The sequence below is a fragment of the Biomphalaria glabrata genome, chromosome 2 (genome assembly GCF_947242115.1).
Source record: "Biomphalaria glabrata chromosome 2, xgBioGlab47.1, whole genome shotgun sequence".
NCBI lineage: Eukaryota > Metazoa > Mollusca > Gastropoda > Planorbidae > Biomphalaria > Biomphalaria glabrata.
In genome coordinates, this window is record NC_074712.1 from 48,518,558 (window position 1) to 48,590,646 (window position 72,089).

The 72,089-nt window shown below is 34.9% G+C and overlaps 3 protein-coding genes and 1 long non-coding RNA gene across 8 annotated transcripts; 2 read left to right on the top strand and 2 right to left on the bottom strand.

Annotated features, from left to right (window-relative positions):
• The first annotated feature begins 2,275 nt into the window (after positions 1-2,275).
• Positions 2,276-4,141, top strand: LOC129924715 (piggyBac transposable element-derived protein 4-like). Its single transcript, XM_056021212.1, has one exon. The coding sequence runs from the start codon at positions 2,276-2,278 to the stop codon at positions 4,139-4,141; it is 1,866 nt and encodes a 621-aa protein (XP_055877187.1).
• A 4,196-nt stretch (positions 4,142-8,337) lies between these two features.
• LOC129924637 (uncharacterized) lies at positions 8,338-12,380 on the bottom strand. Its single transcript, XR_008776651.1, has 4 exons — positions 11,958-12,380; positions 10,814-10,939; positions 10,402-10,470; positions 8,338-10,040 (listed from the first exon to the last, which is right to left on the bottom strand). It is a non-coding gene; the product is annotated as an uncharacterized LOC129924637 (long non-coding RNA).
• A 1,965-nt stretch (positions 12,381-14,345) lies between these two features.
• Positions 14,346-34,436, bottom strand: LOC106078471 (chitotriosidase-1-like). 3 transcript variants are annotated; one of them, XM_056021051.1, is made up of 9 exons: positions 34,347-34,436; positions 26,690-26,741; positions 25,912-26,086; positions 24,907-25,159; positions 24,302-24,426; positions 20,492-20,615; positions 17,556-17,741; positions 16,240-16,359; positions 14,346-14,563 (listed from the first exon to the last, which is right to left on the bottom strand). In XM_056021051.1, exons 2-9 carry the CDS (start codon positions 26,733-26,735, stop codon positions 14,417-14,419), a joined length of 1,176 nt encoding a protein of 391 aa, XP_055877026.1. In that variant the 5' UTR covers positions 26,736-26,741; positions 34,347-34,436; the 3' UTR covers positions 14,346-14,416. The 3 variants fall into 3 exon arrangements, with proteins under 3 accessions (XP_055877026.1, XP_055877024.1, XP_055877023.1); XM_056021049.1 differs by lacking the exon at positions 34,347-34,436 and adding an exon at positions 29,687-29,819; XM_056021048.1 differs by lacking the exon at positions 34,347-34,436 and adding an exon at positions 28,173-28,262.
• Positions 34,437-34,600: 164 nt separating this feature from the next.
• On the top strand, positions 34,601-60,017 carry LOC106079958 (acidic mammalian chitinase-like). 3 transcript variants are annotated; one of them, XM_056021045.1, is made up of 15 exons: positions 34,601-34,758; positions 40,436-40,500; positions 40,897-41,086; positions 43,135-43,387; positions 44,798-44,922; positions 45,631-45,754; positions 46,443-46,628; positions 47,486-47,605; positions 48,229-48,383; positions 49,323-49,456; positions 49,851-49,942; positions 52,432-52,523; positions 55,214-55,266; positions 55,541-55,626; positions 59,867-60,017. In XM_056021045.1, the coding sequence occupies exons 2-15, from the start codon at positions 40,455-40,457 to the stop codon at positions 59,957-59,959; spliced, it is 1,749 nt and encodes a 582-aa protein (XP_055877020.1). In that variant the 5' UTR covers positions 34,601-34,758; positions 40,436-40,454; the 3' UTR covers positions 59,960-60,017. The 3 variants fall into 3 exon arrangements, with proteins under 3 accessions (XP_055877020.1, XP_055877021.1, XP_055877022.1); XM_056021046.1 differs by having other exon boundaries at positions 49,854-49,942; XM_056021047.1 differs by lacking the exon at positions 59,867-60,017 and adding an exon at positions 56,156-56,365.
• Positions 60,018-72,089: the final 12,072 nt, after the last annotated feature.

Sequence of the window (72,089 nt, forward strand, 5' to 3'; positions counted from 1 at the left end):
ATTATGCTTATCCCTACCCAGACTAGGCCCCGTGCGATCAGTTTCGCATTGGGCCCCGCAAATGCTAGGGCCGGCCCTGCTAGTTGATATCATTCTTAGGAACTTTAAAAGGAAGGGTGTGATAATAACTTCAAAAGGAAGGATGTGCTAATAATATATGATATTACGTCATTGTTTGTTGTTTATGTTTTGTGCGAAAGCAAAAGGATTAGATGGAAATAAAAAGAGAGTTTCCATTGGATTGAGGAAAGATGAATAGAGGGATAATAACTCGAGGGTGAAGTTTTATTCTGAAATTATAGACCCCACACCCAAATAATGGACTATTCTAGCATTATTAAGAATAACTTTTAGATCTGCTATATTAGATTCTGTAAATTTTGCTTCAAGGTTAATTAGTGTAGCCATAAAATACTCGCCATTTAGATCTATTATAGTAAAGGTAACAAGATACCTGGAATTCGCTGCATATCATGCAGTTTTATTCGTGGCAACAAAGTTTAAAATGTAAGACCAACTTTAAAAAAAAACTTTCATCTCTGTGGTAAAAAATATTTTTAAAATGTCAACAAAGTCAACGTACTGATAGACCTAGATCTAGGTTTAGTCTTTGTGATAAATTTAATCCATAAATGTTGAAAAAAAAAGACACCCGTTGACACTATTTGTCAATCAAATATATTAATTTATGTATTTACAAATAAATTTCGGACACCCATTTGGGGGCCCCCAAGGGGATTTTAAAATTCTCCCCCCCATCCCCCCCCCCTTAGTTACGCCACTGGGCTAATACTTATTATAATCTCATTTTCCCCCGATCTTTACAAAACTAATTAGATTTTTGTAACAAAACTTGGTTTCATTCATACGTTCTGGACGAATAAAATTACTTAATATGCACTTTTTAAAGCACACAACTAATGTCTTAAACTGTCTTAAAGCATTGATATTCTTCACCTGTAGAAGAAAAGATAACCCTTGATTAGTTTTTTCTTGTGCCACATTTTTTCACAACTATTTGATGGTTATCCCATTATCTGTTTCAGTGCAATTAAAAAAAAAAGGTTTGCCCTCTACCCTGTACAGTGAACTTTAAACCCCGTACCCCGTTTCCTGGCTACGCACATGAATTGGATGCCTTTCTACATATATTTTAACACATAAACTGTCATAATCCCAAAATATGGGATTGGGCACTTTAACCCGCCCATGAATGCCATCTCTCATTGAAGAAATGTCAACCTTGAATGGGAAACTCAATCTGATCACGTGCATAAATTACCTCGTTCATACGTGGTACAATTATCAAGTTTTGTCAATGAGTAAGTCACATTGATTTCGATTGCGGTAAAAACATTATCCGCGAAGGCTTTTGATCAAACATGGCGAACTATTTTTGTTGATTTATGTGTTTTTCTCACAAAACCCTCTGTGTAAAGTCACTGAAGCAGGCAATTTTTGAAATAGGGAAACCTAATCTGATTTACAAAGAGTTGTAAATATATTAAGTAGGTAGCCCTATAACGTTCTACTTTCTCATTTTATATTGGATGGTCCAGATGACTAGCACTATATCTGAGATGAACTACGCAGTGGTTTCCAGATTAATAAAATTTTTTTGTGAAAAAACATTGCCGATTTGCATGCTTTTAAAATATAAAACGCAAAAGTGTGCTATATTTGATTTAAGACTCACCTTTTTGAAATAAATTCAGTAAACAGTTTTTTAAAATGGTGTATGCATAAAACGAGTTTGTGTAGTACTTTAAATATTGTCACACTCTAGTGAGTAAACTAAGGGAGATAAATTAGGCTGGTCATGAGTGTGTATAATATCACGCTTTACAGAGCACAGTTGGCTGACCAGTGGAAGATCAAAGTTACGTAATATCAAGTTCCAAAAGCGTGGGAAAAAAGAGCGGGAAAAATTGCAGACACCTTCTTCCAGAAAAGCAGTTGTTTGCATATGCATAAAGGGATTTCAAGGTAAAGGTTGGTACAGAGTACGATTTAACTCTTTCAGCCTGTTTTGCCAGTATACTGGCAAAACAGCTATACCTCATAGCCTGGTTTGCCAGTATACTGGCTTTTGGGGGGTGGCTTCTAAAATTAGTCCGTTTCTTGTAGTTAGAGTTTTTAAAGTTATTTCTAAAAACAAAAATAGTAAAAAGAAACGAAACCTTCCTTTTTTAAGCGTCTTTATGCAATAACCTGGATTGTTTTTTTGTTTTAATATTATTTTAATTAGTGTGTTGCTTAGCAAACAAAAACAAACATGGATGCTATGCCTGGATGCAGTAGTGTTAGTGGTAGGCCTAAAAGATTGACGGTAGCACAAGCTACTCAATTGTTTTTAGCTTTAGAAAGTTCTAGTGATAGTGATAGTGAAGATGATTCCACATATTTGCCAGAAAATCATGGTGTAGATGATAACATTGTGAAGAAGAAAAGAGCTAGACATGATGATACTGTGGTTGACTCAGATTCTGACAGTGATAGTGGCAGTGAAGCTAACAATGATGGGACTGGTATTATTGCTACAATTCCAGAACCAGATGATTTTAGACCTAGAACTAGTGGTAATAATGATGGGTGGCAATGGGAGAGGGTTGCTGACAATTGTCCTGTCAGTACTGCCAATACATTTAGAATGTCCCAGCCTTCTAAAAGTGGAGTCAATTCTGAGTTAGATTTGACAAGAGATTCTACACCATTTGATGTTTTTACCAGGCTAGTAGATGGTTGTATCATGACCTTTTTAGTTGATAGCATTAATGATTATGCTAAAATTGTGATTCAAAAACACAATCCTCCTACTGTCAGGTCCACTTTTAATAATTGGACAGACACAAATGTTGCAGAAATGTACAAGTTTCTCGCAGTTTTTATTTCGATAGGTCTACAAAACAAAAAGTCTGTCAGGGACTTTTGGTCTAATAAAGACATATATTATCAGCCATGGTTTAATACCATGTTTACAAGAGCTAGATTTGAACTCTTGTTCTTTAGCATGATGCATGTAGGTGAAGCGGTCTCGGTCGGTAAGGATAAAGTTGAACCCTTCGTAAAGATGATGTGTTCAAATTTTCAAAAGGCATTTTATCCTTTTGAGGAGGTTGCTATTGATGAGATGGTGATAGGATTTAAAGGCAGGTTTGGACCATTACAGTACAACCCTAGTAAGCCTGAAAAGCACCACATAAAAAATTATGGCCTGTGTGATAGCAGTACAGGTTATGTAATAAATCTTATTACTTATTATGGAAGTGACACTACTTACTCAGACTCATCAAAGAGTATTACCAGCCATGCAGTCAAAATATTTGATACCCTTCTACAACCACTTCAAAGTGGGCATCATATTTTTGCTGATAGATATTATACATCAACAGATCTCTTGGAATATCTAACTCAGAAAAGATTTTATTATACTGGGACAGTCAACTTGGCTAGGAAAAATTTCCCTGCCGAGCTCAAGAAGCAAAAGCTGCGTCACAGAGAAACTCAATTTTACAAGTCTGTGGGCAGTATAGATGCTCTTTGTGTGGCATGGCAGGATAAGAAAGCTAAAAAGCCTTGCATTATGGTGTCCACAAAATCAACCAATCGCATCATTAATGTGCAACAGAAGCGCAGTGTTGTCGAGAAGCCAGAAATGGTTCACGACTACAATATGATGATGAATGGTTGCGACAGGGCAGACCAAATGCTCTCTTATTATTCTGTGCATTCTAGAAAAAGCATGAAATGGTGGAAGAAAGTCTTTTTCTGGATATTAGAAATTGCACAGATTAATGCCCTCATCATTTATAATGCCACACAGGTTACATGTGACCAGCCTTCAAAAAAGCTTTCTTTAAAAAAATTTAAAGAAACTTTAATTGATGGTTTAGTTGATGCTGCCACTGCACTGGGTGATGTTCCCAGACAGGTGAAAGTGAAGACTGTTAAAGCTGACAGCAAAATAGCACCTGGGCCTCATCTTGTTCATTATGAAGAGAATGATCGCCCTTGTGTCTATTGCAAGAGTCAATCACAACGGAAGCGGACTAGATTCTTTTGCTCGGGTTGCCCGTCGCAACCTCGGCTCTGTGTGAAACATTGTTTTCGTCTATACCATGAGGATCTGGCAAAAATATAGCTTTCGAGTAGTGGCAGTAGCATCTATGTAATGTAAATAAATGTATATATATGTGTGTGTGTGTGTGTAAAATGTAAATATTATTCCTATTTCACTGGATATTGTTTTTTGCCAAAAATGATTTCGAATTGGATTTACAACTCTACGCGTCTAAGGTAATATCTGTTTTATAATCTTCACTGCATGTTTAAGTGTTGTATATCAAATTATTCAGAAATGAATCCTCTTTCTAATTAATGAAAAGTATTTAGTCAAAATGGTCAATACAAAAAAAATAAAGAGTATATATTGATGTTATTGCAAAGAAAAAAAAATTGCGAAAAAAATTTGACTATGATCTAAGACATGAAATTACAAATTATTTACATTTAAAAGAATAAAGAAAGGGTAAAAAAGAATTCTTATGCATATCTATGTAGTTTAATATATAATTTATGGTGACTGTAATAATAAAGAAATTAAAAAAAATTATTTTATAATAGATATGGAAAAAAAAGTAGTTTAATTAAAATTAATGCAATTTAGAAAAAAAATTAAATTAAAATAAATAAGCAAGAAATTAGGAAAAAAAAACTTGATTTATGTTTATCAAAATGAATTTACTTTAAAATGAGTACAAAATATACTCTTTTCAAGCAATATTATACATATATTATGTATAACAAACCTAGACAAAAAAAAATTTTTTTACTCTTTTATTTTTTTCCATCCTATTCAACCTGCAAAATCATCTATACAAATTAAATAAACTACAAAAAGATTAAAAGAGTTGTGTTGGTGAAGATCTTTGCTTTAATTTGATATATAACTTTATTTATCTGTGATTTACCGTTTATGAGATAAAAAATATTTTTATAACCCTATTGTAAACAAAAACTGGTAGCCATTTTTGCCCGCATCCATTGCTATTTTAGCAACAGGCTGAAAGAGTTAAGAAGCGGAGAGTCGTTAATTGGAGAGTGAGTCTACTAGTCACCAATTAATGTACACGGTTGGTCTTTGATAATCAATATTATAGTTGCTGTATCTACACTTTATATTTGTTTCATGTTTGAGTTTGAAATTATTAACCTCAAGAAAGTTTTATTTAACACTATGCCATACCATTGTGCCTTAATAGTGATTGAACTATATTAACGGCACCTCCAAATCCACATGTAAGATGATTGTGGCGAAAAGTCAACACAGCCCTTTTCAAACACAATCGTGACAATTAACAATATAATAATAACTCAAAATTGTGACAATTAACAATACAATAATAACTCACACTCGTGACAATTAGCAATATAATAATAAGTCACACTCGTAACAATTAACAATATAATAATAACTATGATAACAAATCACACTACCACGTCGGCAACACTTTCGTCCCACAAAAACCTATTTTGAAGGGGGTGGGGGTGGGGGGGAATATTTTAGTTTTTGATAGGCTCTACTTCATAGCTTCTACTCCATAGCCTCTACTTCATAGCTTCTACTTCATAGCTTCTACTGAAACTTGCCTTTTTACCTGCATTGCTAACCAAACGGATGACCTATTGTCAATTGATGGACCATTCGAGAGTCGCCTTTCTAGTTTGAGTTTACACAAACTCTCTTTGTAATCATTATTTTTTATCGATTAAGACAGCCTTTATAATGTACTAATTAAAATTGTTGGGCAGACCATGGAACTATACTAATGGAACACCAGCTTCGAGTTTTTTACAAAGCCAAAGAGAGTCGAAGTGCCGTCGCGCATCATTTTTGCGCATGGTGCAATGTGGAGAAATCCATGATGATGCCAAAGAAGAGATTTACTCCGTCAGTCCCTTGCAATGGGTGTAAAACTTTCGTACGCTCTATTTGATTAGATGTGTAAAAACTTCATCCATTTTCTGACTATCTGATATAAAAGATACAATTTTCCCGAATAAGAGATCGTCACAAAAGTTATTTTTTTCGACCACCCTATAAAATGCCACATTTTTTCAAAAAAATAGAATCTAAATTCCGAAAATACAATCTTTCAGTGTTTCTGTGTTTGGTTTATTTACACTAAATCTGGATGAAGACCCGTCTACCGTTCCTCTAAATGCGTATTTGTTACGATATACTAAATTGCACGAAATAAAAATAAAAATAGGAGGCCTAATACAGTTTTGACACTCCAAGCTACGCATTTCTAATCGTTTTTTTTTAATTATTATTATCGAAAGGACTAGGCTATAGGCATACACGTCTCGTGGGAAACAAAGAAAAAGTTCATCTCGGTAATATTGTAGCCTAAATAAAATGACCAAAAAAAAAAACAACTATAGCCTAATCTAAAATGAAATAGATCTAGAGCTAGATTTTCTTGGACGAATGATACAAAATAAGTATAAATAATAAGAAATAAGTCATAGTCATATGAATCTGATAGATCTAAAACAAATACTGATAAGTCATTCATTAATTAATTATTAGAATTACTTGACTACCAACTGGGTATTTTTATTGCCAAAATACAATGTATTTTATGTGCATTTATTAAAAACAACAACCAAAAATTAAGCGTTCGACGCAACTAGATCTAATATTAATAATATAGATTCTGGTTCTAGATCCAGAAAGCTACTTCTCTAATTCAGTTTTCTAGTTTAATTCTAGTTAGATCTAGATGTCTAGACCAGTAGATCTAAATCTAGCCAGGGTTTTTGTCATGGAATAGATCTATAAACCTGCAGCCGCCTACTGATCACGATATGACAGATACTATTGTCAGTATTGATGAGATACTCTCTCTACTTCTATTTAATATAATATATATAGGGATAGATCTACATCTAGATCTAGTAGATCACAGTAAAACTCAATGTGTACTTCCGACTTTAGCTCAACAAGTCTACTCCAAAGTATACTAGTAAAGTCACAAAGTGTAAAGGATCATTATATATTCAAATAAAAAATTTATAGGCCTAAATGAATCGAATAATCAGTCACTAATTTGACTAATCTAAATTGTTATTTTTTAAATGGCAAGTGTTATTGATGACTTCTGACTTGTACACGAGTTGCAGAGATTCTAGCTTTTATTTTGATGACGTGTTACGATATATCAATGATATTTAGATAAACGCAAGTACCAGGTGGAACAGAGAGAAGGACCATTTAATATAAGGCAAAGAAGTAAGATGTTTATAATCCATCAAACTCACAGAGGACTTGTGTCATTTGTGACGGCATTTCATGCATTTACAGAAGCTACAAACTATGCTACAAAAATGATAGGCTTGTCTTTGATTCCTAAGACTTATGAGGAATGCTATGTTTCCAGAGGCTACTCAGCCCCAGCTGTGACCTACATATTATGCCACACTGAGCACAGGCATAACCATTGTCCACCTGTGGCAGAATCAGTTGGTTTTTTTTTGCCGTCTACCCTCTGCAATTAATGTTAATTGGTGTATACCACACCTTTGTAAGTGACCTCCAGCTGTCTCGTTCTGAAGCTGTATGCAACCAGGTGCTCTCTTATTCTATGTCAGTTAAAGTAAGTTGGCGCCTAAGCTTGTCTTTAAAGCATTTCTGTGGTACCTCTTAACGTGCATATGACATGTTAGGCAAATGGTTTTGCCTATCGGAATGCCATTTCGGAAAGTATAGGTGCTTAAAATGAAACTCCAAATATCTGGACTTACAGTTACCAAGAAAATAAGCTCAGGTTTCAAAGAGACGACACTGGCATTTCAGCTAAGACGATCAGTAAAATTAATAGCAACTTTGATTGCAGTCCACCAAACAAGATTTAAAAAAAAACAAGTGTGGCTTCAATAGCATTGATGATATTTAGTTTACTTTTATCTCATTTACTAGTATTACTATTTCATTGACTAAGGTTTTTTATTGTCAAATAGGCATAAGTACATGTACTAGTTCCTGCAATTTGATGAAAAATAATAATTAAATTGTGTATAGTCTATATACAAATGTTTATAAGAGATCACAGCTTACCTTAATTTACTTAATATTTTAAAACTATGATTTTGTGTTCTGACTCTACTCTAAATAAATTATATTTTATTTTAAGAATGCAAAGTTGGAAATTATGTTCTGATGAAAAAAATTTTATTAAACTAAAGTAGATGTTTATGGTTCTTTTGTATTTATTTTTAAATTATTTATTCATTAAAAATTAATTGCTCATTAACATTTATTTGAAGTAAAGATCAAAAACACAAATTCAATACATGATCAGCTCTCAATTCATGCAGATCACAGCCCATCACTTAAATGTATTTACTGTCAATTCTACAGACTATTCATTTCAAAATGTTGCTTTAAATTGTTATATGACACAATCAAAGTACTGGTACCTCACATTGATGTAGGCCTAAAGCAGCTGAAATAATGACAAATTTTCATTCACTAACTTGTACTGTCATTTATTATCCAACGTGTTAAAACTAATGACCTGTATATATAATTGATTAAGCAGGAGCATCAACAAATCTTGAACAATAATTGTCTACAGAAAAACTTTATTCTTATCCAAACAATATACATTTACAATGTATTTAAACAAGTTAATTTATACAAATCTGTATGGCCTAAAGATTATAGCGTATTTTGAGCATTGTGTGAATAACAAGTTACATTATTACATGAAAATAGTGTACTCATTTTTTAAATATTCTGGGTAATAAAAATTAAAAACTAATATAATACAATAAAATTGAAGCATTAGTCAAATAAAAAAAAAAATTCACTCAAGATCTATGTGAACTCTATGCTTGAAAAAAATCATTTTGAAATGAATTAAAAAAAAAAAAAATTATGGTTCTTTAGTCAATGGAATGATAGCAGCAATTATTTAATAATTTCATGATTATCCATTCATCTCAATATACTTAAAACTGAAAAATGATTCATAAGGTTTTAGATACAACCATTTGAAATAATGATTATAATTTTTTTCCTAACTTGCTTAATGCAAATCTAATATAAACAAGATTTTCTCTGTCAAGAAATGTATAAGGGAACAACATGCATGTTCTTCTCAGTAAGTTTTGCAAAGGGAATTAAGAATATATGATGTTGCTTTTTTTTTGCCAACATTTTAAACCTTCGCACCAGGTTTTAGTTTTAAGGAGAATGCACCATATTTTATATGTTTACTTTTGTTAGATTCTTATTTTAATTTTAAAAAAGTAAAATTTCCCTTACATATCTTGCAATCTATGGGGCAGATGATATAAAGTTTATCAGTTTCTGTGCCCCATGGTTAGCGAGGGTGTCATGTACCCAGCACCACAACCAACCACCTTTTGAAAAAAAATCCCATTTCAGACCTCACAATCTATAGGGCAGATGATGTTAAGGTCATTTGATTCTTTGGCCAGTGCATCATGTGGCCAGCACAACAACCAACCAAAACGAAAGTCAGCTACCCATTAGAGTTAGGTGGACTCAGGGGCACCCAAAAATCTAAAAAATTTAAATCTGAGTCTTCACAGAGATTCAAACCCATGATTTAACCATTCAGCCATTTACTTATTCCTTACTATTGCCATGTATCCCTAGCCTTTTGAATTCTGAAATTGAAAATCCCAGTCTTAATCGAACCCAGGAACCCTCAGTTCAGAAGCCAAGTGCTTTACCATTCATTCACTGCACTCCCTATTGTTTTAATGGGGCTCAGATTAATAGTTTTCAAGTACAATATTAAACAGATTTAAAGAAATACTAAATTCAAACCTGTTGGCTGAATGACAGGATATACATAAATATGTATAGAGCTTACAGTATAATATATATATCTTAAATTAAAATTGGTCCAAGACTTTTATTTTGCAACATGATGGGATTTTCCTTTCTTGTGGTGCTATGCAGGAGTCCAAGAATCTCATCTTTTCTCATAACAGAAAGTTATCTAGTTATAAAAATAAATAAAAGGATTTTAAAAAAAATAAAAATATGTGTGACATATGTGTTGACCATGCTAAACATATATATGTTATTAAGTATAATTATATAATTTTGCTATTCTAAAAATAGTTTGTACCTAAAAGGAGCTACTGTGTTAATGTGTAGACATGGCCCTGACCTTAATAGTTATGAATTATTACTAAAGGTGAAGGCAGATATTCAGTTAATTTGATGGACATTGCACTCATCTAAAAGCAACTATAACATATATTATGATTTACATTTTCATGGAAAACTAGTTTTTCAAAAATACAAGTACTTCAGCTTATGAGAAAAGTGCATAGGGAAAAATTGCAGTACCTTACCTTTAAGAGGTGCAACCAATCATTGACTTGTCAGGAATGCATGCCCTTTTCTTGCATTTCCAAACATAACTGTAATTATACAATTAGGCATAATGGCTAATTTCTTTTGAAAACATTAAAATTAAAAAATAATATTATTAAATTGAATACATTGTTGTATCAAACATACAAATTATCAGACATAATTTTGCCTAATTTCATCTAACAGTTTATTGTAAAGGAATGGCCTGCACAACAGCCAAGTATATTAGGCATTCATGAAAGATGAATTTGCTTAAGAGTGTTATAAAAAAAAACTAGAGAAAAATGTTAAATTCCATCCCCGATATTTGGATGTTGCTTAACCATGAAAATCACACTTCATAAAACATCTTTTAGATAACTAAAATAAAAAATGTATAGTAGTACTTACAATAAATATTGAATAGATGCCAATATTATTAATGTCTGCCCAGAGAGTAGAAATAGTATAAGTATGATCCTTGAGCCATTCTGGTACATCATCAGAACTGGTTGGCATGGTTCTACTTGTTAATAACTGAAACATAATTACAAACATTTTTTTAAAATTTATAATTTATCACAGACTAGAATAGAAATGTTGCCAGGAAAAATACCAATGGTTAGAATGCACCTGATGATACTTTTGTAGCCTTAAAATGCACCAAAACTTCATTAATTAAATCTGATAAGAAACATATATGTATCACACAAGTCCAAGTTGATCAGAGTGTCATAGCAAATAATTAACTAGATATGTGAGTTTTATATTAAAGTGCTGAATTTCAGGGGATAGATCCAACTTGACACCACATCATTTATTATTTCATGAACTCATGGGTCTGGGCATGGCATGGAATGGGAACTATTATTTAATGTATGGGGTGTAGGCGAGGCATGGATTATAAATTGTCTTGTATAGATTAGATTGGGTAAAACTTCCCATCGAAGGTAACTTTTACTGATAGATCTGGATCAATAATAAATTTATGGGATCTAGGCCTGCATAAATTTTATCTTTTATTTATATATTTTATGTACATAAATAACTAGTCTAGATTCTATAATTATATCTTAATAATAATTTTTGTAGATGTCATATAATATATCTAAAATATTAAGTATAGATCAGTAGATTTAGAATTCTAGCTGGTAAATATTTTTATATTCCAAATCTAAACTGGATCTATATATTGTATATCTATCTAGAATTTAGATCAGTAGATTTAGTATTTTAGCTAGTAAAATACTTTTATATTCTAAATCTAAACTGGATCTAGATCTAATTATTCTAGAAGCTTAGATCTAGAAGACTAGTTGTCAAGATTTGACTACACTATGGCTAAGGCTAATGCACTAGCTAAGTAGGCCTACTTGATAGATCAAGAGACAGAGTACTAATAGTAATAGACTCTTGCCTCGTTGGGCCTCTCAAATCAGCTACAGAAATCTATGTCTACTATTTTAATATTTAAAATGATATGGCTGATGATATTAATTATTTTAATAGAGACATTGACATACAAAGAAACAAAATAATTAGATCTTATACTAACTCATAGACTCTACTTATACTGTATTGTATTAAACCTTCGAGTTTACGTTCCACTATCTTGACTTGACTACATTGACTAAAAAGGGCACTATCACGGTGACTATAATTATTTATAGATCTAGAATACTAGTCTAGATTATTATCTATGATGATGATGATAATCAACTGGTAGAGCTATAAGTATAATCAGTATAAACTATAATATAATCACTGCATTCGTTTCATTCAGTGTCTGTATCAATAATCATGTGATGTGAAAGTGAAGTCTAGATTTAGATCTACATCTAGTCTAGATTAGATAGAATTGATAGATTATAAATCTACTTTCTACTATTAAAAAGTATTATTATTATAGATCTACATCTACTAATATTAGTACAGGTACTAGATCTACAGGCAATACACTATTGATTATAGTGACTATAATTACCGTCACTATACACTAATACAGTTACAGTATTATAAGTATAATTATAATACAGTCTATAGACACTATGTGACTATAGTCTAAGTATAGACATAGATGATCGATAGATCTACTATCTAGAGTTCTAGACGTAGACTAGATCTATCTATAAACATTCATATTGATCTCATGTATGGTCTAGATCTAGAGAAAATAGAGTGGAAATCATGACTTTATTAGATCTATTGAGTTATTTTAAAAAAAATATCTTTAAATAGATCTAGAACCATAGTCTATGGTCTGGGTGTTGTAGATCTAGATTATTCTAGATATAAGAGATCTATAGATAAGTTCGGTTTTTTAAAAATGCGCATTCGAAATTAAAATACCCAGATTTAAGTATTAATATACCCATATTGGTAGGGCCGCGTTAATCATTTATTAGATCTATTAAAGCATGTCTATATAAAAGATATTATTATTAAAAAAATATATTATTATATAAAAGATATAGTTGTTAATATTTACTAAAAAAATTAAAATAATGAATTTTTTACTTTTGCCAATTAACACTCTGGCTGGCAAAAAGGATGACTCCTCAATACTGTGAAAAGACGATAACTGCATGAGTTGGTTTGGAATTGTATTTTGTAAGACTAACTTTAAAAAAAATATCCATTAAGAGAATAAACGAAAAAAGGTTTGTCAGAAGAAAAGCTGGCTGGACTACGCAAATAATGGAACAGCCTCTCTCTCTTCTTAAGAACATTGGTGACCGGGAAAAGTGGAGGATTTAGTTACGCGGGACAGAGGATAATGATTTCATGTACATAAAAAAAAATCCAGATTTTGTGTAAAATACCCAAATGTGAAAGTACTGAAAACAGCTATTTTAATGGGGTGGCCTTAAAAAAATTACTTTTGTGACGATCCCTTATTCAGGAAAATTTTATAAATCACAAAACATTGTGAGAAAATGGATGAAGTTTTTAGAGATCTAATAAAATAAAGCGTAGGAAAGTTTTACTCTCATTGAAGGTCAGTCCAAGTGACTGGAGGAGTAAATTTCTTCTTTTGCATCCTCCTGAATTTCTCCATATTGCACCATGCGTGAAAATGATGCGCGACGGCACTCCCCTAGTAAAAACTAGGAGCTGTTGTTCCATTAGTATAGTTCCATGGGCAGACTATATATTCCTCCGTCTATAATTGATGTCGTCTTGTAAATCTTTCTACAATATATAGATATATATATAATGGCTTTAGAAAGAAGTAATCGATGCGCTATCAACTCTGAACGAGTAGTACAAGTAATGGACTGCACCATTTGGGCTCTTCTATTTTATTGCATTTTGTCAAAGTTAATTATCCAATTTTTTTTTTTATTTCAGCCACAATAGATTTGGTTTAGATTCGGGTGGGTGCTGTTTTCCATCGATTTTAGTATTTTTGTCTAAAAACGTTTCACTTCCAAGTATTAATAGCTTTTTATTTTGTGTGTGTAAGTGTCCATCATAGTCCATGTCTCACACTCACAGATGACAACTGATCTAATGATCGTTTTGTGTATAGTCTTCTTATACATTTGAGACATCATAACAGTGTACGAGGTTAATATTAACGCTTGAAATTTTCACAAAGCTGCAATGTTGAGCTCAATCCAATGTAGTCGACGTCATTAAACATTGTTTGTAATGAATTGTAAATAGTTTCCTTACACATACACGTGATATTTCACTAAACAGCTTGGTCTCCAACATTTACACAGTTTAATAACATGTATTCATTTAGTATTGTTTTCCCAAGTATCATTTCCCAAGCCCATGACACTATTGGACGACTTCTTCGACAAATGTGATAGTAAAACACATCGCAACTCGGAACTTCAGGAATGTAAATCCTCTTTCATTTTTAACCATTTATTCGCCTCGTTAAACTAGTTATGTCTAATATATTTATACAGAACTTAAGTAATTCACTCAATGTTTATCTACAATTTTATTGATGTTATTTATCTATGCAATAAGTTCAATATGCTTCATTAACAAGCATTTTCAACAGCTTCCTGGATTGGAGAAGACATTGGTGGCAGCGTGGATCAATGGATACTGTCCTTGACCGCAGCTTTGCCCATGGAAGTCATCCATGCTTAGCTCCCAGAACATGACACCACCATAGCCGTTATGTAAAGCATAGCAAGCCTGCAGAAAGTACAGATTTGATTAAGACACTCAATAAACAACAGAGTCCCAGCGCGTCACTTCTCCTTTGCTTCATCTTTTTAATTATCTTTCTTTTGTTCAATTTGTTTTCTTACAATTGTTTAGAGCTAGAATGGAAAACAAATTAAACGGCTTTCGGGACTGGGCAATATTTGAAAACGTCTTTACAGACTACAGGCAGTACATTCACAGGTGGTCTTAGCAGTACTCAGAGCCTTGGGCAGTCTCCACTTATACTCTGGTGCCTCTAGCTGCCTAGCAGATAATCGGGAGTAGCTCTTTTCTACATTTTGTTAAGACTTACAACATTATGTTTCTTGCAAGTCTGCTGTTATTGGTTTCAAAATAGGCTTTATTATTCTCTCACTTAGGATTCTAAGAAAATCTCATGTCCTTAAGTTTTGGCGTCACTAGGGTCGGTGTCACCCCGTGCGGTAAGCTCGGGGTGTCAACCCCTCCACAAGAAAAAAAATCTTCCCCTTTAAAAAATAAACAACTTTATTACAACGTCATTATTTTGTTTCTATATGTTGAACGATAAAACTGCCAGCTAATTACTAAATTGGTGACACCTGAAAATGGTTTTCAATTCTATTTTAAAATGTCGTTGTTTTTTTTACATCCTGCGAAACGTCGTCGCCAAGCCTAGAATACCAACAAAGGACAAAAATTCAGTTTCTAGTTAAAAAAAAAGTTTGATAGCGTCTATCGGAATCAACATAAATATGGCATTTTTCAACTATTTTCTCAGATTCTGCGACATGTCTCAAGCAAATCAAGCTGTTATGTCTCAACAGACGGTGGAATTCTTCAGAATCGAGACAAATACGAGATTAGGGTGCATGTTATCCCCATTTCTCTTTTTTGTTTGGTAGTCATTGACGATGTCATAAAATACATTAAACAGGCGAAACCAAACCGAGTTAGATTTCGCAGAGGACATAGCATTACTTTGAAATACAATTAAATGTAAAGGCCTACCCTTCGAGACGTGGAAGTTTGAAAAAAGGCTGAGAAGTGATGGCTGAGAAGTGATGGTTGAGAAGTGATGGCTGAGAAGTGATGGCTGAGAAGTGATGGCTGAGAAGTCATGGCTGAGAAGTCATGGCTGAGAAGTGATGGCTGAGAAGTGATGGCTGAGAAGTCATGGCTGAGAAGTGATGGCTGAGAAGTGATGGCTGAGAAGTCATGGCTGAGAAGTCATGGCTGAGAAGTCATGGCTGAGAAGGATCATGCAAATCCTACCGAGATAATTTTACCAATAGAGAAATCTTTTCGCGCACAGGTCTAACAAAGTCTAACATTGCGTTACACAGTTGTAGAAGTTCTGAATTTCGTGGACACCAGCTGAGAAATGGCTGTGAAGGTCGCCTTAGACTGATGTCTGTGGAGAGAGCTTGTATCCCTATGCGTAGAATGGCGCGCGAGGGGCTTAAGTCTGTTTGTGTTTCTCAACATATGACAATAAATTGTGAGAGACAATCGAGGCAGTTATTTTTATTTTTAAAAGTTGCATTTTGGAAAAGTGCCTTTTTCTTACTTAGGTGTCACCCCCTGGTGGGTGTCATCCGGTGCGGCCCGCACCCCCCGCACCCCCTAAGGACGCCACTGTTCTTAAAGTACTATGTTAAGCAAGAAAACCAAAGTGTGTATACTTTTTCCTTGATGCTCTGAACGTTGTCATAGCCGACCCAGTTATTTCCTTGCACAAAGTAAGGGTTCCTCTGTGACTGTTCGAAGATGGGTTGGGCTCCGGCCTTAATCAAGTCACACACCTGACAAAGTAAACAGAATTCATTGGTTAATCTCAGCTCAACTCTGGAAACTCGCCTAGTTCACACTAACAACACTCACACACTTATCGAACAACACACCAGCACACTTTTTACACAGGTGAGATATTGTCCTCATCGTCAATACATTGAACTCAAATAAAAAGACAGAAAACAAAAGAACACATTACTAATACCAGCCTAGCCTGTGTCCCATTTGATTTTTCTTGCAGGGAAAGGACAGGGCCATATTAAAAAAAAATACATATATATATCACGTGTTTTTTTTGTGACGGTACGCACCGGTATGTGGCGAGAAATCATTATTTTTACTTTTCTTGTATTTTAACGTTTATTATTAATTTATTAGTAGTTAAGAATTAGGCAATCCATCTATTTTTTGTTTACAAAAAAGCACTATATATATAAAGCGTATCTAAAGGGAATAACTCCGCACTCACAACTGTATATTTCGATAATGTAGAAGTTATTTCCCTTATTCGATATCCAACAAAAAAAAAATAATTACCCATAAGTAGCCTAATTGACTAATTGGTAAATTTTAAAATGGATTCGTGGCTTTTTTTTTTGGTACAATAAATAATTGTTTAAAGTTTTCACTTGATCCGAGAATAGATGTGGTAGAAATAAAGTGTACAACTATATAAGGGGCCCAAACCCAACACATTTAGCCATATTTGCGCATACTGAAGGATCTATTTCCCATGTTGGTATCAAACCAAACAATTAGTTACCAGTAATTAATAGAATAATTTTTATTTTTTTGTGTAATTAATTGATGTTCTGTCCATGCCAATGAATTATTGTACAAAGTATTTAATTGATCCGAGAATGGGGCTGTACAAAATTAACGAATACAAAGTTTGTTACCAGACGGAGTGAGTTGATATAAGCTTTGTAAAGACATGTCTCTTTTGTTGTAAATCAAATTATTTCATAACTACTCTCCTAGACATTTACTTTATGTACACAAGTATCCTATGACAACTTTTCATTCAGGTCCAATTGTTTTTTTTCTAGTGCTGTGAGTTTTTAGTCTTAGTCTTGTTACATGCATGAGTTATCTCTCTATTTCTCATTATATAAAAATTTGTGGAGGCTTGCATTTGGTCATACTGATTTCGACTCTTCATTTTAAAAAGTTAAATACATTAAAAAAGAGATAAGATTCTGTTTACCTCGAAGTACGCAAGAGTTCCAGCGTCCTTGGTGATTGGCCCAGCACTTCCAGTGCCACTGCTGGGAGCTCCGATGTAGCTCTGACTTGCACTGCTGATATGAAATGTCCTGGCATACGTTCCAAGGCCTAAATTCAGCTTATTTTTGGGGGCGCCCAGAGATACATAGTATTTAGCTGTCCAGTCCTGGAATAAAGAGTTATCTCTCTTCAAATTTAGTCACAACGTTTAAGCTTTCTCCGGATTTTTGCGTACTAAAAGCGCATTGAACCATGTCATTAATATTTATAGATGGGGGCTTTGTGGGAGAAGGCTGATAATACAATTCAGTTAAATCTCAAAATAAACTTTACTTCAAAACTTAAAGAAGAGTAGTTCTAAATAAGAAAATACATTAGAAAAATATATAAAAAAAAACAACAACAAAGCTTATACGAAGTGAAATTGTATCAATTAGTTTGGATGAGTCATGTAATTAAATTTGTAATAGATCTAGACCAACAACAATAAATCTGTGTGATTAGAAAGATTTTTTAGCGGCCCCCGAAAGGGGAAAAGATGCTATTAGTTTTGTGTGGATTGTCTGTCCGTCTGTCCGTTCGTCTGTCCTTCCGTCCGTCCGTCCCGTTTAGATCTCGTAAACTAGAAAAGATAGTGAAAATCCGACATCACAATATTTTAGATCACTCAAAGCTCTGATGCAAAGTTATGTAATTTCTGTTAAACTTAGTACTATATTTACACACAAAAAATGTTTATTATTCTTTGAAATAGAAAAAATATATTTAGTATGCAAATAAGTCAAACATAATTGAAAACAAAAATTAATAAGTAGTTTTTCATATTATCGCGTGAAGTGCATTGCAAAGATAATTTTGTTTGGGATTTTTTACGGAAATGTTTTATTCTTGAGGAATAAAAGATTGGCCCTTTACAAAACAATTATATCAGTCTAACTTAACATTCACTTTCACCTATCATTTGGTCTGCTGGACCGCTGGGGCACCACACGAGATCTGTTAACCTTTTTTTTTCTCCATTATTTTCTGTCATTTGTCTTTGATAGAATTTCATTCTGATAATATTGAAACCTGCCTTTTTCTGCCTGGGTGGACCACTTCGGGGGCCGATTTTCAGTTTGTGTTTCCACACAAACTGTCTTTGTAACCTTGTTAACAATTGTTTTTGTTTTTGTGCTATTTCATACTTTTAGCTTTCTCAATACGCTATGATCCTATTACCTGTCTGAACCAGGTGGGGAAATTGTGTGTGTGTGTGGGGGGGGGGGGTTAAGGAAAAAAAAAAGATATCTGAGTGGATTTTACCGTAATTGTTTTTAAAAGCAATTAAAGAACAACAAAAAAAAAAAAAAAAGAAAAAAAAAAGTGGACCGATTTGTATTCGCACTGATGGCTCACACCTCCTCGGGCCGACATGCTAACCACTCTGCTAGTAAGGTGCTTGTGACGTGAGAAAGTTGTATAAGTATATATTGTTTGATTTAATTTAGAGCGGCGACCTATTAAGGGACTAATTCAGCTTATACCACCACTTCAGTCCAGTACAAATTCTTTCCCTTGTTCAAGATACAAAACATAATAATTTATTACCAATAATTAATCAACTAAATGGATATTTTTTTAAAAAATGATTCTTGTGTTGTTATCTAAAAGAAATAATGGTACAAAATGTCAGCTTGATCCGAGATTTGGTGTCGAAGAAATAACATGAACAAACTTTTTACCACATAGACAGGCAGAGTGAGTTGATAGAAGCTTTGTAAAAACAGCCGGGAAAATGGTAGGGCACGATTAGTTTCATCAAAAGGGTTTTAGCTTGGTGACAATGACGATTGGAAAAAATGACAAGACTTGGGTGTGTAATGAATGTAAACACAAAATACTTTAGGCGGCTTTAGTGAGAGGCGGCTTTAGTGAGAGGCGGCTTTAGTGAGAGGCGGGTTTTAGTTCTTTGAAGGTTTACGGACGTAGATATTTAGCTTCACGATATACGACGGACATTTTTCATCAGCGTCAGGAACCGTCGGCTACCTATATAGTGTTAACATTTCGTTATTTGTTTTTTGATTGCTACCCCCGTTTGGACTTATCTACTCAAAACACAGCAGCGGAGGCGCCTAACAACAAAGATAATTTCTCCCATTGGGACTTATTCCTAGAATTCATGCCATTTATTGTTGTAAACATCTAAGAAAAGGAATTTATCAAATAAGCAAATCAAATCAGACCAATAAATAATTAACCAATTTATTTTAATTGTTGATAAAGCATCTTGCAAAGCTAAAGAAGTTAAACGTATTCTGTTTTTTTAATACAGAAAGATGGAGAATGACTGAAGTGATTAAATTATGTCGATTGGAAGTAATTACAAATATTTACAACGATCAAGTCAAAGACATACAAACAAAAGCAATTTAGTGTAAGACATAATAGTATGATTTGTATTAAGCACTATTATATATTTGTTGGTTTTTCTAAATGCTTCTTTTAAAAACGTATATAAACTTCAGATGAAAGCTTACTTTACTTTGCAATCAATAAATATACAAGCAAGCTCCTTCATACTTTCGCCTTGTCCCAGTAAGGATCTTCTTAGCAAGCAATTTTTATGTGGGTCATGTTGACATTTTAAAAAACCCAAACAAATAAGCTAGCTATGGAGAATTACTGTAGGCCATTTCAACCAACAAAGATGCTTTATAGTTACATTTGAATTGTATATATTAATTAATTAAAACAGTCATTTTTATGATGACATCAAATAAATTGTTTCGTTTCTAGTCGATACGGGCCTAAAAGTAACTAGCGTAATTTTTTTTTAATTTAAAGAGTTGACATTTAACATTAGTCAATGATATGGAAGTCTATGATCACATTTGACTGCCGGCGTGTTAGAAACGAAATGTCCGTACTTACCAAATTGAGCTGTGCACTCCATCCTGTTTCACTAGGGTGAGCATAGAGCGGGCTGTTGAATCCTACTGTGTTTCCCCAAGGTCCGTGATAATCGTAGGTCATAATGTTGATAAAATCCATGACTCTGAAGATCAATTAGTTAATTCATTAACAATAATTAATTGACTGAATGGGTATTTTTTTGTGTTTATTGATTCATGTTTTGTTAGTTACAATAAGTAATTGTTTAAAGTATCGACTTGAGTGCTAAATAGCGTTAACAACTAACAACTCACTAAACCCAACTAATTTAACAATATCTTTGAATACTGAAGTATTAGTTTCCCTTGTTGGGATCAAACAAAATAATAATTGTCTAATTGGTTACTTAAAAAAAAAGATTCATGTCTTGTCTATGCCAATGAACAATTATGCGAAGTTTCAATTTGATTCGAGAATGGGTGTGGGAGAAATAACGTTTACAGACGGTGTACACACGTTTTTGCCAAACAGACATACAGACAGAGTGATTTGATATAAACTTTGTAAAAAGACAGAGAGGGAGACAATGTAAACGATGGAAGACAACTAAGAATGTTCTGGCCTGTTATTGAAAGCGACTCTAATCCTAGCAAAAGACAGAGAGGAAAGGAGGGTAGTTAATGGAGTATCATATGTAGTGCCCCCAACGGCCCAAAAGACTTATAGACTGGCGAAGTAAAAAATGTGGTTGATAACTTTGTAACTAATATGCACTATTCATTATATAAGCCTTCTTTTCAATCTTAAATATTCTATTTTCCCCAATACAATATGAACGAGTTAGGAACTCGCAGTTTACATTGAACATTCAGTATCTTATCTTATCTTATATAATACAGACGTTACGTTACAAAGTTATAGCTTTGTTAAATGACTGGGATTATAAAGTGAACAATTAAACGAAATAATTTTTAGTACGCGATTCATGAATAAATATAGATCTAGGCCTATCTCAACTCGGCTTCGCAGCTTTCGTAAACGAATGTAGCTTTAGAAAACCAAATTTGAATGTTTATTTGATCAAAATATGAAATGAATGGACTATAATTATCTTCTTATCTTATCTTATATAATACAGACGTTACTTCAAAAAAGAAGATGATTACGTCCTACGCGTCATGCATTTAGTCATGCATATTAACCAATGACTTAAATTCTGCCAAGTCACCGGTTTTCCTGGCTAGCTCAGGCAACCCATTCCATGCTCTAATAGCACTAGGGAAGAAGGAGTATTTGTACAAATTTGTCCTAGCATATGGGACGAGGAATGTGCCTTTATCTTTGTGTCTTTCAGAGTATTTTATTAAATTTTGGTTTTTGTATTTGAAGATTATGGTTCAGTGTTTTATGTATGATTGCTACTTTACTTTTGAGCCTTCTGTCCTGAAGGCTTTCTAAATTTAGTGATTTTACTAAAGGTGTTACTCTAGTCAAATGTGAATATTCGTTTGTTATGAATCTCACTGCTCTATTTTGTGTCTGTTCCAGTTTTTTAATGTTTTCTTGAGTTGAGGGGTCCCAAACGGAGGATGCATATTCTATTATTGGCCTAACCAAGGTTAAATAACATTTTAGTTTTATGTTCTTATTTGATTTATAGAAATTTCTTTTAATAAATCCTAATGCTTTGTTTGATTTTTTTGTAGTTTCATCAATGTGTGGATTCCATGATAGTTTTTCATTTATTATAACACCTAGGTATTTTGCGTTTTTAGTCTGTGTTACTGGTTTGCCATGAATAAGATAAGTGGAATTAATTTGTTTTAGTTTTTTTGTTACTCTTAAAAAATTAAAATTTATCTGGGTGGAAAGACATGCTCCAATTTGATTCCCATTTCTGTAATTCATCTAATTCTCTTTGTAAAATATCTGTGTCTTGTGTTGTTTTTATTGTTCTATATATTATACAATCGTCTGCAAATAATCTGACTTTTGTTCCTGAAGTAATGCAATTTGGTAAATCATTTATGTAAATTAAAAATAGTAGTGGACCCAAGACTGTTCCTTGAGGTACACCTGAGTTTACTGTTATCGGTGTTGATTTAGAGCCATTTATTATTACAGTTTGTTCTCTCCCTATCAGAAAATCTTTAATCCACTGATGCAGTGAACCATTAATGCCGAAATATTTTAATTTTTTAAGCAAACTATGGTGGTGAACTTTGTCAAAAGCCTTAGAAAAATCTAGTAAGATAGCATCTATTTGTTCACTATTATCTAAACCTTTTGAAAAATCATCAATTAGTCCTATTAGTTGTGTTTCACATGATCTATATTCCCTAAAGCCATGTTGGTATGGTGTGAGGACATTATGTTTGTCTAAGTGGTTTATGATGTTGCTACATATTATGTGTTCTAGGATTTTACATGTGATGCTGGTAAGTGATACTGGTCTGTAGTTTCCTGGGTCAGATTTTTCTCCTTTTTTAAATAGGGGGGTGACATTAGCTTCTTTCCAGTCCTTTGGTACTCTGCCCTGGTTAAGTGAAGCCTGAAAGAGTATTTTGAACATTGGGGCTAGCTCATTGCTTAGTTCTTTGAGTAATCTAGATGGAATACCATCAGGTCCAGAAGCTTTATTTGGTTCATTATCATTATGTATTATGTTATGTTCATCTTTTAATGGCGCTATGCCTTTTGTTTCCATTTTCTTAGACTTAATGTATGACCATAGGTTTTTGTTGTTATCTTTAGATATTACATTGTTTATGTATTCACTCTGCAGCTGTCTGCTTACTTTTTGGGTTAAGTGTTTAATTTTTATATACTTTTTGTAAACCCTTTCTGCATTAGTTTCTTTAAATTTTCTATATAGGTTTTCCTTCTGTTTACAAAGATTCTTTAGTCTATTATTAAACCAGCATTTATTTATTTTGTCTGATATGCATTTAGTTGGTATATGATTTTCTATAATGCTTTTAAGATGGTTTTTAATGAAATTCCAGAGGTCATCGACTGGTTGATTAATGTCTTTTTCTAATAAGAATGTTTGTTGAAAGTTTAATGCAGCTTGGTGTAGTTGTGTTAGGTTACATTTATTCCAGAGTAAGATTTTTCTTTTGGGTTTTGTATTGGCTACTGCTTTTATCTGACTGTGTATTTTTATGATCTCATGGTCTGATAGACCAGGGATAATTTCATAATCAACTACTAATCCAGGTCTGTTGGTTAAGAAGAGATCTAATGTGTTGTTTAATCTAGTTGGCTTTTTAATGATTTGATCTAAACTTAGGTTGTGTAAAGTTTCTATGAAAAGCTCATTTATGTCCTTAAGGTTTTGGTGTTTATCTATGGTTAGTGTTTTTCAATTTATATCAGGTAGGTTGAAATCACCCATAATCCAAAAAAACTGGATTTTTATTTGTCTCTTTAAGTGTAGTAATCTGATTACATAGTTCCTGCATGTATTCTAAACTAGAATTTGGTGGTCTGTAAATGCTGCCTATTATTAGGAATGTTGAGGTGGTATTAATTTTACAAAATGTTGATTCTACATTTTTTGAGTTAGGTAAGGTAATTTCTTCTGCTATAAGAGTGTTTTTAATTGCTAAAAGAACTCCTCCATGATTATCAGCCCTATCTTTTCTAAAAATTTCATAATTACTATTGAAAATTTCCGCATTATAAATTTCAGGATGTAGCCAAGTTTCTGTTCCTGCAATTAAGTCTGGTTTCTCACATTCTAATAAAATTTCTAAGTCTGCTGTTTTGTTCCTAATGCTTTGAAAATTTATTACTAAGGTTTAAAAAGATAATCCTGTATTTTATATATTTTATTCTCTAACTTACGCTGCTAGACCCGCAACATCAAATCCGGTATCAATATAATCTTTGCCTGCTGGAAAAGCTCCGGTCAGAAGCAGACGTGGTTGACCAGAAGACGAGGCCTCACTATCAAAACGACTTCTTAGTTCCTGGATAACAGACAATGATAGATTTAAGTTCAGTTTATACAATTTAGTTTATAGTAAATAATACACTGAAATCATTTATACAGCGAGAAAAACATTGACTAAACTTTAAAACTATTGCTTAGACAAAATAAGTAGATTAATTAATTAATTAATTCATTCTTCCATCAAAAGTTACTTCTTACATTTAACCAACAGCTCGCTTTGTTATGTTTGCATTAGCATTCAATCCGTCAGTCTATCCAACAATCTATCCATCAATCTGTTGATTGCTTTAACTATTAATCATTTCATCAGTCTATCCACCGTCATCCCTTCATCCCATACAACAAGCGATAAGTCTAACCATCAATCAATCCGTTTATCCATAAAACGATCACTTTAACCCTCAATCGATTTGTTTATTTCCAGTCAAAGCTCATCTATAGCCTAATTAACAATTCATTATTTCATGAATTTAGCTTGATTATTGGTTTTACCTACCTGCATCAAATGTAAAAACTTTTGTTTATCTGAAGCTGGACTCCCATTTTGACCAGGAAATTCCCAATCAATGTCCAGTCCGTCAAAATGCTTTTGTCTCAAGTAAGTGATTGCATGCGTGATAAAAGCGCTTCTGGTTGTAGCATCTCTCACGATGTTTGTGAAGGGGCCAGAACTGACAGTGGCTCCGCCCAAGGACAGCAAGACCTTTAGATTAGGGTTACTCCGCTTGAGTGCCATAACACGGGCATACCTGACCAGTAACAAAACATTGTTTGTTAGCTTAAAACAAGAGAGAATTGTTAGAAATGTTTGAAAGTAAGATTTAAAAAAAAAACGGGCTTCTTTTTCAATCTTTTTTTTAAAATTCAAATTAGGATGGCTGTGTGGTATACAATGCAGTCTGTCGTCTCCAATGTCTCAAGTTCGAGCCCTTAGGGCTTCCATCCACTACAATCCACTGCCATCCACTTCCCTTCACTGCCATCCACTCCATCCACTGCCATCCACTTCCGTTCACTGCCATCCACTGCCGTTCACTGCCATCCACTGCTATCCACTGCCATCCACTGCCGTTCACTGCCATCCACTGCCATCTACTTCAGTTCACTCCCATCCACTGCCACCCACGTTATTGTCTTTATTTTATCTATCAGTGCAATTCAATCAGACATAACTGCACATGTGCAACAACTGTATAATATACTACATTCAACTGCAAGTATTTTGAAAGAAGTTTAATAAGATTATTTACTTGTTTATTGTGTTTTTGTTTTTTTAAGTTTCAAATCTACCTTCAGAAAATAAGATTTGTAGGTCATACTTCCAATCTCCTGCAGGACAGACTCGGCACCATCGTGTCCACAGCCCTAAGCGCATACAAGGCAGCCCCCCCCCTGCTCTTATAAAGTTCCAAATACTCTCCTGATACAAATACTGCACCACATCGTGTTAAAAAATCTCTCAAGGTTGTCAAGTGCCAGTCGTTTCGAAAAAAATACTTACATATCATCGTCATTCCATTCAAAAGGTTTGATCTCCGTTCCCTCTGGCTTAGCGAAGGCGTACAAGATGTGAGTACACAGGTGAGCATCTATGTTCTCAGGAACGAATTTTCCGGAACCACTTCTGTATTGGGCCCAGTTGGTGTAGTAGCATACCGTTCGTAGAGCGGGTGTAGCTAAAGTGAGTTAAAGTAATAATAATAGTTAATAATAAATAGTAACTTGTATTAACAGTGTTCTGTGGGAATATTTGTTTTTACCAGGCAAATAGACACACATTCATCTCCTAAACCAATTGCCTAGAAACACTACACATTTAGTTCCTAAACCAATTGCCTAGAAACACTACACATTTATGTCCTAAACCAATTGCCTAGAAACACTACACATTTATCTCCTAAACAAGATAAGGTTTAGATAATATGTTAACACTATTAAAATTCAATTTCATATTTTATCTCTCTCTCTCTCTCTCTCTCTCTCTCTCTCTCACTCTCTCTCTCTCTCTCTCTCTCGGTGCTTCTGATGTGCATCTCTTTTTCCACCTGGATCTTATTAGATTTATGTTTTCTCTTTCTCTCATCTGACTTTTATTCACTAACAGGGAACTAATAGAAAATGAAAACTAACAGACAACCCCAAAAAGACGACTCCTAACATGTGACAACGAACAGATGACAATTACCAGATGACAATATGACAACTAACAGATGACAACTAATAACACAAAGAGCAAAATATGTTCTCTTGTTCAGCAGCAAACAATAAAACATTTCTACCTGCGTGTAGAGCTAGCACCACAAGAAACGTCGTAATCAAGATCATTTTGATCTGCAGGAAAGAAATAAGACGTTATTACAAGTGTCTACCTATCAGACAGTTAATATTGGAGATTTATATATACACACGAGTTGACAGTTTAATTATGGTGGATCTAATGGAAGGGATGATAACCCCTACCGTCTTTTGACCGACCCACCCTCCTTCAATATTGCAGAGATTATATAGGGTTACTAGACCCCAATGTCCTCCTTTTTGAGGTTGTGTCCTCCGTCCGGCAGGCATTGGCCTAAAATGTAAAAATGTCCGGCTTTTTCACAACAATTGGATATCAATACATCAATCGGTTTTATTCCTTCATATCTTCTGTATTAATTGCACAAACTATAGACAGCACTGTTACAGCAAGTAATCAGACAATTTACTTTGACAGCCTCCATCTTAAGGAAATTTTTTTTTTTTTTTTCAAAGATGTTTAAAAGAGACCAGTAACTCAAAATACATCAAGATCTTCTGGTGTTTTTTTTTTGTTTGCAGTCCAAAGCATAACATTAAAGTGTAAAAGGCGTTTTTGCTAATCCCGATGCAGTGGGCCAGAGATGCCTTGCCTGGAGTTTCCCAAGTACGCCTGTGCTAATGATGTACTATTGGGAAAAGTTGTGTATGATAAAATCGATACTGACTAGAGCCAAGTCCTACAACTTGTGATTGGCTGAAATGTTTCACCAAATATAGTGTCATCCTAGCTCTAGTTTTTAAACTTTACTTTGTCTTTTTTTTGTGTGTCCTCTTTTGTAAGGCTTTGTCCTCCTTTTTCTGGTTGTGCTTGAGTAACCCTAAGCTTATATTAGAGCGTTATGTAGGCATTGTCAAGAAGACACAGATTCGACATGCGTATTTAACTACCTGCATTTCTACACATTTACCTGTCTGTCAGTCAGTCAGTCGGTCAGTCTGTTTCTCTCTGTCTCTGTCTCTGTCTCTCTCTCTCTCTCTCTCTCTCTCTCTCTCTCTCTCTCTCTCTCTATATATATATATATATATATATATATTTTCAGGCAACCCATTCCATTCTTTAATGGCAATAGAGAAGATTTAAAAAAAAATGATGCCACAGTCTGCATTATCTTTTCTGGGAGAAGATCGACTGGCTTAAGATGCTGGTAGAAGTTCTGGAGCCAATAGCTGCACTTGAACGTAGCGGCATTAGAAAGTTAAATTTTGCTCAACTTTTTTGTCAAGTCATAGAAACCACAAGAGCATGAATTCTATACTGAAGAAAAAAAACAACAAAGTAATAGCATTGATTGTAGCAGTCTGGCTACTATATGTGTGATTGTAGCAGTCTGGCTACTAAATGTGTGATTGTAGCAGTCTGGCTACTAAATGTGTGATTGTAGCAGTCTGGCTACTATATGTGTGATTGTAGCAGTCTGGCTACTATATGTGTGATTGTAGCAGTCTGGCTACTAAATGTGTTACCCAACACTTTACTGATCCAGTCTGTTTCAAGATGGTGTCTTTATATCTGGCATGCAGAATATTTGACAGCAACATGCCGGAATAAAGTTGACAGAAAAACCTTTATTTTTAGAAATAATGTAAAATCTACAGTCATATATAATCTAGACCGGAAAACGGAAACAAATTCTTCTCCGCGATTGATCAGCTCACAGACCTCTATATATATAAAGAGATTGTTATGTATTAATCACAGAACTATATATTCACACAAATTCATGAAATAAAGCCATTTCCTGTTAGTTTCCATTAAGTTAATATCATAGACATATATATATATATAGACTGGACGATAAAGAACAAATTATTATCGGAAATATTTGGGAAAAGATAAGTTTGTAGATCCACATCACAAACCTATATACATTTGCCTATGTTTATGATTATAAAACAAAGACAAAATATTGGGAATATGGCAGTTTTGCACTTTTCAAAACTAAAGATCAAAGGTATATATTGGCTGCAATGTTAGTCCTAGAATTTATAGCTCAATCGCCGCCATTTTTTTTTTCACATAGATATAGTACATAAAACATATTGAGTCCCCCCAAATAAAAATAACTTCCTACTTCCAGTCTATATTTATTTATGTCTATGGTTAATATCTTGAAATCCTAGATCGAAATAATTCACGCCTATTGATTTTAGTTATCTTATGTACATTTCAATAGATTTTGTTTTTATCTATCTGAAATTTGCAAAATAATAATTATGAAACGAGAGTGCTCTTATTTTCGATGTTTAATTACTAATCTTAATCTAAACATAGGTTAGAGTTGAAAAAAAAACTTTACTTCTTATAACTACTTAACAAAGTAACGCCTTGTTTCATCTTTTTAAAACGTTTTTCACACCTTTCTAAGGTGCAGGTTGTAGGTACACACACGTTGAACAGATGACCTCTTCGGGTATTTCCGCAGGTAGTTGACTAAAATAATAGTTCAGGAAAATATCTCCTCAGTCTAGAGCTAAAAGCTTATCATTGGCATATTAGAAAGTTTGGGGATGTAGAGGGGATTGGGGGTTGAAAGGGATAACATTCATTAGTTATTCAGAACAAAATAATCGCTCTTTAAGATAAATAAAGAAGAAACTGTCTTTCAAAAAAGCATCATATCTTCATTGAGGACCTCAAAACAGTGGACACCAGATGGGAAGAGGCTTCAGACATTGCCAATGACAGATCTTTGTGGAGACAGCTTGCCGCCCAATGCGCAGAACGGCGCGTGAGGACCTAAGTTTAAGTAAGTCTTTTAGTTTTCTGCAAACAGTAATTGGTTATGGCAAATATTTTGCAAATGTTTTGCCAAAAAAAAAAAAAAATCTGAAAAGTTGTCAAATTTTAATTAATAATTTTTCGATTAGTCCAACTTAAAAAAATAGTTATAAACTTTTTGTTAGAACTACTTTATTTTAGTTTAAAGTTAGTTTTATTTTAATTTCCAAAATGTAATTCAGTTCTCATTACTACTTACTAAATACTTTGTGTTCCCGTGTGATGATTGTTCAATGACAAATTTGTTTTATATAAACCACTCCTTTAATAATGTACCAAAGTTTTTTACAATCTGTAGGTTGAAGAAAAGAAATATCTTGCATGATAAGCGTTTGTTGAAGATTGATTTTAAGACTTGCATTCATTGACACATACGTTTTAAATGCTCTGAAGTCTGGATCAAATGCTTCCCCTGTCTCTCTTTGATGATCTTTTCTTTGCTCTTTTACTTTATCTTATCTTATATAATACAGACGTTACTTTAAAAAAGAAGATGATTACGACCTACGCGTCATGCATTTTGTCATGCATATTAACCAATGACTTAAAATCTGCCAAGTCACTGGTTTTCCTGGCTAGCTCAGGCAACCCGTTCCATGCTCTAATAGCACTAGGGAAGAAGGAGTATTTGTACAAATTTGTCCTAGCATATGGGACGAGGAATGTGCCTTTATCTTTGTGTCTTTCAGAGTATTTTATTAAATTTTGTTTTTGTATTTGAAGATTATGGTTCAGTGTTTTATGTATGATTGCTACTTTACTTTTGAGTCTTCTGTCCTGAAGGCTTTCTAAATTTAGTGATTTTACTAAAGGTGTTACTCTAGTCAAATGTGAATATTCGTTTGTTATGAATCTCACTGCTCTATTTTGTGTCTGTTCCAGTTTCTTAATGTTTTCTTGAGTTGAGGTGTAAGAAGTGTTGTTCATTCTGACAGTTGTGTGACTTTATTTTGTTTATTCCCCAGGTTTCCATAATTATTTGATGAACCATCTACCCGGAAAAGATTAGGGCTGGCCGGTTAGGAGGAAGTCATGTCATAACAATAAGTTGCCTTGTAGTCGCCAATAGTTTTAAGCGTCATGTGTGATAGGCCTTGCCCATGTAGTTGTTGATGGCAGTCTGACTTGGACAGATTACTTTGAAGGTGCCTGGCTTTCTTGTACTGGTGTATTAGATGCACTTAACTAACAAGTAACAAGACCAACACATGTAACAAGTAAAAAAATCTAAGTCTAAACCGTTCCACAGGCTTAACTGAAGTTTAATACTGAAAAGGCCACAGTCGAGTCTCTGTCCGTAATATGAAGTTCTCCCATTGACGTCCAAACGGCATCTGACAATCATAACATAAATAATCCAGAACCCAATAAAGCCGTGACATCACTAAATGTCGCGTTCAAAGTCCGTCAACTATAGTGCGTCTCTATACTAAATGTCATACAATATTAAAAGTCTCATACTTGTTTTAATATGTTTTGTTTTACATGTTTTCGGATGTTCCTACAAAGTTGAAGATAGTTTACTTCTTAGTCCAAACCTACCGCAGGACGACGGGGGATGGGAGCTGGCAGGTTTTGAACCCGGGACTATCGATAAGTCCGAACGACAGTCCAGCGCGCAAACCGCAAGACCAGGTAGCCATCCATGTCTTAACAATAAGTTGCCTTTTACTTCCACCAATTGTTCTATGTGTTCAATCTAAAACATAACCGAAAAAAGAACTTCCCCGATAAATATTACACAAGTACGAGAGAAGGCAAACCATCATCAGAAAAAAACAATCATTACTCCCCAAAGTCTCGAGCTTTGATCAGTCTGCCATTGGTTGGTTTTTACAAAGCTTATACCAGCTCAGACGGCGCGCTGGCTTAGCGGCATAGCGCTAGGCTTCCGAACAGAGACGCCTCTGAGTCAACCCAGATCTAATGGGTGCGTAACATTAGTTGGGGAAAAGTAAAGGCGGTTGGTCGTTGCGCTGGCTACATGGCACCCTCGTTAACCGTGGGCCACAGAAACATGACCGTTACATTCTCTGCCCTATAGATCGCAATGTCTGAAAACATAACTCTATCAACTCCCTCTGTCGAATCAAGTTGAAATTTTGCAATATTATTTCTATTAACTGCCAACACAAGAATCAATAAAAATTAATCAATTTGTTAATTAACTATTGGTAATTAATTATTTTTTTTTGGTATATCGAACAAAGGAAAGAAATTTTACTTGATTCATAAGGTGATATAAGTTGAATTAGTCCCCTTTATTGTTTGTAGAAAGAAAAGTTTATAAATAACTATAAAATCTATTTTCATAAATAGCTCTCTGACACAGTGGTTACCGTATTGACTTGAAGAGGTCTTAGCTCTAGAGTTCGAATTCAGGTGGCTCACTTTTATTTTATGAACAACCCTTTCTTTCAGCCCTTTTCCAACTATCGTGTGTCCGGGATAGGTTCATATCCTATTGAGAAAGCTAAATGAATGAAATTGCGCTAAACAAAAACAGTTGTTAAAATATTTATATAATAATAATAATAATAATAAGGGACTACGATGAATTTTGTTTCTCTTTAGCGAAACTCGACCCTGGCAGCGCCAGAGAATGACTATTCGTTCATTTCTAACATAATAATAATAATAATAATCTTTATTATCCGTAAGGAAATTTGTCTTACAATTTGTGCATTACACCAAACAAAAAACATTATAACTATAAGAAACCAAAGTGTACATTCACACCAGACTCACTCATAATTTACATGTGACAAAGTTTATACCAGATTGTTCTTATTTAATGATTTGATTGCCAGGGGAACAAAAGAGTGTTTATTTCTGTCTTTGCTATCGGTGTCTTGTATCTCTTTTGTGATGGTAAAATCACAAAATCCTGACACAAAGGGTGACTCTTTATTTCGAGGATCTTGTTAGCTTTTTTATAGATGTTTGTCTCAAACAACTGCCCAAATGGGGTTTGTTTTTTGCCAATGATTTTGCCAGCAGCATTGAGGATTCTATTAAGTTTATTCCTATTTTTAATGCTCAGATTGCCATACCAGGCAGTGATATTGAAACTGAAAATATTGCAGATGTGAGCGTGATAAAACATAGCCAAGGCCTTTTCGCTAACATTAAACGAGGACAGTTTTCTTAGTAGTCGTAATCTTTGCTGCCCTTTTTTGCTGATATAATCAGTATTTGTAGTAAAATTTACGCACGCATTTATTATTGTTAGTCTGGTTTTATTACAAATTTAATTACCTGACTGATACAAACAAATTAATAAAACTACACTTCTGTTTTTAAAAGTATGTTTTTTTTTAATCTTTTGCGTGTCTACCTTCTGAATTTAAAAAACTTAGTCAGGAAAATACGGGGGAGTAATCTCCCCTTCTTGAGGCCCACCTACTTTGCCTTGTTGAACTGAATGTGTGTTTACTTATAGGTCATATTTAGAACCACTTTCTCTTAAAATTACCAATAACTTGCTCCGTCCTCAACTGTGGTAAAAAAAAAAAAATAAGATATACGCATTGTAATTATGCGATTTGATTGTTTCTAAACTTATATTTATTTTTGTGGCCTTTAGCGACGAGGCTGATGATTACTCTATTAGCTAAACAAGCCAAAGCCGTATGTTCACAGCCTTAATGTTCTCAGGGCAAATGTCCCTGTTACTTTTAGTTAACAATAACTAATATAATAGGCCAGTAATAGCAAAAAGGACGATTACAATATTAATGTAGTATATTTTCCTTATATTTGTTTGTACTGATAAATATAAAATGTAATAATGCCACCCCCGAGTTTATGCGAAATGCAAATTTCTTTCTTTATCCTAATGAAACTAGAGTTTCAATGAGTAGAGAATGAAAGTGAATAAGGTCAGATTGATCTAGCAGAAGATAAGCTGAGAAATAAACATCTGGTCGTTGTCTGTTATACTAGATCTTTTTTGTTATCTAGGTATTGCAAGGTTTTAAAAGAGATGACTTTAGTTGTGTTCATTTTAAAATCTTACAAACGATAGAATGTGTACACTGAACAATACATCATCTAATCTCAAAACATCATCTGATCTCAAAACATCATCTAATCTCACCACATCATCTAATCTCAAAACATCATCTAATCTCAAAACATCATCTAATCTCAAAACATCATCTAAACTCAAAACATCATCTAATCTCAAAATATCATCTAATCTCACCACATCATCTAATCTCAAAACATCATCTAATCTCAAAACATCATCTGATCTCAAAACATCATCTAATCTCACCACATCTTCTAATCTCACCACATCATCTAATCTCACCACATCATCTAATCTCACCACATCATCTAATTTAAGCACATCGGCTAATTTTAACACATCATCTAATCTAAACACTTCTAATCCAACAACATCTAAAATCTCAACGAATCTTCTAATCTCACAACATCTTCTAATCTCAAAACATCATCAAATCACACCACATCTTCTAATCTCACAATATCTTCTAATCTTACAACATCTTCTAATCTCACAATATCTTCTAATCTCACAACATCTTCTAATCTCACAACATCTTCTAATCTCACAACATCTTCTAATCTCACAATATCTTCTAATCTCACAACATCTTCTAATCTCACAATATCTTCTAATCTCACAACATCTTCTAATCTCACAACATCTTCTAATCTCAACACTACGATGCATGTCATAAGACTATGTTCTTGAACGAATGTGTTGGTATTCGGGTAATGAATGTAACTTATTTCAAAAGATGGATATGCACACATTTCGTGAAAGATTTAATAAATAGAAGAACTTCTGTTATGTAATTGTAAAACAAATTGGTTTAGATCTTGCTTACGCTTTTCTGCTCAATTATTTTAATAGAACCAGTCCAACAATGCCAGTGAAGTTGTGTTCTACATACTAGCTCTAGATGACATGAACAAGAAAGTCAACACATACACATCTCTATCATGTTTAGACCAACGCGGAAGACGACAGACAACTCTATTATCTGGACATCTAGACAGAATTATCTTTGCGTGCTTTTTTTTTTAATAATTAATTCGCGTGACCACGTTCAAGGTCAACTGCTTAATAACTAAAAAAATTATTTGTATTGTATATTAAAAGGAAGTAGTCAACAGTAAATAAAGCAACTCGGTTTCCTAATTGTGCCACAGTTTCCTAGTAGATTTTGGCTATTGTTTTTGTTATAAATCAAATAAGTTTCCACAGTTTCTATTCAAAGGTTCAAAACAAAGACTACAGTAAGTCAATTATTTTATTTTCACTTCCTCATTATTGAATCTTGTAATACACCAAAACATAAAATGGTTATGTTTATAATTTCGTAACTTTTATTTAGTTTCAATACTATGAATAATAGCTTCAGATCTTTAGCTACCAAACACTGAGCTAATTATTTTTTATATAGACTCGGAACTGGACATTTGACTTTTCTTTGAGTTACAAGGGATTTATTGGATACATGGGCTACTTCAGTCAGCTAGAGAAATACATGGGCTACTTCAGTCAGCTAGAGAAATACATGGGCTACTTCAGTCAGCTAGAGAAATACATGGGCTACTTCAGTCAGCTAGAGAAATACATGGGCTACTTCAGTCAGCTAGAGAAATACATGGGCTACTTCAGTCAGCTAGAGAAATACATGGGCTACTTCAGTCAGCTAGAGAAATACATGGGCTACTTCAGTCAGCTAGAGAAATACATGGGCTACTTCAGTCAGCTAGAGAAATACATGGGCTACTTCAGTCAGCTAGAGAAATACATGGGCTACTTCAGTCAGCTAGAGAAATACATGGGCTACTTCAGTCAGCTAGAGAAATACATGGGCTACTTCAGTCAGCTAGAGAAATACATGGGCTACTTCAGTCAGCTAGAGAAATACATGGGCTACTTCAGTCAGCTAGAGAAATACATGGGCTACTTCAGTCAGCTAGAGAAATACATGGGCTACTTCAGTCAGCTAGAGAAATACATGGGCTACTTCAGTCAGCTAGAGAAATACATGGGCTAGTTCAGTCAGCTAGAGAAATACATGGGCTACTTCAGTCAGCTAGAGAAATACATGGGCTACTTCAGTCAGCTAGAGAAATACATGGGCTACTTCAGTCAGCTAGAGAAATACATGGGCTACTTCAGTCAGCTAGAGAAATACATGGGCTACTTCAGTCAGCTAGAGAAATACATGGGCTAGTTCAGTCAGCTAGAGAAATACATGGGCTACTTCAGTCAGCTAGAGAAATACATGGGCTACTTCAGTCAGCTAGAGAAATACATGGGCTACTTCAGTCAGCTATTGAAATACATGGGCTACTTCAGTCAGCTAGAGAAATACATGGGCTACTTCAGTCAGCTAGAGAAATACATGGGCTACTTCAGTCAGCTAGAGAAATACATGGGCTACTTCAGTCAGCTAGAGAAATACATGGGCTACTTCAGTCAGCTAGAGAAATACATGGGCTACTTCAGTCAGCTAGAGAAATACATGGGCTACTTCAGTCAGCTAGAGAAATACATGGACTACTTCAGTCAGCTAGAGAAATACATGGGCTACTTCAGTCAGCTATAGAAATACATGGGCTACTTCAGTTAGCTAGAGATTCTTTTTTCTTAAATAATTACATTGATGGACTTTTAAAAAAATCCACCTAAAGTTGATACAGAACATTTTAACAGAAATGTCGAAAATATTAACATTAACATCTATATTATAAAGTAGAATGTGAGATGTATGTATGTATGTTACTTAAAGACATCAAAACCGCTTGACCAATCTTGATAAAACTGGGCAGGAATGTTTCTTGGGTACCAACTTAGACCTTAGTGTATGTATTGTAGCCCTAAAACAAACGTAAGACCCTAAAAAAAAATAATGTTGTCCGACTCTATTACAGATATAGTATTTTATGGATCTAGGCCATGTCTACAGTGTTGACGTGAGAAAAGATCGAAAGGATTTAGACCTAGATCTAATTTTAAGAAATACGCTTTGCTCAGATAGTTTTTTACTTTGACACATGAAAATACAAAAGAAGATCCATTGATTTCATTATATAATAAAATTAACCTTCAATTTTGTGTTTCAAAAGCATTTTTTAAATAAATTAGTTCCTGATATCTGTGACTACAGATTTCCTGGCGAACATTTTTTCATTAGACAATACCGTAATGAATCGCGAACTAAAAATTAATTCGTTTAATTGTTTACTTTATAATCCCATCCCTAGATCTAAAACTCTAATTCAACTCTAAGATGATAAAAATTCTCTTTGCACAGATAGTTTTATACTTTAAATCATAAACATACTAATTATAGTCCATTCATTTCATATTTTGATCAAATAAACATTCAAATTTGGTTTTCTAAAGCTACATTCGTTTACGAAAGCTGCGAAGCCGAGTTGAGATAGGCCTAGATCTATATTCATTCATGAATCGCGTACTAAAAATTATTTCGTTTAATTGTTCACTTTATAATCCCATTCATTTAAAAAAGCTATCGCTTTTTTCGTTTTAATCAAATATATGTAGGCCTACAAGCATATGTTTTAATTTGAAAAAATGGATTTAAGCCTATTAGCTATTTTGATTTGATAGCTTCATTCACACTATTTTTACATTGACACATTCGCTTTACTTATTACATTATTATTTCGTTTAATTGATTACAAAACACTCTCAGTGACTATATCGAAAGTAATGCGCAAATAAAGACCCGCGGGTCGCGGGTAACATATGTCTAGTCTATATTATAAAGTAGAATGTGAGGTGTATGTATGTATGTTACTTATAGACATCAAAACCGCTTGACCAATCTTGATAAAACTAGGCAGGAATGTTCCTTGGGTACTAACTTAGATCGTAGTGTATGTATTGTAGCCCTAAAAAAACTTAAGACCCTCAAAAAAAAAAAAAGTCCGACTCTATTAAAGCTATAGTATTTATGGATCTAGGCCATGGTTAACAATGTTGACATGAGAAAAGATCGAAAGGATTTAGATCTAGATCTAATTTTAAGAAATACACTTTGCGCAGATAGTTTTTTACTTTGACACATGAAAATACAAAAAAAGATCTATTGATTTCATTATATAATAAAATTAACCTTCAATTTTGTGTTTCAAAAGCATTTTTTACATAAATTAGTTCCTGATATCTGTGACTACAGATTTCCTGGCGAACCTTCTTTCATTAGACAATACCGTAATGAATCGCGTACTAAATATTAATTCGTTTAATTGTTTACTTTATAATCCAATCCCTAGATCTAAAACTCTAATTCAACTCTAAGATGATAAAGCTTCTCTTCGCACAGATAGTTTTATACTTTAACACATGAATATACTAATTATAGTCCATTCATTTCATATTTTGGTCAAATAAACATTCCAATTTGGTTTTCTAAAGCATTTTAAGAGACTACATTCGTTTACGAAAGCTGCGAAGCCGAGTTGAGATAGGCCTAGATCTATATTTCTTCATGAATCGCGTACTAAAAATTATTTCGTTTAATTGTTCACTTTATAATCCCATTCATTTAACAAAGCTATCGCTCTTTTCGTTTTTAATAGATATCGGCTTCGGGTAAACCCATTTTCGCAAAACTAATTTTATTTTCGTAGCGAAAGAGAAAAAACTTGAAAGGATCATTAGCTAAGTTTAACATACATCTAAATTCAATCCACTAGATTAGTAAACGTAAACTTAGACCCGCAGGCCGCGGGTAATGTCAGGCTAGTATTATAATAAAACTCAGAAAGACACAAAGATAAAAAGTAAACTTAAAGTAAAAATTTCTATAGATAACAATACATTTCATAGTCCATTTGTTATGAGACCTCCCTCCCGACCTGCAAGGTTTGTCAGGGACAGAGAACTCCATATACAAACATTCAATGACAGTGTCTGATGGGAAAAACAAAAACCTGGCCAATGCTGTTACTTTAAATGTTTTTTTTTATAACCAAGTGAAGATTTAGACTTTTGAGAGGGACAAGTGCCGATTTAGACTTTTGAGAGGGACAAGTGCCGATTTAGACTTTTGAGAGGGACAAGTGCCGATTTAGACTTTTGAGAGGGACAAGTGCCGATTTAGACTTTTGAGAGGGACAAGTGCCGATTTAGACTTTTTTTTAGAGAGACAAGTGACTATTTTGACTTTTTTGAAAGGAGCTAATGCAGATTTATAAATTATGAGAGGAGCTATATTTGTTTGCTTGATATCTTTTACCCTCCCCCCCCCCCCCGCCCATTTTGTATGCAGGGAAAGGCAGCAGTAAAACATATACATTGATATGATCTCATACAGATACAACAGAAAGATACACTCACATACACATATGTACTTTGTACACACATCTATAGAAGCATGCACACATATCACAAAGGCACACATGCATACAAAAGCCCATTAGATTGCCCCCCCCCCCCAAGAGCCTTCCTCTGGTCACACTCACGTGCCAGGTAAACAATAACACAAATTTTGTATTCAAATTTCAGACGACTGGCAAAAATGAAACGGAGAGAAGAATGTTTTTCACAAAGAGATGTGACCTATTTGGTCAATGAAATAAACATTGTTGACAAATGTGAATTCTTGGCTAGGAACACGATACCTATTGTTAATTTAGTTTTAAAGTAGATACTTGGAAAAAAACAACATTTAAAGTAACAACATTGGCCAGTTTCCCCCCCATCTGACAGTTTCATTGAATGTTTGTATGTTACGTTCTCTGTCTATGACATCACATTTTGTCTATTCTTACCTTTTGTATACACTCAACTAAACTAAAGTTAGTAAAGCCAAACATTTCTACAAACGGACTCTTGTAAACGACTGCGTGTAACTGAGGACTACAAACCTAAGGTAGAATTTATCGGTAGAGCTAGAGGTAGAGCTAGTATTTGTATTTTAGAATTTTAAAAAAGTAGAATATATTTATAAAGGATTAAAAAATAACTTAAAAAAAAAATTATTAAACTATATGCAAAGAGCATTTCCTATCACTTGACTGTATGCAGTTGTTACTAGCATGTTTAGGGAAGATATGTGTATCTTTTCAAAGTATTTTCAATTCTCATTATAAGCTTTGAATCAATGGCCTCCTTCAATTGCGAAGCGACTATGGATCATCTCATGTAAATGAGATGAACGCCTGGGCTTTAGCTGTGGTCGGAACGATGTCACCCACACATCAGTTCCCCCCTCTCCACGCAGCTGATGTATCCAAAGGAACGGCAGTGCCGATACAGTTCTGCTAGGGTGTAGCACACTGCCTTAGGGTCGCTAGCTCCTGATTTTTCCTCAGGGTTGACTCCCGAAGCCTTTCCCATGATTGGGAATAGCTGCAGAGGTTTGAATTCACAGTTTTGCTTCTCCAAGAGGTGGGTAGACAGCCATGACTAATGAGCCTCTCCTGCCCGAAATTTACTGTTTCAGGCGCCAGCTAATCGCCTTTACCCCTTCTATTAATGAGAACAGTTCCGCCGGACTCAATATCTGTGCTACACGTGAAGGCCAGGAGTTGGGCTGGTTGTCAGAGGATATTTGAGATGCATGCCATTAGGAAGCATTTTATAGGTAGTGGAGTGCTTACATCCATTACCACTTCCGGCAATGACAACCTTGCGGAACCAAGCTTTGAATAGCGGACTAAATATGAGTGAACTGTTAAATCTGAACTGATAATTATCGGAAAATTACCACTAACAATAAAATGACTTTTGCAACACTTAATGAAATTGTATGTGACATATTTATGGGTTCTAGATTAGCACTTTTATTAGTAGACATTTTAAACTAAATGGTTCCTATGTGAATGTTCATTTGAAAGTGAGTTGCCGCGCTTCGTATTTCATGTCTCTTACTTTGCCTGCACAATTGTAGAACTTCTTTTTTCTTTGACTTGATTTCTTTTTCAGCTTTGGTGTCTGAAGTACAATGTTGGTTAGCCTTCTGATCTTCAGTGTTTTAACTTCCAGCACATGTAAGTTTCTCTTCCATTTTGGCACTATATATATATATATACACAGTGCTTTTTTTGTGACGTACGCACTGGTAGGGCGTACACCACCTTTTGAATGTGGGGAAAAATTATGACTTTTCTTGTATTTTAACGTTTATTATTAATGTAATAGTAGTTAAGCGTTAGGCAATCTGCACTGAGCACCGGCACCTATATATATATTACATTGAATGAGACAATATGTTATTTATTATGTAACTCAGTAACAATACATTACAGTTAGTGTTTGGGTATTATTTGGAGTACCTATGTACGTAGTTCAGTGTGTGGGTTTATCTGCTAGTTGATGTCATTTAGAGTTACTAAATAAAAAGTCTTAATTAAACACATTGCTCATGACTGTCTCAACCTCTACAGTGGCAGCTTTCAGGAGTGTCTGCTATTATACCAACTGGTCCCAGTATCGCAACGGGAGAGGAAAATTCGTACCAGAGAATGTAGATCCCAACTTGTGCACCCACCTTATTTACGCCTTCGGAAAGCCAGAGGGAACAACCATAGTTCCTTTTGAGTGGAACGATGATTCCACAGACTGGAGCCAAGGCATGTGAGTTGGTTCATCATAGGAGTGACTTGGTCAGTATGTTAATCATGCAAGTCAGTATGTGAAACACGCGAGTCAGTATTATGTGAGTCAGTTGGTTTATCACGTGAGTCAGTATTAATGTGAGTCTTTTGGTTTATCATGTGAGTCAGTATTATGTGAGTCAGTTTGTTTATCATGTGAATCAGTATTATGTGAGTCAGTTGGTTTATTAACTTGAGCCATTATTAAAGTAAGTCAAACAGCTATCCAGTATTCTATTAGTCTCTGATTTTATTTTATTTAAGCCAAATCATTTAATATAGTCGTTAAACACTTGTTATTTTATACTTTAACAATTACCTAAAAAAAAACCTTAAAAATACAAATCACTAAAGTAATGGTTTGATTTTAAACAGATTCTTCTTCAATATCAAATAATCATAAAACTACAATAATTTACATATTGAGTTCTAAAATAAACATTATATGTAACATCCGGACATAAATAAATGATGCTTAGTAAATAAAGTTATTATAATACATGTAACCACATACATACACAGTGACAACCGATGGCTTATATTGACTTTCTATGAGAATATGCCTATGAAAAAAGTGAACCCAAACTGTGTTCTGACCTGCTTCAATCACAGAGCATTATTTTTTGTTAAAGCTAGCTATAATACCCGGCTTTGCTCGAGTTCATTTTAAGATGCAAACACCATAGATAAAGATTATATATTGATCTATTGTTAAACCAAAACAAAACGCATTAGAACTCTCCTATCGTTACTAATAATACCAACTGAAGGTGATAGTGGGGTTCCCGACATTTCCTCTGAACGATCTAAAGAATACTCCGCATGGCCATGTTTCATTAAGAATGGTCAATTTTAAAATAACATGCACACACAAAGTTCATGATCGTTAAAAAAAAGTTCATAAATAATGAAATTAGGATGAAGAAAAAAAAGCAAATGACGCTGGTACACTAAAAGACTTCAAATGTTTCACAGCCCGACACAAATCTTAGATCTAAAACTCTGTAGTCTGTAGATTCTCTCAGGATTGAAACCTTTTTTTCTACTCAGTTATTACATTTTCGACAACCTTCTTTTTTTTTGTACGTTAGAATTAATGTACGAAAAATTATTGATGCATTTAAAACCAGTTTTATATCATTATCTTGAAAGCATTAATAATGAGCCACTTTCTCAGTTTTCTTATGCGTGAACGTAAGAAAACTAGGCTAGATAAATAAAGTACGCTATCAGATAGTATAAAAATGTGTCGTCTGGATCAGGTTAACAAAACATTTTAACATTTTATGAAAAAAAAAATTCCTTCTATTAAATTGCATCATCTTCTTTGTGTGATAAAGAAACTATTGCATCAGAATAAAACTGCTTTATAGTCCTTATGTGAAACCGATAGTTCCTTCTGTTAGTACGACATCTCTGTCAGAGAATTGTAAGTCCTGCCTACAAAATCACTTTCAGAGCCATGTCCTCATCAAACACTGCTCTCAATTCTCTGACACTTGGTTGTTTTTGTTTTTACAAAGCTTATATCAACTCACTCTTTCGTCTGTCTAAAGCCCATTTTGTACACGTTATTTCTCCCATATCTATTCTCAGATAAAGTTGAAACTTAAAACAATTATTTATTGTACCTACAAAACATGAATCAATAAAAAGAATTAACCAATTAGTTAATTATTTTGTTTAAAACCAGAAAGGGAAATTAACCCCTCAGTATTCACAGACTAATTATGTGGAGTTTTGTCCCTTAGATAAATGTACACGTTATTTCTCCTACTACACCCATTCTCGGATCAAGTTGAAACTTTACACAAATGTTTATCGTACCTAACAAAACATAAATCAATTAAAACATTAACAAATTTACCAATTAATTAATTAATTATTTATTAATTATTGCAAATTATTTTTTTGTTTGATATAAAAAGGGGAAATAAATTCGACATTATTGAGATAGATAGTTATAAATATTGGCTTCTTCTACTTAGACAAAATTGGCTTGTTTATGTCACCAATTTTTGTTCACAGGTACGAGAGAGCCATAAATCTAAAACAAAGGAATCCCAATTTAAAAGTCCTGCTGGCTATCGGAGGATACAACATGGCATCCGACCCGTTTACGTCATTCGTGTCTGACAGTGGCAAGCGAGCAGAGTTTGTGAAAAATGCAATCGAGTTTCTGCGGAAACGGAACTTTGATGGGCTTGACATGGACTGGGAATATCCAGGTCAGAGAGGTAGCCCACCTGAAGACAGGGAACACCTGGTCTTGCTTATGCAGGTAATACACATAATAATGATAATAATTGCCTCTAAAGAGAAATGACACCATATCATTTTTAAATTCATCGTAAATGACCAATTCAATATACAACACACAGACCTACTGCTCGCACATCTAGCGTTCTCATTGGCCGCCTTCAGTTACAAATCGACTATTTCTTATATTATATCTATTATATCTATTATATCATGTTTCTGTGGTAATAGAACCCTATTTCGGACAGGCATTCTCGTCCAAGTACAGTACTCGTCAAACCTGTTTGTTGGAAGAGACATCCTTTTTACAAAAACTTATTTTAACTCACTCCGTCTGCCTGGGAGAATTCGTTGACAAGTTTTTCTCTCTCCCACTTCCCAGTCTCGGATCAAGTTGAAACTTAACACAATTATTTATAGTCAATGACAGTACATGAATCAATCAAAACATTCACCAAATAGTTAATCAATAAGTGGTACCAAATTAATTTTGTTTCACTTAGAGCAAGGGAAGTTAAATCTTACAGTACTTAGAGATGTGGCAGCTATTATTATGAGGTTCTTCCCTTTATATAAGCTTTGCTTCAAAAAAGTATTTTTTAAAATTATTTTGTTGCTTTCCGTGTGACTAGTTTAGTTTATCCAGTGAGATCGTTGCTGTTTCGCTGCCCATTGTTTGTGTTGCTAATACTCCACTACACAAAGTGGCTCTGCTGTGTGTTCCCAAGATTTTGAATGGCAATGTCTTCCATGCCAAAGGTTAAGGATGAGCGCAGTGTTGTTGTTTTTTTAGTTACGCAAACCCACTGGCGACTATAGATCTATGTCAACCCAAAGATTTACATATAAATCTATGTAGATCTGTCAACCCAAAGATTTACATATAGATCCAGGTAGATCTGTCAACCCAAAGATTTACATATAGATCCAGGTAGATCTGTCAACCCAAAGATTTACATATAGATCCAGGTAGATCTGTCAACCCAAAGATTTACATATAGATCCAGGTAGATCTGTCAACCCAAAGATTTACATATAGATCCAGGTAGATCTGTCAACCCAAAGATTTACATATAGATCCAGGTAGATCTGTCAACCCAAAGATTTACATATAGATCCAGGTAGATCTATGTCAACCCAAAGATTTACGTATACATCTATGTCAACCCAAAGATTTACATATAAATCTATGTAGATCTGTCAACCCAAAGATTTACATATAAATCTATGTAGATCTGTCAACCCAAAGATTTACATATAAATCTATGTAGATCTATGTCAACTGCTTTGATTTTATGCACACATCGGTGTGACCAATTTAAAAAATTTGGAGATACTTATCTCAAAATGTGATAAGTAATATTTTATGATTACATATGATAAAACGGATTATCTTGTGATAGTGTGAAAGAGATTATCTGACGACTTTCAGGAACTCTGGAACGGTTTTCACCACGAAGCTTACGTCTCTAACAAACCACGTCTGCTGCTGACTGCTGCATTTCCTGCGGGGAAAGAGAGCATTGATATTGGCTATGACATTCAAGGAGTGATCAAGTAGGTCATGTTTCTATTCTAGACCCATCAGACATGTGGTGTTTAGTTTAGTTTAAAGAAACACCAAAATAACCAATCTAATTCTTCATGCTTAGCAAAATATTGTATCACAATGCTAAATCTTTCTAATCAACAATAAGAACATCCAAAAGTAAATGGTCTACACCAGTGTTTCCCAAACTTTTGACTTATGTGTACCCCTTTTATAAGTTTTGTAATGCTGAGTAGCCCTCACCCCCTCTCCCACCACAATGGGTATGTAGGGTATTGAAAGAAAATCCGCATAGTTAATGAGGTACAATGCGTACCCCTTCAACGTCTTCCGGTACCCCTCGGGGTACGCGTACCCCCACTTTGAGAAACACTGTTCTACACTTATGGTGTATCTAATATTAAGCTATTTTGTTTGCTTTATTTTCTATTCGATTTTACTTGCAGTCATTTAAATAAATAACAAAATTAATTCAGTCAGAGTTTTGAAAAACAAGAAATATACAGAATTTCCAACTCTATTAAAGAAGAGCATATCGTATTGAAAATAAAAACCCAGGACACCATTCGTTTATTTAAAATGAAATCATCGAACTCAATTTTTAAAGTCCAAGAATGATCTTGTAATTTGTCTTGTAGTGTGATAAAGGATACTACTAAGAGTTGCTTATTTTTTGGTCACATGATTTTCTTTCAACAACTCTCATCACTGGACAGTTTTATCGACTTCATCAACATTATGACCTACGACTTCCACGGGAGCTGGGAATCTTACACTGGACTTAACGGACCTTTGTTCGCCCACCCCAGTGACCACGGCAACGACAGCTACTTAAACTTGGTAAGGTAGTGTTTGTACTTTGTTGGCCCGAGCTCAAACCTTCATGTTACTGTCACAATAATGTCATTCACAAAATAATGTCCATTGAACTTTATCATGCTATAACTTATTTGTATATTTTAAATCGAGATAACTCTCGGGACATTAATAAGCGAATAACACGATAGGCTGTTTCACTACTGTAACCATAGCTTGTCGGAACATTAGGTCTCATTTAGTTTAAATACGTTCAAATTAAATTAAGTTTGGTCACTTTAAGTCATGTTAGGCCACTTTAGGTCATATTTAGTCAAGCTAGGTGATTTAAGGTCCCTTTAAGTCAAATTTTTAATTACGTTCTCATTAAGTCAAATTATTTCACATAAGGTCAGGTAGGATCACATTATGATACCTTAGATTACTTGCAATTAGATAAAGTTACGCTAGGTCACTTTAAGTCAAATTAATTCATTTTAGGTTACATTATGTCAAAGTAAGTCACACTAATTCATATTTAGTCATGATAGGTCAATTAAGCATTAGGTCACATTAAGTCACAGTACATCGTAAATGTTTATAATAATTAACACTAGGTCAAAATACGTCACATCAGTGAAAAGAGAAATAGTAATATTTGTAATTTTTTTGTACTAGTAAATTTACTACTTACTTGGTAATAGTATCTTAGTTCATTGAAATTGTATTCCAGGACTGGGCTGTCCAGTACTACCTTCAACTAAATGCGCCTAAAGATAAACTCAACGTTGGCATATCTACGTATGGACGCTCTTTCCTGCTGGACAGTGCTTCAAACAATGGCATCAGGGCTCCAGCGGCACAGCCAGGCGATGCTGGGAAATACACAGCAGAAAAAGGTTTTGTCTCTTATTATGAAGTGAGTTACTTGAACTGTAGGCGTTTGAATGTTGAGTTGAGTGAGTGTGTTTTAGGAGTCGAATAGAACAAATGATGAAGTACTAGGCTCTATCTATCTATCTATCTATCTATCTATCTATCTATCTATCTATCTATCTATCTATCTATCTATCTATCTATCTATCTATCTATCTATCTACCTACCTATCTATCTATCTATCTATCTATCTATCTATCTATCTATCTATCTATCTATCTATCTATCTATCTATCTATCTATCTATCTATCTATCTATCTATCTATCTATCTATCTCTCTATCTATCTATCTATCTATCTATCTATCTATCTATCTACCTATCTATCTATCTATCTATCTATCTATCTATCTATCTATCTATCTATCTATCTATCTATCTATCTATCTATCTGATGTTTTGTTGACAAATTTTATTACAAATGTACTCTAATACTTCTAAGAGTTTAGACAACTATTTTTAAGGTTTATAGGTTTCTAGGCTGTAGTCGAGAGATATATTTCAAAGGTTGGAAAGTTACTTTTGTTAAAATGTTGAAAATGAATGTTTGAAAATAATTTGGTTTAAAGATGCGTATTTGTGACAGTCATGAGTGAAGTGTATTATGTTTGATATGGTTGAGTAAAGTCTGGGTTTATACAAGTTTCGTCATTATTTTTGTCCTTTGAAACTAGCAGAGTGATTGCTTGGTATCTTTTGTCTTTCCGAGCTCTTGTATAAGGGAGAGAGCTGATGTTGATAGATCAAATGTATGTGCAGGATGTGACGTTGTCAGTCTAAGATGAAAGTATCTCAAAGTTTGTATCTGGCTTTAATTTAATGGTCCATTCATGTACCAGGTGTGTGAGCTGATCAAAGCAGGGGCTCAGGTCGTCGACGTGCCTACACAACGTGGACGTTACCTGGTCAAGGACAGACAATGGATAGGTTACGATGACATACAGACAGTCACGGAGAAGGTAAGAACAATGCAAGGTTGAGATGTTGTGTATGTGCTGAATGTATTGTTTGTGCTACTGTTGTTGGAATGTTAACACCATGGTGATGGCGACGCTACAGTGGTGATGGTAAAAAAAAAGGATATAGATTAGAAAAAAAATTAACAAGTAGATTTAATTTGTTCATTTTATGATTGAACCAACGTAGTATAATAACTAAACAATTCTTTGTATTTTATAATAAAAGTAGTCAACAGTAAATAAAGCAACTTATATTTACAACATTCTCAGCATGGCATGTTGGGTTTAATGCTGATGCTCTATCTTCCCTAATGCCGTTTGATTAGTAAATGGATTAGAAGATTAATAATAATATGCACAATTAGAACGTAAATTATTTTATTCTTTGAAGGATCTTGAGAAATTTATAAGATAAGTTAATTGTTTCTTTGATTTTTCTGAAAGAAACATATTTATGATCTTTTAGAGGATGTTTTTTTTCGAGCTAATAAGCTGATTTTCGAGCTAGCCAATGTGTTCAAGACGCTTCGTTATAGCAGAGCTAGACTACAAAAAAAAAAGTGAACTGGACTGAGAAATAAAAAAATTGTATGTTGATCGTTGAATATTTTTTTTCTCTGAAGGCTTGCTATACCAGACAGCATGGGTTTGGGGGAGTAATGTTTTGGGCGGTGGACCTTGATGACTTCTTGGGACAGACATGTGGACAAGGGAAGTATCCACTGATGACCGCTGTCCTGAGAGAGATGACTAGTACCTCATTCGCCAACTGTCCTGTGTGAGTAGTCTCTTTTAAGGAGTGACTCATTCCAAACAGAATCAATGTATTTTAAATATCTCTAAGTCTCTCAACGAGTGATTCATTCCAAAGTGATTCAATGCATTTTAATCTCCCCCAGTTTCTTTGTCAATTTCTCAGTCACTTGGTTTCTCTGTATTCATCTAGTTTATTATTGCAACTACCCCCCCCCTTTCTCTCTATCACTCTCACTTTTAGTCCTTATGCCTTTAGGCTCCAGCGTTTTTTTTTCTCTCTCTCTCTCTCTCTCTTATGGTCTCCTTTTGTTTTCTTTAGTTTTGTTTATCTTTCTCTCTCTCTTTCTTTCTTTTCTTTTTTTATTTCTCTCTCTCTCTCTCTCTTATGGTCTCCTTTTGTTTTCTTTATCTTTCTCTCTCTCTTTCTTTCTTTTCTTTTTTTATTTCTCTCTCTCTCTCTCTCTCTCTCTCTCTCTTATGGTCTCCTTTTGTTTTCTTTAGTTTTGTTTATCTTTCTCTCTCTCTTTCTTTCTTTTCTTTTTTTATTTCTCTCTCTCTCTCTCTCTCTTATGGTCTCCCTTTGTTTTCTTTAGTTTTGTTTATCTTTCTCTCTCTCTTTCTTTCTTTTCTTTTTTTATTTCTCTCTCTCTCTCTCTCTTATGGTCTCCCTTTGTTTTCTTTAGTTTTGTTTATCTTTCTCTCTCTTTCTTTCTTTTCTTTTTTTATTTCTCTCTCTCTCTCTCTCTCTCTCTTATGAATTCCTTTTGTTTTGTTTAATTTTGTTTTTCTTTCTCTGTTCTCTCTCTCTTTCTTTCCTTTCTTTTCATTTCTCTCTCTCTCTCTCTCTTTCTATTTCATTTCTTTCTCTGATTCCTGTTCATTCCTGTTCTCAATGCACATGATTTTCAGTTTTTTAAAGTTATGTTGTCTTGTATTCTTCTTCGTGATTTGTCGAGAACAGGAAATGGTCTGATCAGACCACTTTGACCACAAGACAATCCACAGCGTCCACAACGCAGAGAACGTCGTCGCCCACCACTCAGAGCACAACTGTCAGCACACAAAGAACCACAACAACAGAAATGACCACAAATGGTTAGTAGAAAGTTAGGAACAGAAGTATTTGGACTTAAACTAGATTACACATTTGCTTTATCGTCTTACTTACAATGTTAACAATTGGATTTGATCGCTCCAAGAATAGCAGCCAGGACTATTTATAGTTGTTCCAAAAACGTGCAGTATTTTGTAAAATTAAGTCTTCACAAATAGGCCTAGCCTTACTTAAGACCTGCTAAGTAACAGCTAGGTAACAGTGTATATTGTATTGTGTGAAGCGACTGGTCCGCAACGATGAGTTGCGAGTATATTCCGAATGGTTTAAATATTGACTGTGTGCTAGTTACAGACATTGAAGTAAATTGAAATTTTTTTATACTTAGGCAAAAGTTGTCTCTGCTATTTCACTGTTTTTATGTTTTTATCCAAGAAGCAGTCCAGTTCGATTGCAGTGACAAACCAAATGGTGTGATGTACCCTAACCCAGACTCTCCCTCCACATTTTATGAGTGTTATAACCAGGTCAGTCTAGAGAACATTTTATGAGTGTTATAACCAGGTCAGTCAGGAGAACATTTTATGAGTGTTATAACCAGGTCAGTCTAGAGAACATTTTATGAGTGTTATAACCAGGTCAGTCTAGAAAACATTTTATGAGTGTTATAACCAGGTCAGTCTAGAAAACATTTTATGAGTGTTATAACCAGGTCAGTCTAGAGAACATTTTATGAGTGTTATAACCAGGTCAGTCTAGAAAACATTTTCTGAATGTTATAACCAGGTCAGTCTAGAAAACATTTTATGAGTGTTATGACCAGGTCAGTCTAGCGAACATTTTATGAGTGTTATAACCAGGTCAGTCTAGAAAACATTTTATGAGTGTTATAACCAGGTCAGTCTAGAAAACATTTTATGAGTGTTATAACCAGGTCAGTCTAGAGAACATTTTCTGAATGTTATAACCAGGTCAGTCTAGAAAACATTTTATGAATGTTATAACCAGGTCAGTCTAGAAAACATTTTATGAGTGTTATAACCAGGTCAGTCTAGAAAACATTTTATGAGTGTTATAACCAGGTCAGTCTAGAAAACATTTTATGAGTGTTATAACCAGGTCAGTCTAGAGAACATTTTATGAGTGTTATAACCAGGTCAGTCTAGAGAACATTTTATGAGTGTTATAACCAGGTCAGTCTAGAAAACATTTTATGAATGTTATAACCAGGTCAGTCTAGAAAACATTTTATGAGTGTTATAACCAGGTCAGTCTAGAAAACATTTTATGAGTGTTATAACCAGGTCAGTCTAGAGAACATTTTATGAGTGTTATAACCAGGTCAGTCTAGAAAACATTTTATGAGTGTTATAACCAGGTCAGTCTAGAGAACTTTACAAATGATTCTTTCTTGCCCACTCTTCTTCATTACGTCTGTCACTCAAAATCTTTATAGATGTGTAGATATATACTTCGTGGTTCGATGATGACCACTTTTGTCATCCATATGTATATACTGAAAGGGAGGTATGTGTGAGTTTAATGTATTTTCTATAATACCTGATAACAATCCTAGATGGTTGGTGTATCCTGTATGGTGTATTACAGATGCGAATTCTATTACTAAAACATACACCGTCACAAACAAAGAAGAACAGGGTCGATGCCCAGTAACTAAGTCCACTCGTGATGCAATAGAATAACGAACTTTAAAACAGAATGGGCCACAGTCGAGTCAGTCACTAAATATGATGTTTTCCTTTCAAGAGCCTAGCAATAAATGTCTTATAAAGTCTACATCCATAATCTCTAACCCAATGCCCATATCGTCACTAAAAATGTCGCGTTCAAAACCTGTCTACTACAGTGCGTTTCTAAACTCAACTGTTAAACAATATATTCCTATCTGTATATGATTCATTCTTTCTCTATATCTTTAAATTACTTTCTAAATGTTGATCTCTTTTCTCCTTTAATCTATTTCACGCTGTCACTTTAGAACTAATTCTCAAACAAAGATCACTATAAAACTTATTTAAATATCATAGACGAAACAAAAGACAAGACACAAATTTAAGTAGATTTCGTTGGAAACTAACACCAATATATGCTGACAAAGTCCATATGAATCGAAATAGTGAACCATTTACAGCACTCCTCTTTATAGCCATTATTATGACGTACTTGTTTCTTTCAAGGGACGTATGTATGTGTTTCAATGTACACGTTTTGGGTCTAGAAATATTTGTATCTGTGTTGATGTATTCACGAGAAGGCTAACCCTTCCTCTTCATTATAAATTGGAAGGAATGCTCCAAGGCCAACTTGTTAATGATAATAGTAATAAACAAATAATCGAAAACAATCGTAAAACTACATAATATTTATGGAATAACTAATAGCTCAAAGATTTATGAAATAAAGGAAATTTACAAAATGTATTAAAAATTGAAAACTGATAGTTAGAATCAGGACATTAAATAAATATGTATCTTCCGTAAAAAATATTTTTGTGTCTTATATAAAGCATTTAAAATATCATCGAGTCTTTGATCCAAAATTGCAATGTTATGTTTGTGTCTTCAATCAAAAATTGAAATGTTATGTTTGTGTCTTCAATCAAAAATTGCAATGTTATGTTTGTGTCTTAAATCAAAAATTGCAATGTTATGTTTGTGTCTTCAATCAAAAATTGCAATGTTATGTTTGTGTCTTCAATCAAAAATTGCAATGTTATGTTTGTGTCTTCAATCAAAAATTGCAATGTTATGTTTGTGTCTTCAATCAAAAATTGAAATGTTATGTTTGTGTCTTCAATCAAAAACTGAAATGTTATGTTTGTGTCTTCAATCAAAAATTGAAATGTTATGTTTGTGTCTTCAATCAAAAAATTGAAATGTTATGTTTGTGTCTTCAATCAAAAATTGAAATGTTATGTTTGTGTCTTCAATCAAAAATTGAAATGTTATGTTTGTGTTTTCAATCGAAAATTGAAATGTTATGTTTGTGTCTTCAGGTTGCTCATTTAGCCTACTGTGTTGTAGGTCTCCAGTTTGATCCAGCTCTAAATAGATGTGATTTCCCACCGACCACGACAGTTCAACCTAAGTGAGTAGCTTGTTTACCAAGTAAGCCATTAGGTCAGTTCTATGGTAGCAGTACATTCATGAAATCTTTGCAGTTTTGTATTTGTTGTTCCTTTGTTCTTTGGTGTCTTAGAATATTTGGTCTTTGTACATTCAGAAGTAGTTTCACAGGTATTTATAATAAATGAATTAAAATAATGAATTTTTATTGCTGAATCTGGCAACCCTTTCAATGTTGTGATGGCACTTTCAGACTAAGGAATGAGTCTTTTTTTTATATCATCTAATGCAGGGGTTCTCAACCTGTGGGTCGCGACCCTCTTAGGGATCGATTGACGATTAGCCAGGGGTCGCCTAAGACCATCGAAAATATGAATTGTTATTGTCTACTCCTCTATTGCTGTATGTGTGTGTGTGGGGGGGGGGGGTCGCGGCATGTGTGGGATTGTAAAAAGGGGTCGCATAGCATAAAAGGTTGAGAACCGCTGATCTAATAGGTATTTCATAACATTAAGCTATGTTTTTTTTGTATTTTAATTTAGTGTTACTGTTACTTAAGACTCCTGTCCTCTAGTCTCCAAGTTTGAAGAGCTTGTCTAGATCAGTTTTTTTCAAACCTTGGAATTGTTCACTAGAACCTGGAGTTTCGTGCCTCACTATTGAATTTAACTTTGTGAGGTAGTACTTCTTGGCAACAAACTCATTGGTTTGAACAGGTGCAAGTTCAAGTTGTGATTATATGATAAGACAAGCCAAGTACTTTCATTGAATCTATGCTTGAAAGACAAGCCAAGTACTTTCATTGAATCTATGCTTGAAAGATAAGCTAAGTACTTTCATTGAATCTATGCTTGAAAGACAAGCCAAGTACTTTCATTGAATCTATGCTTGAAAGATAAGCCAAGTACTTTCATTGAATCTATGCTTGAAAGATAAGCCAAGTACTTTCATTGAATTTATGCTTGAAAGATAAGCTAAGTACTTTCATTGAATCTATGCTTGAAAGATAAGCTAAGTACTTTCATTGAATCTATGCTTGAAAGATAAGCTAAGTACTTTCATTGAATCTATGCTTGAAAGATAAGCTAAGTACTTTCATTGAATCTATGCTTGAAAGATAAGCTAAGTACTTTCATTGAATCTATGCTTGAAAGATAAGCTAAGTACTTTCATTGAATCTATGCTTGAAAGATAAGCTAAGTACTTTCATTGAATCTATGCTTGAAAGATAAGCTAAGTACTTTCATTGAATCTATGCTTGAAAGATAAGCTAAGTACTTTCATTGAATCTATGCTTGAAAGATAAGCTAAGTACTTTCATTGAATCTATGCTTGAAAGATAAGCTAAGTACTTTCATTGAATCTATGCTTGAAAGATAAGCTAAGTACTTTCATTGAATCTATGCTTGAAAGATAAGCTAAGTACTTTCATTGAATCTATGCTTGAAAGATAAGCTAAGTACTTTCATTGAATCTATGTTTGAGATACAAGCTAAGTACTTTCATTGAATCTATGTTTGAGAGACAAGCTAAGTACTTTCATTGAATCTATGTTTGAAAGATAAGCTAAGTACTTTCATTGAATCTATGTTTGAAAGATAAGCTAAGTACTTTCATTGAATCTATGTTTGAGATACAAGCTAAGTACTTTCATTGAATCTATGTTTGAGAGACAAGCTAAGTACTTTCATTGAATCTATGTTTGAAAGATAAGCTAAGTACTTTCATTGAATCTATGTTTGAAAGATAAGCTAAGTACTTTCATTGAATCTATGTTTGAGATACAAGCTAAGTACTTTCATTGAATCTATGTTTGAGAGACAAGCTAAGTACTTTCATTGAATCTATGTTTGAAAGATAAGCTAAGTACTTTCATTGAATCTATGTTTGAAAGATAAGCTAAGTACTTTCATTGAATCTATGTTTGAGATACAAGCTAAGTACTTTCATTGAATCTATGTTTGAGAGACAAGCTAAGTACTTTCATTGAATCTATGTTTGAAAGATAAGCTAAGTACTTTCATTGAATCTATGTTTGAAAGATAAGCTAAGTACTTTCATTGAATCTATGTTAGAGATACATGACAATTGTGACAGTATTGAAATGTCGAGCATGTACTAAAACATTAAAAATACTTCAAGAAAATTAGGATGGACTATCTAACTGTCATTTTACAATACCTCTATTCTACTCATAACTTCATGGGACTAGGAACCTTTGAAAAACTATCTTCACGGATTTTGAAAACGGCTCTTATAATTTCCTAGAAATTTGACAGTTGCTATATGTTCTTTGGAAAAAAAAATGACTAGTTCATTGGCCCAACAGCCACCTTTAGTTTGATCGTTATTAGTTTTCAAAGTAAAAATGTTCCATTTAAAAAAAAGTAACATTCATTAGTTTTTAAGAGAAAAATAATTGCTCTATAAGTTTTATAAATGAGGTATTGCCTTTTGAAAAAAAAATTTTTTATTAAAATCCCTAAATGTTCAATCTTATGAGTTCTTTACAAACTGTATTCATTCTTTAATTATTTATAAAAAATAAATTTCCATGTAATTTTCTACTATGTGATGAAATATGTACAAAAGAGTCGTCACAAAGCAAAAAACAGTTTCGTTTTGTTCCTGGACGCGTGTTAGTGTTTAGTTGTAGCATTCAACTGGAAGTGTAAAGATCTATATTCATAGAGCATCTTTTTTTTTCATCAGTGAAAAACCAGATTCCACTGAGCAGCCAATTACAACTGAACCAGTACCAACAAGTAAGTTATTGTTGGTACCAACGGCTATTTATTGAAGGAAACATAGTACCTTCAAAGATAGAGTACAGTCAATAGTCTTTGATTATTCTCAATACAATTCTGCATAGTGGATAGTTTAAATATTCTTCTTAAGTTTGGGTTTTTATCAAAACTTGGTCGTCATGTTCTAGCATATATATTGTGAAATCTCCAACTTTTTATAATTTTATTTGGTAATTTTAATGCCGTTTATGTAAATACAAGTTAGAAGTTTCTCTTTCTTTACTTTTGTAAGGTGCTGTGTTTGACTGCACAAATAAACAGAACGACTTCTACCCGGATCCTACATCGTGCAATAGTTTCTACGTTTGTCTAAATCAGGTATTGATTGATTGATCACACTGAATTATTGTCTGTAAACATTAGGATATACATAAGATCTATTCTTTGGTATATATGTTGTATTGCGCTTTTACAAAGCTTCTATCAACTCATTCCGTCCGTCTGCCAAAAAGTTTGTATAAGTCATTTCTCCCACACCTAATCTTGGATCAAGCTAAAATTTTTCATTTATTTTTTTTATATGACAACACAAGAATCAATAAAAAAAAACATAACAATTAGTTAATTAACTATAGATAAATTAATTATTTTGTCTGGTATCTCAAACAAGGGAAAGAAATAAGTTGGTTTAAGTTAAATTAGCCCCCTTTATATTTTGTAGGTCGCCTCTTTGAAGTTTAAATCTAACAATAGACAACTATAAAACCTTCTATTTCCTTAAGCGATTCGCTGGCAGAGTGGTTAGTGTATTGTCTTGAGGAGGCTTTAGCCCTCCTGTTCCAATTCTGGTCGTTCACCTTTTTTTTTTTCAATAAATGCAATTGTATTCTTATCTTATATAATACAGACGTTACTTCAAGAAAGAAAATGATTACGTGCTACGCATCATGCCGATTCACTGGTTTTCCTGGCTAGCTCAGGCGATCCATTCCATGCTCCAATAGCACTAGGGAAGAAGGAGTATTTGTACAAATTTTTCCTAGCGTATGGAACGGAAATGTGCCTTTATCTTTGTGTCTTTCTGAGTATTTTATTAAATTTTGTTTTTGTATTTCAAGATTATGGTTCAGTGTTTTATGTATAATTGCTACTTTACTTTAAAAAAAAGCGATCACCAAGATACCCCATGCTCTCTCCCACCTTCCTCTTTTCAACTGGTCCAGACACGTGATGGGATCATAGTGTAGTGAGACAAGTGATGGGATCATAGTGTAATGAGACAAGTGATGGGATCATAGTGTAGTGAGACAAGTGATGGGATCATAGTGTAATGAGACAAGTGATGGGATCATAGTGTAGTGAGACAAGTGATGGGATCATAGTGTAATGAGACAAGTGATGGGATCATAGTGTAGTGAGACACGTGATGGGATCATAGTGTAGTGAGACACGTGATGGGATCATAGTGTAATGAGACAAGTGATGGGATCATAGTGTAGTGAGACACGTGATGGGATCATAGTGTAGTGAGACACGTGATGGGATCATAGTGTAGTGAGACACGTGATGGGATCATAGTGTAGTGAGACACGTGATGGAATCATAGTGTAGTGAGACACGTGATGGGATCATAGTGTAGTGAGACACGTGATGGGATCATAGTGTAGTGAGACACGTGATGGAATCATAGTGTAGTGAGACACGTGATGGGATCATAGTGTAGTGAGACAAGTGATGGGATCATAGTGTAGTGAGACACGTGATGGGATCATAGTGTAGTGAGACAAGTGATGGGATCATAGTGTAATGAGACAAGTGATGGGATCATAGTGTAGTGAGACACGTGATGGAAATCATAGTGTAGTGAGACAAGTGATGGGATCATAGTGTAGTGAGACACGTGATGGAATCATAGTGTAGTGAGACAAGTGATGGGATCATAGTGTAGTGAGACAAGTGATGGGATCATAGTGTAGTGAGACACGTGATGGGATCATAGTGTAGTGAGACAAGTGATGGGATCATAGCGTACTGAGACACGTGATGGGATCATAGTGTAGTGAGACACGTGATGGTATCATAGCGTAGTGAGACAAGTGATGAGATCATAGTGTAATGAGACAAGTGATGGGATCATAGTGTAATGAGACAAGTGATGGGATCATAGTGTAATGAGACAAGTGATGGGATCATAGTGTAGTGAGACAAGTGATGAGATCATAGTGTAATGAGACAAGTGATGGGATCATAGTGTAGTGAGACAAGTGATGGGATCATAGTGTAGTGAGACACGTGATGGTATCATAGCCTAGTGAGACAAGTGATGAGATCATAGTGTAATGAGACACGTGATGGTATCATAGCGTAGTGAGACAAGTGATGAGATCATAGTGTAATGAGACACGTGATGGTATCATAGCGTAGTGAGACAAGTGATGGGATCATAGTGTAATGAGACAAGTGATGGGATCATAGTGTAATGAGACAAGTGATGAGATCATAGTGTAATGAGACAAGTGATGGGATCATAGTGTAGTGAGACAAGTGATGGGATCATAGTGTAATGAGACAAGTGATAAGATCATAGTGTAGTGAGACAAGTGATGGGATCATAGTGTAGTGAGACAAGTGATGAGATCATAGCGTAGTGAGACAAGTGATGAGATCATAGTGTAATGAGACAAGTGATGAGATCATAGTGTAGTGAGACAAGTGATGAGATCATAGTGTAATGAGACAAGTGATGAGATCATAGTGTACTGAGACACGTGATGGGATCATAGTGTAGTGAAACAAGTGATGGGATCATAGTGTAGTGAAACAAGTGATGGGATCATAGTGTACTGAGACAAGTGATGGGATCATAGTGTAGTGAGACAAGTGATGAGATCATAGCGTAGTGAGACAAGTGATGAGATCATAGTGTAATGAGACAAGTGATGAGATCATAGTGTAGTGAGACAAGTGATGAGATCATAGTGTAATGAGACAAGTGATGAGATCATAGTGTAATGAGACAAGTGATGGGATCATAGTGTAATGAGACAAGTGATGGGATCATAGTGTAATGAAACAAGTGATGAGATCATAGTGTAGTGAGACAAGTGATGGGATCATAGTGTAATGAGACAAGTGATGAGATCATAGTGTAGTGAAACAAGTGATGGGATCATAGTGTAGTGAAACAAGTGATGGGATCATAGTGTAGTGAGACAAGTGATGGGATCATAGTGTAGTGAGACAAGTGATGGGATCATAGTGTAGTGAAACAAGTGATGGGATCATAGTGTAGTGAAACAAGTGATGGGATCATAGTGTAGTGAAACAAGTGATGGGATCATAGTGTAGTGAAACAAGTGATGGGATCATAGTGTAGTGAAACAAGTGATGGGATCATAGTGTAGTGAAACAAGTGATGGGATCATAGTGTAATGAGACAAGTGATGAGATCATAGTGTAGTGAGACAAGTGATGGGATCATAGTGTAGTGAAACAAGTGATGGGATCATAGTGTAATGAGACAAGTGATGAGATCATAGTGTAGTGAAACAAGTGATGGGATCATAGTGTAATGAGACAAGTGATGAGATCATAGTGTAGTGAGACACGTGATGGGATCATAGTGTAGTGAAACAAGTGATGAGATCATAGTGTAGTGAAACAAGTGATGAGATCATAGTGTAGTGAAACAAGTGATGGGATCATAGTGTAGTGAAACAAGTGATGGGATCATAGCGTAGTGAAACTAGTGATGAGATCATAGTGTAGTGAAACAAGTGATGAGATCATAGTGTAGTGGGACAAGTGATGGTATCATAGCGTAGTGAGACAAGTGATGAGATCATAGTGTAGTGGGACAAGTGATGGGATCATAGTGTAATGAAACAAGTGATGAGATCATAGCGTAGTGAAACAAGTGATGAGATCATAGTGTAGTGAAACAAGTGATGGGATCATAGTGTAGTGAAACAAGTGATGAGATCATAGCGTAGTGAAACAAGTGATGAGATCATAGTGTAGTGAAACAAGTGATGAGATCATAGTGTAGTGGGACATGTGATGGTATCATAGCGTAGTGAGACAAGTGATGAGATCATAGTGTAGTGGGACAAGTGATGGTATCATAGCGTAGTGGGACAAGTGATGAGATCATAGTGTAATGAGATAAGTGATGGTATCATAGCGTAGTGAGACAAGTGATGAGATCATAGTGTAATGAGACAAGTGATGGTATCATAGCGTAGTGAGACAAGTGATGAGATCATAGTGTAATGAGACAAGTGATGGTATCATAGCGTAGTGAGACAAGTGATGAGATCATAGTGTAATGAGACAAGTGATGGTATCATAGCGTAGTGAGACAAGTGATGTGATCATTGTGTAATGAGACAAGTGATGAGATCATAGCGTAGTGAGACAAGTGATGAGATCATAGTTTATTGTGAAAGCTAAACACTTTAAATAGCGCTAAACGAAAACAATAAAGGTAAAGAGAGTTCTAATCGCTAGTTAGTCTAGATCCATAATTAATGAAATACACGTCTGATCCAAACTATTGTTGTTTTTTAAAGTATTTATTCTGTTTATCTTGTTTTATAATTCAATCTCTGCTCTGCAGGCTGGCATGAAAGTTGATTGTAGTTTTGGAATGAATTACAACCCTCAGATAAAGACTTGTGATTACACCAGTGATTGCCATCACGTAGTTTAGGTGTTCTTACAGTTTTCTTAATATTATATTTATGTAATAAACTGTCTTATTATTTAAAGTGTGAGTTGTTGTTTTTTTTAGTTACATTTCAATCACAATTGAGTGTCTAAAATTTGTTAGAGGTAATATATAATAGAAGAATAAGAGCAGACCCTTTCATCGTCGAGATGTCCAAAAAGGTTTGAGAGATATGCCTTTATGAACCTTGGACCCTGGAAAGGCTTTTATCCGGTGACCAGGACTTAAGGTTTGGCTCTTCACCGAGAGATCTGTTGTTGTTTTTTTCCAGTACGGTGAATAAGATGCTTCGTATCCTGGAAATCATTGTAATTATTTAAACCTACCATGGGATAGGTCAACATTGAGGGCAAGGGTACTGGATTGAACTCACATGGAAAGCAAGCATAAAACAAGGGTACTGGATTGAACTCACATGGAAAGCAAGCATAGAACAAGGGTACTGGATTGAACTCACATGGAAAGTAAGCATAGAACAAGGGTACTGGATTGCACTCACATGGAAAGCAAGCATAGAACAAGGGTACTGGATTGAACTCACATGGAAAGCAAGCATAGAACAAGGGTGCTGGATTGAACTAACATGGAAAGTAAGCATAAAACAAGGGTACTGGATTGAACTCCTCACATGGAAAGCAAGCATAAAACAAGGGTACTGGATTGCACTCACATGGAAAGCAAGCATAGAACAAGGGTACTGGATTGAACTCACATGGAAAGCAAGCATAAAACAAGGGTACTGGATTGCACTCACATGGAAAGCAAGCATAAAACAAGGGTACTGGATTGAACTCACATGGAAAGCAAGCATAAAACAAGGGTACTGGATTGAACTCACATGGAAAGCAAGCATAAAACAAGGGTACTGGATTGAACTCACATGGAAAGCAAGCATAAAACAAGGGTACTGGATTGAACTCACATGGAAAGCAAGCATAAAACAAGGGTACTGGATTGCACTCACATGGAAAGCAAGCATAGAACAAGGGTGCTGGATTGAACTCACATGGAAAGCAAGCATAAAACAAGGGTACTGGATTGAACTCACATGGAAAGCAAGCATAAAACAAGGGTACTGGATTGCACTCACATGGAAAGCAAGCATAAAACAAGGGTACTGGATTGAACTCACATGGAAAGCAAGCATAAAACAAGGGTACTGGATTGAACTCCTCACATGGAAAGCAAGCATAAAACAAGGGTACTGGATTGAACTCCTCACATGGAAAGCAAGCATAAAACAAGGGTACTGGATTGAACTCACATGGAAAGCAAGCATAGAACAAGGGTACTGGATTGAACTCACATGGAAAGCAAGCATAAAACAAGGGTACTGGATTGAACTCACATGGAAAGCAAGCATAGAACAAGGGTACTGGATTGAACTCACATGGAAAGCAAGCATAAAACAAGGGTGCTGGATTGAACTCACATGGAAAGCAAGCATAAAACAAGGGTACTGGATTGAACTCCTCACATGGAAAGCAAGCATAAAACAAGGGTACTGGATTGCACTCACATGGAAAGCAAGCATAGAACAAGGGTGCTGGATTGAACTCACATGGAAAGCAAGCATAAAACAAGGGTACTGGATTGAACTCACATGGAAAGCAAGCATAAAACAAGGGTACTGGATTGCACTCACATGGAAAGCAAGTTAAAAACAAGGGTACTGGATTGAACTCTCATAGAAGGCAAGCATAAAACAAGGGTACTGGATTGCACTCTCATAGAAGGCAAGCATAAAACAAGGGTACTGGATTGAACTCACATGGAAAGCAAGTATAAAACAAGGGTACTGGATTGAATTCACATGGAAAGCAAGCATAAAACAAGGGTACTGGATTGAACTCTCATAGAAGGCAAGCATAAAACAAGGGTACTGGATTGCACTCTCATAGAAGGCAAGCATAAAACAAGGGTACTGGATTGCACTCACATGGAAAGCAAGCATAAAACAAGGGTACTGGATTGAACTCACATGGAAAGCAAGCATAAAACAAGGGTACTGGATTGAACTCACATGGAAAGCAAGCATAAAACAAGGGTACTGGATTGAACTCCTCACATGGAAAGCAAGCATAAAACAAGGGTACTGGTTTGAACTCACATTGAAAGCAAGCATAAAACAAGGGTACTGGATTGAACTCACATGGAAAGCAAGCATAAAACAAGGGTACTGGATTGAACTCACATGGAAAGCAAGCATAAAACAAGGGTACTGGATTGAACTCACATGGAAAGCAAGCATAAAACAAGGGTACTGGATTGAACTCACATGGAAAGCAAGCATAAAACAAGGGTACTGGATTGAACTCACATGGAAAGCAAGCATAAAACAAGGGTACTGGATTGAACTCACATGGAAAGCAAGCATAGAACAAGGGTACTGGATTGAACTCACATGGAAAGCTAGCATAAAACAAGGGTACTGGATTGCACTCACATGGAAAGCAAGCATAAAACAAGGTTGCTGGATTGCACTCACATGGAAAGCAAGCATAAAACAAGGGTACTGCATTGAACTCCTCACATGGAAAGCAAGCATAAAACAAGGGTACTGGATTGAACTCACATGGAAAGCAAGCATAAAACAAGGGTACTGGATTGCACTCACATGGAAAGCAAGCATAAAACAAGGGTACTGGATTGAACTCACATGGAAAGCAAGCATAAAACAAGGGTGCTGGATTGCACTCACATGGAAAGCAAGCATAAAACAAGGGTACTGGATTGCACTCACATGGAAAGCAAGTATAAAACAAGGGTACTGGATTGAACTCACATGGAAAGCAAGCATAAAACAAGGGTACTGGATTGAACTCCTCACATGGAAAGCAAGCATAAAACAAGGGTACTGGATTGAACTCCTCACATGGAAAGCAAGCATAAAACAAGGGTGCTGGATTGCACTCACATGGAAAGCAAGCATAGAACAAGGGTGCTGGATTGAACTCACATGGAAAGCAAGCATAAAACAAGGGTACTGGATTGAACTCACGTGGAAAGCAAGCATAGAACAAGGGTACTGGATTGAACTCACATGGAAAGCAAGCATAAAACAAGGGTACTGGATTGAACTCACATGGAAAGCAAGCATAAAACAAGGGTGCTGGATTGCACTCACATGGAAAGCAAGCATAAAACAAGGGTACTGGATTGAACTCACATGGAAAGCAAGCATAAAACAAGGGTACTGGATTGAACTCACATGGAAAGCAAGCATAAAACAAGGTTACTGGATTGAACTCCTCACATGGAAAGCAAGCATAAAACAAGGGTACTGGTTTGAACTCACATGGAAAGCAAGCATAAAACAAGGGTACTGGATTGAACTCACATGGAAAGCAAGCATAAAACAAGGGTACTGGATTGCACTCACATGGAAAGCAAGTATAAAACAAGGGTACTGGATTGAACTCTCATAGAAGGCAAGCATAAAACAAGGGTACTGGATTGCACTCTCATAGAAGGCAAGCATAAAACAAGGGTACTGGATTGAACTCACATGGAAAGCAAGTATAAAACAAGGGTACTGGATTGAACTCACATGGAAAGCAAGCATAAAACAAGGGTACTGGATTGAACTCTCATAGAAGGCAAGCATAAAACAAGGGTACTGGATTGCACTCTCATAGAAGGCAAGCATAAAACAAGGGTACTGGATTGCACTCACATGGAAAGCAAGCATAAAACAAGGGTACTGGATTGAACTCACATGGAAAGCAAGCATAAAACAAGGGTACTGGATTGAACTCACATGGAAAGCAAGCATAAAACAAGGGTACTGGATTGAACTCCTCACATGGAAAGCAAGCATAAAACAAGGGTACTGGTTTGAACTCACATTGAAAGCAAGCATAAAACAAGGGTACTGGATTGAACTCACATGGAAAGCAAGCATAAGACAAGGGTACTGGATTGCACTCACATGGAAAGCAAGCATAAAACAAGGGTACTGGATTGAACTCACATGGAAAGCAAGCATAAAACAAGGGTGCTGGATTGCACTCACATGGAAAGCAAGCATAAAACAAGGGTACTGGATTGCACTCACATGGAAAGCAAGTATAAAACAAGGGTACTGGATTGAACTCACATGGAAAGCAAGCATAAAACAAGGGTACTGGATTGAACTCCTCACATGGAAAGCAAGCATAAAACAAGGGTACTGGATTGAACTCCTCACATGGAAAGCAAGCATAAAACAAGGGTGCTGGATTGCACTCACATGGAAAGCAAGCATAGAACAAGGGTGCTGGATTGAACTCACATGGAAAGCAAGCATAAAACAAGGGTACTGGATTGAACTCACGTGGAAAGCAAGCATAGAACAAGGGTACTGGATTGAACTCACATGGAAAGCAAGCATAAAACAAGGGTACTGGATTGAACTCACATGGAAAGCAAGCATAAAACAAGGGTGCTGGATTGAACTCACATGGAAAGCAAGCATAAAACAAGGTTACTGGATTGAACTCCTCACATGGAAAGCAAGCATAAAACAAGGGTACTGGATTGCACTCACATGGAAAGCAAGCATAAAACAAGGGTACTGGATTGAACTCACATGGAAAGCAAGCATAAAACAAGGGTACTGGATTGAACTCACATGGAAAGCAAGCATAGAACAAGGGTACTGGATTGAACTCACATGGAAAGCAAGCATAAAACAAGGGTACTGGATTGAACTCACATGGAAAGCAAGCATAAAACAAGGGTACTGGATTGAACTCACATGGAAAGCAAGCATAGAACAAGGGTACTGGATTGAACTCACATGGAAAGCAAGCATAAAACAAGGGTACTGGATTGCACTCACATGGAAAGCAAGCATAAAACAAGGGTACTGGATTGAACTCACATGGAAAGCAAGCATAAAACAAGGGTACTGGATTGAACTCACATGGAAAGCAAGCATAGAACAAGGGTACTGGATTGAACTCACATGGAAAGCAAGCATAAAACAAGGGTACTGGATTGAACTCACATGGAAAGCAAGCATAAAACAAGGGTACTGGATTGAACTCACATGGAAAGCAAGCATAGAAGAAGGGTACTGGATTGAACTCACATGGAAAGCAAGCATAAAACAAGGGTGCTGGATTGAACTCACATGGAAAGCAAGCATAAAACAAGGGTACTGGATTGAACTCCTCACATGGAAAGCAAGCATAAAACAAGGGTACTGGATTGCACTCACATGGAAAGCAAGCATAGAACAAGGGTGCTGGATTGAACTCACATGGAAAGCAAGCATAAAACAAGGGTACTGGATTGCACTCACATGGAAAGCAAGTATAAAACAAGGGTACTGGATTGAACTCTCATAGAAGGCAAGCATAAAACAAGGGTACTGGATTGCACTCTTATAGAAGGCAAGCATAAAACAAGGGTACTGGATTGAACTCACATGGAAAGCAAGTATAAAACAAGGGTACTGGATTGAACTCACATGGAAAGCAAGCATAAAACAAGGGTACTGGATTGAACTCTCATAGAAGGCAAGCATAAAACAAGGGTACTGGATTGCACTCTCATAGAAGGCAAGCATAAAACAAGGGTACTGGATTGCACTCACATGGAAAGCAAGCATAAAACAAGGGTACTGGATTGAACTCACATGGAAAGCAAGCATAAAACAAGGGTACTGGATTGAACTCCTCACATGGAAAGCAAGCATAAAACAAGGGTACTGGATTGAACTCACATGGAAAGCAAGCATAAAACAAGGGTACTGGATTGAACTCACATGGAAAGCAAGCATAAAACAAGGGTACTGGATTGAACTCACATGGAAAGCAAGCATAAAACAAGGGTACTGGATTGAACTCACATGGAAAGCAAGCATAAAACAAGGGTACTGGATTGAACTCACATGGAAAGCAAGCATAAAACAAGGGTACTGGATTGAACTCACATGGAAAGCAAGCATAAAACAAGGGTACTGGATTGAACTCCTCACATGGAAAGCAAGCATAAAACAAGGGTACTGGATTGAACTCACATGGAAAGCAAGCATAAAACAAGGGTACTGGATTGCACTCACATGGAAAGCAAGCATAAAAAAGGGTACTGGATTGAACTCACATGGAAAGCAAGCATAAAACAAGGGTGCTGGATTGCACTCACATGGAAAGCAAGCATAAAACAAGGGTACTGGATTGCACTCACATGGAAAGCAAGTATAAAACAAGGGTACTGGATTGAACTCACATGGAAAGCAAGCATAAAACAAGGGTACTGGATTGAACTCCTCACATGGAAAGCAAGCATAAAACAAGGGTACTGGATTGAACTCCTCACATGGAAAGCAAGCATAAAACAAGGGTGCTGGATTGCACTCACATGGAAAGCAAGCATAGAACAAGGGTGCTGGATTGAACTCACATGGAAAGCAAGCATAAAACAAGGGTACTGGATTGAACTCATATGGAAAGCAAGCATAGAACAAGGGTACTGGATTGAACTCACATGGAAAGCAAGCATAAAACAAGGGTACTGGATTGAACTCACATGGAAAGCAAGCATAAAACAAGGGTGCTGGATTGAACTCACATGGAAAGCAAGCATAAAACAAGGGTACTGGATTGAACTCCTCACATGGAAAGCAAGCATAAAACAAGGGTACTGGATTGCACTCACATGGAAAGCAAGCATAAAACAAGGGTACTGGATTGAACTCACATGGAAAGCAAGCATAAAACAAGGGTACTGGATTGCACTCACACGGAAAGCAAGCATAGAACAAGGGTACTGGATTGCACTCACATGGAAAGCAAGCATAAAACAAGGGTACTGGATTGCACTCACATGGAAAGCAAGTATAAAACAAGGGTACTGGATTGCACTCACATGGAAAGCAAGCATAAAACAAGGGTACTGGATTGCACTCACATGGAAAGCAAGTATAAAACAAGGGTACTGGATTGAACTCACATGGAAAGCAAGCATAGAACAAGGGTACTGGATTGCACTCTCATAGAAGGCAAGCATAAAAAAGGGTGCTGGATTGCACTCTCATAGAAGGCAAGCATAAAACAAGGGTACTGGATTGCACTCACATGGAAAGCACTAATTCAGCTAATACTTCCACTTAAGTCAAGTACTTTTTCATTTCCTTGTTTGAGATACCAAACAAAGTATTTTATTACCAATAGTTAACTAACTGGTTAGTTTCTTTTAAAATTTATTCTTGTGATGTCAGGTAAAAGAAATAAAGGTGCGAAATTTCAACTTGATCGGAGATTGGAGTCGGAAAAATAACGAGTACAAACTTTTGGCCAGATTGACAGACAGACAGACAGACGACAGAGTGGGTTGATATAAGCTTTGTAAAAAGAGAAACTGAAAATATTGCAGCGCCTGATGATTAAAAGGGAAACAATTCATTGCAGTACCATTTAAGGTTTTATTATATTCATCAACTAATTGTTCCCCTTTCAGAACTTACGATCTTTAGCAGTGGTCTTCAACCTCTTTTGGTCTACCGCTCCTTTTTCGTATTTAAAAAAATAATCCGCAAGTGCCCCCCTCTGAGAAAACTACTAATGAAGAAGCGTGAGGAGACAAATCTGAATAAAATTTCATTTATTTATTTATTTTCAATCTGTCAATAATAGATCGTTAATTTCCGAACTATTCTACAAAAATAATGTCAATAACTTGTGGTGAACTGTATAGCCACTACACCATGACTTTCTTTCAATGCCTTTGAAAAGTACCTATTTAAATTATTGAAAATTAGGACCTACTATTTTTAGCTTTAATTGTGAATTTGGTTATATTTTTTATATAAATATTATTATAGCTAAATTCACTAAAAAATTAAATCAAGCTAATGAGAACCTTGTGCCTCCTGCAGTCTGACAATATTACAAATGTCAAGGTTTTAAATTAAAGCAAGACTTAGATCTTTAGTAGCTACATTTAGTCTAACCCTAACCCAAAGAAATAGACTAAATGTAGCTACTAAAGATCTAAGTCTTGCTTTGACTAATTTAAAAGCTCATTACGTTTGTTACGCATTAAATCTAGTTGAACCATGTATGTGGATGGAAGAGTTAAAAATAATTCCATCTTCGATCACAGTTTTGAAATTTCACACGAAGATTTAAATGTAGCCATATCTCTGTTGTGCCTCCAATGTTAGCTTCCTTTTCGCTGAAGACATAATTTTGTAAATCTTTCTTTTTCCTGCTACTCAATTTGTACATCAGTAACAGATGTTTAAAAATTTAAAATCCAGTGCAATCCAGTACCCTTGTTTTAAAAAATTCACATTTATATGTACACTTTTTAATTTATTACATTCAAGAAGCGAATCGTCATTTCTTCATAGAGCATTGCTATATGAATTGCAAAGATGTCCATGAGTAGTAATTCATTTGTCAGCAAACAAGTTATGTGAGATTGTAAAACCCATTAAAATAGATTAAAATAGATTTAATATCTCAATAGAAGAGAAAATGATTAAATCACTGAATTAATTTCTTTCATTGCAGTCGGAGGTTGGTTTCATTCATTTGCGTTAGTTGCCAACCATGTAATATTTTTTTAAGCCTTTGTTAAGTAATCCCCAACAGATAAATTCTGACATTGTATTAAAGAGCTTAAGAAAACAAGCAATGCAACTCCCTTTCGAAATCCAGCAAACCTCAGCTCACAATAAGAGTTTAACAAGTTGCTCCTCATTTGTTTCACAAAACTGTTGAAAGATGAGCTTACTTTCGGCAATGGTTTGCCTTTGTATTTACAGTTTGTAGGAATGAGATGGTGGGCTACACTTTGACCAAATTGTTGCCTGTGTATCACAACTCACAAGGTGAATAATGGATAGAGCTGGATCATCTTTATCTATATTACTCATGAAGCCTTTGTAGCGTTCAACTACTAATGGTGCCCCATATGTCACAATAAGCTTTATAAAATATTATACTCTTGAAATAATATTTCACGGCTAACCATAAAAAAAGTCGTTTTGTGTCTCAGAAAAGTTTTTAACTATTTGAACAATTAGTTTAAATTTTCTAACAACATCATAAGACTTAATTTTATTTTTGGCAGGAAAAACTCTGCAATTTGCTACTAAAACATATTCTGCTTTGCCGTTTTGTTTGTTTGTTTTTAACATTGTTACAACAATAGAAAGTTTTTTAATCTTCATAAATATTCTTAAATTACTTGGTTTCATAACCTCATGTGTAAATATCATTCAAAGTAGAACATTGGAATATTTTTTATCTGGTGGTAATTCATTAACACTTTTAAAAGGGGGAGGGCAGAGGGAGATTGAGTGCCATTTGCTAGCTAGTTTTCCTCACGACCGACTTTGTCAATTTTTTTATTGTTAAAAAAAAGTTTAATCTTCCTATTTTAATGTTAGCTTTAGCGTTTTTTTAAATTAACATTTGCATATTAATATATTAACATAAGTAGATAAAATAATCTATAACCTAAAAATGTGTATTACCTAGTTTGTTTATCAAATCACGAAAGTTTACGCGCGCAAGACGATAGATACCTTCCTTTGGCAGCAACAGCGTAAGAATTTAAACATAGAAAATGGGGATTCCCGAAGTCAATTTCTAACGTTATTTCTGTTCTTAAAATGAGAAGCCAGCTCAGTGTAATGTGTCTATATTCGCTAGCCAGCCTTTATGTTGAAGACATTTGGCATTTGTTTTGTTTCAATGTACCTCTACTTTCTTTCATCTCGACGTTTACTCTTTATGCCCAGCGCCCCCTACCGCCTCGTATTGTGTCCAGCGCACCCTACCGCCACTTTTCTCCCAGCCCCCCCCCCCCACTTTTCACGAAATCGCCCCCTTTCCGGTCTATAGAGTAGATGATGTTAAGATCATCTGTTTCTGGCCAACGGTTAACGAGCAGGGTGTCATGTGGCCAGCACAACGACCAACCGCCTTTACTTTTCCCTCCTAAAACCAAGTTCCCATTAGAGTTGGGAGGACTCAGGGGCTCCCTAAAAATCCGGGAATTCAAATTTCCAGTCTTCAACGAGATTCGAACCCAAGATATCAGGTTTGGAAGCCAAGCCTCCCCCCACTAACAAATGGGCATCAATATTATTATTTGCATTCTACTATTTAAATAAAGCCTTACGTTTAAGGTAAACTTAAATACACAGTTCTCTCCAGTATAATAGGAATGCACACACACACACGGTCTCAGATGACGCAGCTCGGAAAGTTGATTTTGTCCCATGGACTGACTACTGGGTCTAGTTTAGTTTTCCCTGCGACATGCATGCACCTTGCTGTGCAGCCTTCTGGAACGAGGAAGTCATTCTTTTAGTTAAGTAACCAACAGGTCGTTTCCAGGTCATCCACCTACACGAAATAATCTACTTCGCTTGCATAAGATCCGAATGTTAGAGTTATATAACACCTTAATGAGAACTTGTGGAGCTCAGTAGATTTATTTACTGAACTATTTTGACAAGCTTTATTTAAATGCTTAACCCCTTGTATCTAAGTCTATTAATCAAACAGAAGCAACAACAAAACTTACAAAACAAAGAAATGTGCATGCTATCACATTTCTTTGCCCTATTTATATATAAACCTTGTTCATTAAAGCAGCGGTTCTCAACCTTTTTTTTTAAATTAGCGACCCCCTTTTTACAGTCCCTCCCTATGCGGCGAAACCCAACTGTAAAATTATTTTCAATCATAAGCTTAAGTATTTGTGGTTTTGATAATGTTATTAAATTGTACTTGCAATGATAACATCTGATATGCATTGTTAAAGCTTAATGTTTAATCACGAAACAATATGTCATTAGAGTTTATCGAACACATAATTCAGTATATGATCATATTACAAAGAAATGAAATAGTATCTAATTACGTTTCTCTTCACAATTCACTATGTTCCATTCATATACTTGGGTATATTATACATTACACAATAGAAAACTACATTGCTACAATAATGTTGTGACAGTTTGTGCAAACAAGCCAAAATCAGGGCGAAGGTTGAGCTAGTTTCTGCTAGTTTCTTCGGTAAATTTGGGGCAGCCTTTGCAAAATCACAACGAATATTATCTTCTGCAGCAAGTCTACTTCTGTACTAAGACTTGATAAATAACAGATCGGAAAAGCACATTTGCAAAACACTATGCTACTGGATATGGAATGAGAAGGCTCAACACAGACAGATGGATCCAAATTGTTTAACTGACAATGAAGAGAAATTATTTTTGGCCGCATCTCTATTAGTGAGTTCAATAAACTGTTCCTCTGATGTCTCGCTAACATCTCTATTATTGGGTTTAATAAACTGTTCCTCTGATGTCTCCCTAACATCTCTATTATTAAGTTCAATAAACTGTTCCTCTGATGTCTCGCTAACACCGCTATAAGTGAGTTCAATAAGCTTAAGGTATGGTTAGCAGCAAAGAAATACTCATAGGTACTAGGTATGGTTAGCAGCAAAGAAATACTCATAGATACTAGGTATTGTTAGCAGCAAAGAAATACTTATAGGTACTAGGTATGGTTAGCAGCAAAGAAATACTCATAGATACTAGGTATTGTTAGCAGCAAAGAAATACTCATAGAGACTAGGTATTGTTAGCAGCAAATAAATACTTATAGGTACTAGGTATGGTTAGCAGCAAAGAAATACTTATAGATACTAGGTATTGTTAGCAGCAAAGAAATACTCATAGATACTAGGTTTTGTTAGCAGCAAAGAAATACTCATAGATACTAGGTATTGTTAGCAGCAAAGAAATACTTATTGGTACTAGGTATGGTTAGCAGCAAAGAAATACTCATAGATACTAGGTATTGTTAGCAGCAAAGAAATACTTATAGGTACTAGGTATTGTTAGCAGCAAAGAAATACTTATAGGTACTAGGTATGGTTAGCAGCAAAGAAATACTCATAGATACTAGGTATTGTTAGCAGTAAAGAAATACTTATATATACAAGGTATGGTTAGCAGCAAATAAATACTTATAGATACTAGGTATTGTTAGCAGCAAAGAAATACTCATAGATACTAGGTATTGTTAGCAGCAAAGAAATACTCATAGATACTAGGTATTGTTAGCAGCAAAGAAATACTTATAGGTACTAGGTATGG

What these genes read in the sequence shown, in the direction of transcription:
- LOC129924715 (XM_056021212.1), top strand. Translation starts at nt 2,276, where the DNA reads ATGGATGCTATGCCTGGATGCAGTAGTGTTAGTGGTAGGCCTAAAAGA.
- LOC106078471 (XM_056021048.1), bottom strand. Translation starts at nt 28,247, where the DNA reads ATGTTGCTGTCAAATATTCTGCATGCCAGATATAAAGACACCATCTTG. An exon ending in GATGTTGCGGGTCTAGCAGC is followed by an intron (nt 20,616 to 24,301) that starts GTAAGTTAGAGA and finishes ATTGATCTTCAG; the next exon opens with AGTCATGGATTTTATCAACA. An exon ending in GGAGTGCACAGCTCAATTTG is followed by an intron (nt 17,742 to 20,491) that starts GTAAGTACGGAC and finishes TCTTTATTCCAG; the next exon opens with GACTGGACAGCTAAATACTA.
- LOC106079958 (XM_056021045.1), top strand. Translation starts at nt 40,455, where the DNA reads ATGTTGGTTAGCCTTCTGATCTTCAGTGTTTTAACTTCCAGCACAT. An exon ending in TCATTCGCCAACTGTCCTGT is followed by an intron (nt 48,384 to 49,322) that starts GTGAGTAGTCTC and finishes TGTCGAGAACAG; the next exon opens with GAAATGGTCTGATCAGACCA. An exon ending in ACCACGACAGTTCAACCTAA is followed by an intron (nt 52,524 to 55,213) that starts GTGAGTAGCTTG and finishes TTTTTTCATCAG; the next exon opens with TGAAAAACCAGATTCCACTG.